General features: G+C 36.1%; 2 protein-coding genes across 3 annotated transcripts; one reads left to right on the top strand and one right to left on the bottom strand.

Moving 5' to 3' along the window:
* Positions 1-5,979: 5,979 nt before the first annotated feature.
* On the bottom strand, positions 5,980-34,072 carry syn2a (synapsin IIa). The gene is made up of 11 exons (XM_059333918.1): positions 33,552-34,072; positions 19,001-19,058; positions 18,810-18,901; positions 17,297-17,453; positions 17,039-17,128; positions 16,012-16,074; positions 15,103-15,245; positions 14,096-14,170; positions 13,217-13,319; positions 11,586-11,732; positions 5,980-8,224 (listed from the first exon to the last, which is right to left on the bottom strand). The coding sequence occupies exons 1-11, from the start codon at positions 33,893-33,895 to the stop codon at positions 8,093-8,095; spliced, it is 1,404 nt and encodes a 467-aa protein (XP_059189901.1). The 5' UTR covers positions 33,896-34,072; the 3' UTR covers positions 5,980-8,092.
* Positions 34,073-42,300: 8,228 nt separating this feature from the next.
* Positions 42,301-56,446, top strand: vgll4a (vestigial-like family member 4a). 2 transcript variants are annotated; one of them, XM_059333923.1, is made up of 6 exons: positions 42,301-42,352; positions 46,561-46,711; positions 48,831-48,993; positions 49,983-50,208; positions 53,083-53,194; positions 54,077-56,446. In XM_059333923.1, the coding sequence occupies exons 2-6, from the start codon at positions 46,630-46,632 to the stop codon at positions 54,274-54,276; spliced, it is 783 nt and encodes a 260-aa protein (XP_059189906.1). In that variant the 5' UTR covers positions 42,301-42,352; positions 46,561-46,629; the 3' UTR covers positions 54,277-56,446. The 2 variants fall into 2 exon arrangements, with proteins under 2 accessions (XP_059189906.1, XP_059189907.1); XM_059333924.1 differs by having other exon boundaries at positions 42,339-42,430.
* The last annotated feature ends 4,502 nt before the right edge of the window (positions 56,447-60,948 follow it).

Raw genomic sequence — 60,948 nt, 5'->3', positions numbered from 1 at the left:
ATCCCACAGTTTTTTGGACATCCTATAATATGGTGCTTTCTGTAATTTTTTTGACAGATTATACTACAACATGTATCAACAGACTATAATAAGGTGATTTTAAGCATTTCTCTGCATTTAAAAATGTTTGATCTTTTTTGACCCTTTTGGACATACTGTAAAGTGATTTGGGTTTTTCTTTTTTCATTTTTCCATATTTTACTATTATACGTATCAACCATTGACTGTAGGGTATCAACAGACTATAATAGTATAAATCTAAGCATTTCAGGGCATTTTAAAATGTTCAACTTTTTGGGAAATTTTTCGACATACTTTTATACTAGGGGCTTTTTCCCCCAATTTTTGACATCCCAAAATATAGGTTATTTTAGATAAATTAGACCATAATATGTATCAACAGACTATAAGGGCCATTTTTAGCCATTTTGGGCCTTTTTAAAAATCATCCTTTTTGACATTTTTCGACATACTACAGTATGGCTTTTTAAAACTTTTTGGACTATAATAGAGCCATTTTTAGCATTTTGGGGCCTTTTAAAAAAATGATTACATTTATGATGATTAAAAAAATGAAAAATGTTTTTGAAAAAGGAAAGCAATCTATTCCAGTCATCTAGGTATTATTCTCTTGCATTTTTGAAATTCATGGACAAACTGCACTATAAATAAAGTATGGCTTTTTAAAATTTATTTGGACATACTATAATATGGAGGTTTTTTTTTTCAAAATACTTTTGGACATACTATAGTACTACCAAAAATCTGATGGAACATTGTAATCCTGGCATCAGTTGGCTGATACAGTACAACTACAAAGGCAAAACACATAAAGCAGTAAAACTAAATGAATAATGTCATAATGGAGTTTCCAAATCCACATTTTCTGACACATTGTTCAATGTGGTGGAAGTGTTGTCAAGAGAATAATAAACCTGAATGGTTTATGAATTTCTTCTGTGTCAGGAATTACAAAATGTAATATAAAATGTTTCTGTCATACGATCATTATTTAAACGAAAATCCAATCAAATTTTATTTCTATACTTAATGAGTCGGAACACAATTTCCTGCTTCATCTCAATATATAATTGGGACTTTAAATCACAAGAGGAACAGATTCACATCTCAACTACTCATAAAAATCTGCAGCGTTTCGGTTTAAAATGCATAATCCAGGTCTAGTAAATTACCACCACGGGTCTCATAAAAAGTTAGAATCAAAAATAGATACAAGAATAACCACTACAGCCACTATTAAGAACACAGTATGATAACCAATAACCACATTTTAGTGGATACTGCAACTAAAAAAGTACATTTCATGAGACGCATTTACAAGTCAGAAATACTCTTCTTTAACTCTCTATGGTACAGTGTTGCCCTCAGGTCACATACCCATTTTTGGCCTGTCAAATTTCTACAATGAATGTTTTTCAGTGATGCAATACTTTAAAAATGAGGGAAGAGTATAAGGAACCAATAGCAATGCTTCAATTTGTCACATGACCTCCAGGAGGCCATATTGAAACCCTTTTTTGCTGACTTTTCCAAAGGAAACCGCTTTGTCATTTTGCGCCACAAAAAATCACTCAAAACGTAATTTCCTGGCCCTTTTCCATCTGGAAAAAATATATTCCTACTGATAGGTGAGTAAACCTTCATTTCTGATAGTTTCATACATTTAGACTGTTCAAGACATTCATGTCAATGGGTCGTTGGTTCAATGGTACAATGTTTCCTACAGGCAACATTCAGACAAGACACCGGTTAAAAAAGTTTCTTTTAAATTTAAAATGTTATGTATTGTACCCTGTTGAAGCTACTGAATCTTTTACACATGTTTATTAAATAAATTATGTTAAAATTCATTTTAAAAATGTTTTTCACTTGTGCACCGTTATGTTACAATGTTGCAACAAACCCCAAAAACTTCCAAATAAAGAAAAAAAGTAATTATAAAATTTCTTCAGATTTTGTTTATTTGGTCTATTTTAAAACAAAAAACACTCCAAGTGTTTTTTTTCCTAACTGGCATCATAATGCATACCATAAAGGGTTAATGGTGCAGTGGATACATTCACCTTTCAGCTTCTCTCACTGTCAGAATATATTCACTATTTGTTGGATCAACATGCAGGTGAGAAGTTTTGGAATCATCCAAGCTGAAAATTAAGCTTCTTTTTAATCAGAGAACAGACTTCCAAATGACATTGTGGATGGCCTCAGCGTTTACTGCATCTTCAGTCTGGAGAAAGGAGGTGTCTTTTACACCAAAGGCAATAATCTGGTGCTGGAAGACAAGAGAAGCGTGACATTGCATGTGCAGAGGGAGTCAGGACATTATATATATATACAGTAATATGAATTCACAAGCAAGTACTTGCTTGTGAATTCAAATAGGGAGGGTCCTTATTTGAGCACTGACAACTGAAGCTTTTCATTCTTATTCCACACTGTAAAAAATGTCTGTAGATTTTACGGTGAAAACCTGATAAACCATGACAGTAAACGACTGAAAAATGATAAATGGGTTAATTCAGTTTCAGTAACAATGAAACAGTGTAAATGTATATTTCAGCCAAAATATTATTTTTTACAGTTTTGTTTTTTGAAAAATACATTACTCCACTGTAAAATTCAGATTCAGATTCAGATTCAGATTTGACTTTATTAATCCCACAGTGGGGAAATTTCTTTGTTACAGCCGCAAAGTTTCACACAATTTTTAAGATAAAGATAAAAAATAAACAATCTAAGAAGAGACATTTAACAACAAACAAATATACAATAATGATAATATACTATATACAACTTAGTGCAAATTTAAGTGGAGAAATGTGCAGAGTGCAGATTTATGCATAAATGTTCAGGTTGTGCATAATCCAGTAATAATACACTGTAATATGTATTTAATGTAATATATATACAAGCCACCACTGTAATTTTTGCCTTTATCTTTTGTAAAAAATACTTTTTCTCACTGTTAAATGTACTAAATAAACACCATATCTATAACAAAAACATACTGTAACATTTAATGGTAAAATCTTTTTTAATAAACAAATAATGAAGCAGACAACAACTAAAACATCTCTCTGTCTGTGCATTTATATATTTTTTGTAACAGTCAGCTTCAAGCCAGAGACTCCTTGTAAAGTAATAACTTGCTAATTTGGGATTTGTCAGAAAAGACACAAAATTACCCCAAAAAAGAATCAAATTGACCAAAAAATTACATAAAATTAAGCAAGAAAGGACTCAAATTGACCACAAAATGACAAAAAATGACCAGAAAAAGACACAAAATAACCAAAAAGGCACACATTGACCACAAAATGACCAAAAAAAGACACAAAATGACCAAAAAAAGACACAAAATGACCAAAGAAGACACAAAATTACCAAAAAAAGACATGAAATGACCATAAAAGACTAAAACACATGAACACTTTAACACAGTGGAGACAGAGCTGACTTCCAAAATGATTTGACGACCCCCAGAAATCATCTCGCGACCCCAATTGGGGTCCCGACCCCAAGGTTGAGAATCGATGGGCTAGACTATTTTCTCAGCAATCTCCACTTTAGTAGCACTTACATACACCAAACTTTCTTTTCTATCTATATTATGAAGGTTTTACTGAGGGCTTGGTTTATACATAATTAATAGCCTGAATTATATAACATTTATTCCTTTTTTTGGTTTATTCTAACTGTAAAATAAAACAGTTGAGGTTAAAACATCACACATCTCCATTTTTTTTCTTGAATAAAAAAAAAGAAATGCTAAAGAACAAAAGGTTATTCAACATTGAACACTTGGGGAATAAATTCAGACCTCTGTGGGTGAAAGACAAGTTTGTTCGGTTTATTCAATTAATTATTCTTTTCTCACATAACTCAAGATCAGGACATGCTGTGAGTACAGTCTAACAGTGCCTTTAATTGTAATTTTTCAGGGCAAATTGATATTTTGTCCTCTCACTCTTTATCAGATTTAGATATCACATTTTATTTCTAAAACATGGCAAACTTGATGTTTTATCTGTTGTTTAAAAAAATGTTTATCCTAATCATCAGTAGTGTCTCTTTTTAATAAACTGATCTGAGACAAATACAGTAATCCCACTTTGTTAATGTTTAAGACAAAAATAATGGCACAAACAAAGCAGAGGTCATACATTAATACAGCTATTCTCAACCTTGGGGTCGGGACCCCAATTGGGGTCGGGAGATGATTTCTGGGGGTCGCCAAATCATTTTGGAAGTCAGCTCTGTCTCCACTGTGTTAAAGTGTTCATGTGTTCATGTGTTTTAGTCTTTTTGGTCACTTAATGTCTTTTTTTGGGGGGTCATTTTGTGTGTGTTTTTGTCATTTTGTGTCTTTTTTGTGTCTTTTTTGGTCATTTTGTTTTGTTTTTTTATAATTTTGTGGTCAATTTGTGACTTTTTTTTGGTAATTTTGTGCCTTTTTTGTCATTTTGTGTCTTTTTTGGTCATTTTGTTTCTTTTTTGGGTCATTTTGTATCTTTTTTGGTAATTTTGTGTCTGTTTGATCATTTTTTGGTAATTTTGTGTCTTTTTTTGATCATTTTTTGGTCATTTTGTTTCTTTTTTGGGTCCTTTTGTGTATTTTTTGGTCATGTTGTGTCTTTTCTGGTCATTTTGTGTCTTTTTTTGATCATTTTGTGGTCAAGTTGTGTCTTTTTTGGTCATTTTGTTTCTTTTTTTGGGTAATCTGAACTGTGCGTGTGAGATTGTGTTCAGTGAGCGGGGGGGGGGGGGGGCGGACAACATGCATGTTAAATTGGGGGTCGCGACTCAAAAAGGTTGAGAACTACTGCATTAATACACCACAATACACAGATCGGTTCATGCATTGGAATCAATGTGTGTATGTTGGAGGCCTCCTTACTCACTGTAAAAAATGTTTGTTGAAATTACAGTAAAAAACTGTCAAATTGCATCAGAAATAGGTCGTAAAATTAAACATTGTACATCACCGTAGTAGATACTTTTAATTACTGTAAATCAAAGAATAGTATAAAACTTTAAATTCTACCGCCATAAACTGTAGAAAACACAGTTTTGCTGTAAAAATATAAAATTTCCATGTAAAGTTAATGGAGAAATACCATGATGACACAATTATCCTGAAAGTAATGGGATTATTCTGTATAAATTACAGTTTTTTCTGATATTTACATTTACATACACTCACTGTATTTTTTTTACGGTGAAGTTCTGGCAACCACAGCTGCCGGTATTTTACCGTAAATTAAACACTTTTTTTACAGTGTACACTGTAAAAAAAAAAGTAGTTTTTACGGTAAAAAACCGGCAGCTGTGGTTGCCAGAACTTTACCGTGATAAATACGGTGCAACTTGTTCTAATATTACGGTAAAATGATATTAGCACTGTTGATTTCATGTTTAAGATTGCCATTTTATTCCATATTTTACCGTATAAATAAAACGTTTTTCCATTAAAAGAAACGCTGTTTTGCCATACAATTGACAAGAAAATACTTTATTATTGCCGCATAAATTAAAGATTTATTACAGTATATTTTTGTTAGATATATGGTGTTTAAAACAACAGTAAGAACAAGTATTTTTTACAAAAAATAAAAGCAAAAATTACAGTGATGGCTTATATATTAGCCTACAGTATATTGCCAGTGTATTTTACAGTAGAGTAATGTATTTATTTATTTATTTTAACTGTAAAAATACTGTTTGGGCTGATATATACATTTATAGTGTTTCATTGTTACTGAAACTGAATTAAACTATTTATCATTTTACGGTCTTTTACTGTCATGGTTTAGCAGTTTTTCACCGTAAAATCTACAGACATTTTTTACAGTGTACTTCATTGCATATATATAATTAAAACCTGTGACATTAATGAACAAGTGTTTCCTTGAGAAATGATAATTCTTACAACATCACTCATACCAGACACAAACCAAATATATATTGCAAAGGAAGCTTTATTGCCAGTGACAGAGGGGAAATATCCACAAAGGAAGTTTTTCCACAATATATTGTACTCTGATCTTGATTGAAACAGTCCAACATCGGCTTTAAAAGTACATACAGTATATTTCGCAAGTTACCATCGCGCTTGATAGTTACAGTCCTGCAGGTCTGAAGATATACGTTTCACCTCGACACAATGGCCAAATAAACACGTCCATTTATAATGTATCTTATATTCAATCATGATCACTGAACCAAGGTCTAACCATGCAGCTTGGGCATGTTCCTCCTTTGGCCGTGGAATATTTCCTATTAAACAGAACAACACGTCCATAAAGCCTCAGGCATGGCTTTTACAAGGATACGCTCACAGACACAATGGCACTTTATACAACTTGGAAAAGAATTGCACACAGAGCTTGCTGAACATATTTTATACTATAGTAACAAATAAATTGTTGGAAAACGGTACAGATTTCTTTTTACAGTTGATTTGGTTGCTTTTTAGCTGTTTCACCATTTCGGGTATTAGATAATATGAAATGGCCACCACAAAAAGCCACTGGACAACAACCAAGTGATTGTGACATCTGTGTAAAAACAATTCAATGTGCGGATGACTATGGCTTCTTTTTGAATTAGGTCGATGGAAGATCTGATTTCCAAAATAATAACTAAATTATTGTGTTATAAAAAAAACAAAAACAAGATCTATATTGCACTTTCCATCAACTCACAGGAAGAGTGTTGAATCTTTGAATGGTAGTAACACCGGCACATTAAGCCGCCTCAGAGCACTTGCATTGTTGTCATGGCAACACCACCATGATAGCCAGTACCCAGTGTGAGGGCATGGTGGGGGGGGGGTTATGTCTAGCATTACGTGGCAGATCATACATTATACACCTTGTCAGTATCAGTCGTAATGTGTGCCTTCACACAACGCAAAAAGACAACAACAACTTGAATACAGCATCAATTCTCTGGCGTGTGATTTTCAACAGGCGGTTTGAAAACATAAGTATCGTCTTGGAGCGCCGCTCGCTGTTGAAATTACACCCTCCATGTGACACGCTGCAGTATTAACAGTCCCCTCGCTGATATTTACATTGCGGGTTACTGGAGTGCAAAGACGGAAAGTAAATAATTATTCTTTGGTTCAAAATGATATAAATATATTTAAGTTGTGTGTGCAGACGCCTGCACAACACCCTACATGATAGAATCTGCAATAAATCTACTTTTTATATCTATCCTAAAATCTTAATAATCTCTTTTCTGGTGACATCGTGACAATATAGATGATAAATTAACTCTAAGAAAGGCCACATACTGTATGTCGCTATTGTAAGTGTATGCACACTGTGATGATGTGTTTTTGATAATGAATACATGTATCCTGTAGGGCTTATATAATATGCATTTCTTATGACACATTCACAATGCATGAATCACAGGGAGCACAGCTTGGATAAAACAGCGATGTTACATGAACATCCCACTTGATCAGACATTAATAACTGACTTGCACCTTCCTTTGTATCAATCATGCAAAACAAAAATAAATATCTATTAGTATAAGTATGAAAATAATCACCACTACAGCCATACACACACACACGTACTGTATACGTATTGAGATATATACACAAACTTCAAACTGCACGATAGTCCACAGTTTGAACAATATCTAAAGGTACACATCAAAAATAGGAAACAGAAAAAAGAGGGGTAGGGGGGCAAAAAATAAAAGATCCATAGCCGGGCCAAACGGATAGCACAGAGCAGCACTGAAGGCACAATCTGCTTTATACACCATCAACAAAAGCCCCAAATTAAAAACCACAGCTACTGAAACATAGGTGACCTATACAAGCACACAAATCAACAGGTCAACAAGTAGACAGTACATTTTGACACTGCATAGAGTTAAAAACACAGTCCAGGCCAGCCAGCACTCAGCTGTACCGAGCTCATGTCACCAAGATCTGATTCTAGCTATTAGCATCCACACACACACATATATAATGTCTGCGCTTGTGTTCAGCTAAGGTACGTCGTTGTTATCTAGACTCTGAGGCTCCCACTCTTTCTCCTGGGGGACTCAGTTGGCCTGGACTGGTTTTGGACCCACTGCAACGCCGTTACAGTCGAGAATGTACTGCAGACAACCTTGAGGCGGGTGGGCCGGATTCTTAGTGGGTTCACCGACAATTTCTCCCTTCTGGCCAGTTCCCTAAGGAGACAAAGAGATAACTCATCAACAACAATGCCATTATTTGACTCTATATTAACATTGGCCGCGTTTCCCAGTTTCGCTCTTATCGCTTAAGAAGCTCTTAAGCGCTAAGAGCGTCTTAGGGACGCTCTTAAGAGCGCTGTGAAAGAAGGAAGTGTTTCCCAGAGTCGTTCTTAGCTTAAGAAGATCTTTCACTAAGAAGGAAGTGTAAGATCGCCCTGACCCACTCTTAACAGCCTTCTTAGCGACCAAACACTCAGTGCAGCCGCATCAGGGAAAGTTATATCGGAAACAAAGGAATACTAAAACCCTGCGTAATGATGCTGCAGAACACTGACGCAAGAAAAATAATAGCATAAGAAGAAAAATAACGATACAAAAATAAAGAATTGCCCATGTGTTCCTGTAGCTACATAAATAAAATAAATCATCATTACTATCACTCCTTACGTTTTCATACACATTCGGCATCTGCATATGAGTTTACAGTAGCTATAAAAACAACAACCTTGTGGTATTTTACAGATATGAGGGAAACTGACAGGTGTAATTGAACTCAGCTGGAACCTGAAGTGATTTATATTTCAGCACCACGGTGGTGGACAGCTCCCACTAAGAGCTTCTTAAGAAGCTTCTTTGGCGGGATCTTAAGAAGGCAGTTAAGAACGCATCTGGGAAACACCCCTATCTTAGCGCTCCTTCTTAGCCGAACCCTTCTTAAGAGCCTTCTTAAGTCCTTAAGAACGAGCGAATCTGGGAAACGCGGCCATTATCTTTCAATCAATCAGGAAAACTTTATATTATAGCAGGGGTGTCAAACTCAAATACACAATGGGCCAAAATGTAAAACTTTAATAAAATCGCGGGCCAACATATATATATATATATATATACCAAACATGTTTTGCTTTAACATTAACCCTATAAAGCCTGAACCATGAAATAATTGCCAGAAAATTCAATTTTTTTAAAACCGAGTGCTTATTAACTTGCTGACGAATTTTAAAAAATAAATAAATTGCATATTTGAATTCTAATTTGTATCATATTTGATACATCAGGTCTTTTTGTGCAATTTGTTGCTCACAGTTTGTTTTTCTTGAACTAACAAAAACATCAAACAACAACATTTTTAACTTTTCCTTTTTCCTCAAACATGCAAAATACATATTTTTTCCATATAACACAACATCATACATCTGCTGATACGAAGTTTTTTAATGCAGCAATGACTGATCCACTCGTGGAACCTGCATATCATTTTTGCTACATCCGGTATTTTTGTGCAATTTGTTGCTCAGTTTGTTCATCTTCAACACATGTATACATCAGGTTTTTGATGATGTATAGGTCTCAAAAATTACTGTATCTAATATGATACACTTGGCTTTATAGGGTTAAATATGGAACCAGCAACGCTTATAAACATACAATATATAACTAAATAGTGCAGACATGCAAAATCAAATTTCAAATAAAAAACACATCAATGTCATTGATTTATTAAATAAAAATTAAATAAAAATCGTATGCCTCTTTTCTGTTTGCATCCTTCTGATTTGAATATCAAAATCAACTTTTTCAACAGGTTAATAAATTCTGCCTTTCTTTTCTCCATTTTTGGGAAGGGGTAGCTGGGAGACAGCTCTAGCTTGAGGTTGCTATGACGACTGTCACAGAGGAGCGTTTCTGGGTCCTGTCCTGATTGACGCGCCAAAACAACAGCAGGGCATTGTGGGATTTGTAGTATTAGCTGTAAATATGTCTTATACTACCGGCGGGTCAGCTTTTATAGTACAATAATAATACAATAATTTGGTATTGCCTCGCGGGCCAAATAAAATTACACTGTGGGCCAAATTTGGCCCGCGGGCCGGAGTTTGACACTCCTGTATTATAGTATTTGTCATACAGCTAAGCTCAGTTTAAAGCGCTTTAAAGATGACTGACAAGTTGATAATAAGACAAAACAAAGTGTAGTTCATAAAAACAAAAAAAGACAAAAGAGACAAAGGTAGACGAATCAATAGAAACGATGAAAATGTAATAAAAAATATTTAAGAGCCTTGAGAGTAATGGTAGTAAGACCAAGTGAAATAAAATATAGATTTAAGAAGAGACAACCAGAGTAAAAACAAAAGACAATGACAATAACAGTAAATCAAAAGATTAGACTGATACTAAATAAAATTCAATAAAGACAGTAAAAAAGAAAAAGAAAGTCAATGGGTGACATGAAAGTATTAAAATAACGGATTAAATAAAATAGAGTATAATTTTACAAGATAAACACAATGAAATAAGTCAGTTAAATAATAAAGAAAACATCTATAAACCATTCTTATTCAATCATCTGGCTGACTTATAAAAGGTAGGTATTAAGCTTATGTTTAAAACTTTTAACATAGAGACTGTTCCAACTAACGGACTTATGCCAGAGGACCTGAGTGGCCGTACTCGTTCACACACCGCAAGAATGTGAGATAAACTGGTACAAGACCATGAAGTGCTGTTAACAGGGTTCGTACACTTTTTCAGTAGTAAATTCAAGCATTTTTCAAGGACTTTCAAGGTCCATTTTCAAGCTTTTCCAGTATCTTACACCGGTTGCAAACTGCATGTTTTAGATGAGTACTGTGAAGGAAATTTGGTGTTTCCCACATGGTGGGAAGTAGGCGTCGACCTACTTGGTATTCAAGACACAAGGCATTGTGGGAACTGACTCTGTGAACTTAACAATTCTAACACCATGACTGAGGGGAATGTGTTGACCAGTGGGCTCTGTCCTGATGTGATGCATAGGGCAGAAAGATAGGGCCGCATTGAGTCTTGTTGAAAAGCCAATGCTGAAAAGTGCAACAGTCATAAGTCGAGCGGTGTACGGGACTTTGTTGTATTGTAAAATAGCCATTTGGGATTGTGCGGTGTATGGAACACGAATGTGCTAATAAAACTTGCTGAACAGAGTATTGAGTGCTTTGTTTTTGGCCAGCTCACCCATTAACTTAGTGCAGTTGTCAAAATTGCCACGACAGTACTTACATACTAAAAAGGGGGAGATTTCACTTAACCATACCAACAGAGATGGTGTTACACTTTAAGAAGGAACGGTCTTCATTTCAGATAGGCTACTCATTATTTTTTACATTGAACATGTGATTATCTATAGTCTATAGATGGATATAGTCAGATTGCAAGAGAAATACAGTAAGAATTTCAAGCATTTACAAGCACTTTATCCAAAATCCAAGCACTTTTTAAACCTTGACATATAAATTCAAGCATTTTCAAGGATTTCAAGCACCCGTCAAACCCTGTGTTAAACTTTTTTAAATCTCTGTGCCTGTGGGTGACGTACCTGTGATGGCTGTATGGTGGTGGGTCTCTGGGGAGCATTAGCTTCGTTCTCTGCTGATTGGTTCATTTTTGCCAGCACCATGTCAGCGATGAGCTGCCTGTCCTCGGCCTGGTGTTCCCCCACCAGGGGCATGGAGGAGCCCACCACCTGCACCACACGGAGGACAGTTATAGCAGAGATAGATGTCAACACATTAATACACAGCAAAAACTGGAGTGTTGAATCAACTCCCACAGAGTCAATTTTAACACTTTTTGAGGGTTTATATAGCTCGACACTCTACAGCAGGGGTCTCAAACTCAAATTACCTGGGGGCTGCTAGAGGCAGTATCAAAATGACCAAAAAAAACATAAAATTACAAAAAAAAGACAAAAATTACAAAAAAATACACAAAATGACAAAAGACACAAAATAACCAAAAAAATTCATAGAGTGACCAAAAAAAGACACTAAAATATTTTAAAAAGACACAAAATGACCCAAAAGACAAAGGAATTATGAAAAAAGACACACAATTATTTTAAAAAGAGACACAAAATGACCAAAAAAGACAAAGAATTACCAAAAAAAGACACAAAATGACCCAAAAAAGACACAAAATTACCAAAAAAAACACACAAAATTACCAAAAAAGACACAGAATTACCAAAAAAAGTAATTAAAGGGACCTTCCACACACAACACGGTAAAGTGCCATTCATATAAAACTCACATTAAACTTTCATATCAAGATGGGGGCCACAAAATATCGTCATGAGGGACGCAATTGGCCCGCGGGCCGCGAGTTTGAGACCCATGCTCTACAGAGTTAAATTAACATTTTCAAAATAGTTAATTATTTAACACTGTGCCAAGAGTTACTTTTTAACTCACTAAACTGGGTTAAATTAACACTACATAGTTTAAAAAATAATAACTAATACAACAATTATAATGACAGAATAATTAATTCCAAGAAAAATACATTTTCAAAAACAGCATTTATTTTAAGGACCCCCCCCCCCCCCCCCATGCAGTCAATTAAATCATAATAAACAAAGGTATAATGTACAAACTTTCATCTGCAGCACCGTATGAGCTTTGACCGTATGAACAAACTGACCAAATAAGACACAAATTGACCACAAAATGATCAAAAAAGACACAAAGTGATCAAAAAAGACACAAAATGACCAAAAACGACACAAAATGACCAGAAAAGACACAAAATGACCCAAAGAAGAAACAAAATGACCCAAAGAAGAAACAAAATGACCAAAAAAAGACACAAAATGACCAAAAAAAGACACAAAATAACCAAAAAAAGGAAACAAAATGACCAAAAAAGACACAAATTGACCACAAAATTATCAAAAAAGTCACAAAATGACCAAAAAAAAGACATTAAGACTAAAGTTGAGATGCTTTTTACATCTCTACAGAGTTAATTTGCTTGGGCTTGAATAACTCTGTTAAATAACTCCAACACTGAACACCATTTGAATCAGAATGTGTTAAAATGACACTTTGAGAGTGGAAATCAACTCTGACATGTTTAACCCTGAAATTTCAACACTCCAGTTTTTGCTGTGTACACTTGACCTGAAGCTACAGGTTTCAGCATGTCCTAGAAATGATCCTAGACTCCTACCTCTGTGATGAAGTCTTTGCCATCTTTCCCATGGATAGCTTTGACTGCACAAATTTCCAGACCCCCGAAAATCTCTGAGCAGGTGTCGACCCACAGCTTGTACCTAAAAAAAACAATGTTTAACACATGGCTCGATGAAACACCACGGGCTCATTATCACAACTGATTTCAACAGGTTAACACTCCAGCAGTTGCTCACTAATAATCCACATGTAGCAGAATTAATTAACCTTTTCTTATATTATTATGTGCTGTAAACCAGAGGGGGTATAAATAATAAACTAATGACATTTTCTTCCTGTCATCTACAGGACATTAATTTATTGGCGACAAAAAATTGGTGTTTTTATGTATTATAAACAAAAAAAGGTGTGAATTAAGAACTAAAGACATTTCTTACACCTTAAGGTAATTAAGGAATGTGTCCAGTCTTTTTTATGGGCTGCAAACAAGATAGGGTGTAAATAAGGAACTGAAGAAACTTCCTACCATTATCACTTAAAGAACTTTAATGTATGTGACGGGTTATTTTTGTTATTTTATGTGCTTTTTCTATTTTTTTTTATTTTTGTTATTTTATGTGCTGTAAACAAGACATTTTAATCTGTGCCCTACATCTCCTGAACTTTCTTTTTTCTTTCTCTTCAATGGTTTCCTTGTTAAATCTATTTTTGTTTGTTTGTTTTCTTTTTTTCTGTATAATTTGCCCTTATCTCTTTGTAAAAATATATGAAACTAATAATAATAATGCTGTAAAAGCATGCCTTTTGAAACTTTAAATGAAAACTGTAATCATCCTTTATTCCAAAAACATATTTCCTTCCTTACATCAAAATAAAACACTTGTATTTGAGTGAAGGATCTTTGTTCAAAACTCACCGATCAGTCATGGCCACCCGCTCGAGCATCGCTGAGCCAGTATTGGTCTTCCAGTTCCCAGATATAGACGTTCTCCTGGAATGTGTAAGAAAAGTTACAACAGTTTTGTGTCTCATTCAGTGGTAAAGTTGAATTAACCCGTAAGAACCCATGGTGACACGGGTGTAACAAACACTTTAAATCTTCTAGAATCTCCTATATTCAGCTTTATGCTTCACATTAACTCATTAAATCCCTAAACGACGTATAATCAACACCCTGGTGTGGTGGACATGAAGTGACGTCTCCAAAATGTGGCTTTGACTGGAAACAGAAATTTGAAACATTTCAAAAAGCTTATTTTTTGTTACGAGATACCATGATGTGTGAATGAATGACACAATAGCCCTAAAAAATAACAGGATTATTCAGTCTAAATGACATTTTTTGCTGATATTTACATTTAAATTTAGAATAGAAAACCCCCTCACTGTAATTTTTACGGTGAGGTTCTGGCAACCACAGCTGCCGGTATTTTTCCGTAAATTAAACAGATTATTTTTTACAGTGTATATATGTCACATCACAGATCTTTGACATTTAGGGGTAGTATTTTTTTTTTTTTTTAAACATCCAATCCAATCCAATCCCCTTTATTTATATAGCACAATTTTAGCAAACACAAGGTGTCCAAAGTGCTGCACAAACAATAAATACATAACAAAATACAAAGAGATGTAGTAAACAATAGAACAGTAAGATGCAATAAATTAAAAATGGGATAAAAATAAATAAAATAAAATGTAAAATGTACTGCCCGCACAAAATAAAATATGCATGAATACAATAAAAACAAAAAATCATAAAATCATAAAATCAACATAAAATCAACACTCTACGTGGTGTTAAAAGCCAACGAGAAGAGGTGGGTTTTAAGAAGAGATTTAAAATGTGGTCCACTTATAGAACACATCCTTTAAGGATAGGTCTGGGTTCCTATGGGTTACGATAAGTGTAACTATACGTACATGTAGGCTTTGTAGTCAGTGCCAATCTTCTGGATTCTGATGTCGTACTTGGAGTCGATGAGAGGTTCTGTGGTGGTGTACGTCTGGGTGAGAGCCACGACACTGGCTATGTCCTGGAATTTACTGTGATTGTCCACCTTAACCTGTACACAAAAACAGACAAATGAGACAGAACCAAGCAAAAATACCCAGGATTTAACCCATAAGAACCCATGGTGACACCCATGTGTCAAACACTTTTAATCTTCTAGAATCTCCCATATTCAGCTTTATGCTTCACCTTAACTCATTAAATCCCTAAGTGACGTAAACTGTGTGACTGGAAACAGAAATGTAAAAATAGCTAATTTTAAAAAGCTTATTTTTTTGTTACGAGGCTAAGTTTAAACCCATTTAACAATTCTAATCCGTTAATAGGGTGTGCTGTGTTGCATTTAACTTGTTCTGATCACATTTCCTGAACAAATTAAAGTCACAATTTTGATAAATGTTATGGAGATGCAAACAAAAAGGCAAATTTGTGTCTCTGTACGCAGAAAATGTGTCTAGTTTTTTTCTATTTTAAAATAAAAAAAATATCATAAACATAAATACCATAAACGCCCATTGTAACGTATGTATGTCACATCAAAGATATTTGACAGTTAGGGCTAGTATTTTTTTTTAAAACATCAGAAATGTGTTCTATGTGGTCCACTTATAGAACACATTCTTTAAGGATAACTGGGTCTGGGTTCTTATGGGTTAAAAAGGCAGCTGGCATCTTATTGACATTGTGATGCAGACAAATGCATGCTGATACTTTGATGAAACTCCAACTGCTTGATAGTGTATATATTAAATATTCCCAAAGCAAATAGAAGAAGAAATATAACAATAAATGCACTGCAAGAGAAACAATGTCTGTACCTTTCCAATACCAGAGTGGGCATGTCCAATCTTCACAACAACAGGGAATGATGGCATGCTGACCTAAAGTAAGAAAGTATAGAGTTATTTTCTTTTAAATTTCAATATTTTTAATTTTCAGAAAAAACAGATGTGTTACAAAAGCAGACATTTAAAAGAAAAAATATATATATATACATAAACATGTGGGGGGAGATAATATATAACATTTTCTATATATAACATTATATATATATATATATATATATATATACACACTACTGGGTAAAAGTTTTAGAACACACCAACTTTTCCAGAATTTAATTGAAAATGATGCAGTTTAATGTCTCAGTGTACTCTGAAATTAATGCACATTTGCAATATTTAAAATTCTTTATTGAGCATGATAGTGTTTTGAAAGTAAAAAAAAGATTCAAAATCACATTTTATGTTTGACTAAAGGACTAAAAAAAGACACAAAATGACCAAAAAAAGACACAAAATGACTTACAAAGACATGAAAAGAATTCAAAAATGGACAAAATAGCCCAAGACTCCATAGAGTTAAGTTGTTAACCCATTTCTTGTTCCCTGAAAAAGGCCTACTTGTATAATTCTGAAATGTACATTATTTTCCAGTTTTGGTTAAGCTTACCTTTTTTTATTTACCTCTGGCAGTTCACCACTTACCTTTGTACCCTTTCAAGCTGTTCATTTGACTTGAACTGCTTGAATTTCAATAAAAAAATGGAAAAATTGGGGTGTTCTAAAACTTTTGACCGGTAGTGTATATACATGATATATACACACACGGTGTCATACAAGCATATATACACATCTATATAAACAGACATATGCACATACATATATACAGACAGACATACAAATATACACACCTACTCATTTACTTGCATATATGTAAACCGAACCGTATATACTGAGTTATTATCTTTTATTCTGCTTCATACTTTCATATTGGATTTGTAAATGATCTGCCCAAACTTTGTCTAATGTCAAACAAATATCGTAATGATCTTTGGGTTCTCACCATCTCCTTGTAGTTGGGGTAGAAGGTCTGCTCGATCAGAGGGAACTTCTCGGCGCCCAGCTTCCTGTGGGTGTTGATAAGTTGGGCAAACTAGACACACAGAAGAGGTAAATAAATCAGGTATGATTCATAAATCATTTCCCAGCAAGCTGTGGTTATTTACTTGACATTATACAATGCAGACAGAGAGTAGATCATTATTATTGTCCCTGCTGCATTGCTCTGCAGTAAAGCTGTCCCCGGCTGCTGAGTGCCTACCGCCCATGGCTTGTCACACAGATTGTAGATGGACTCCAGTGAGTTGATGCATGGGACGGCGCCATACTGCAGGCCGATGATCAGGTTGCGAAAATCTTCATTCTGGGTCATACTGAAGGCGTGCTGACGAACGAGGACGAAGTCTGGCTTGAACGACCTGGAATATTAAATTATGGGTGAGACGTGACAAATATCTGAGCAGAAAATGACAAACTGTGAAAACTGTTGCATGAATCAGGAACTCAGCAGTGGGTGGATATACACAACATCCCTGCTGATTAAAACTGAACTAATTTATGACATTGGTGGATAGATAGATAGATAGATAGATAGATAGATAGATAGATAGATAGATAGATAGATAGATAGAAAATTGGTGTTTTTATGTATTATAAACAAAAAAAGGTGTGAATTAAGAACTAAAGACATTTCTTACACCTTAAGGTAATTAAGGAATGTGTCCAGTCTTTTTTATGGGCTGCAAACAAGATAGGGTGTAAATAAGGAACTGAAGAAACCTCCTACCATTATCACTTAAAGAATTCTAATGAATGTGACGGGTTCCTTTTGTTATTTTATGTGCTGTGAACAAGAGATTTTAATCTGTGCCCTACATCTCCTGAACTTTCTTTTTTCTTTCTCTTCAATGGTTTCCTTGTTAAATCTATTTTTGTTTGTTTGTTTTCTTTTTTCTTCATAATTTGCCCTTATCTCTTTGTAAAAATATATGAAACTAATAATAATAATGCTGTAAAAACATGCCTTTTAGACAGATAGATAGATAGATAGATAGATAGATAGATAGATAGATAGATAGATAGATAGATAGATAGATAGATAGATAGATAGATAGATAGATAGATAGATAGATAGATAGATAGATAGATAGATAGATGGATGGATGGATGGATGGATGGATGGATAGATAGATAGATAGATAGATAGATAGATACATAGATAGATAGATAGATAGATAGATTACTTTATTCATCCCCGAAGGGAAATTCGGTTGTCACAGCAGTCCGGTATTCAAGTACAATAAAATACAATAGAATAAAATACTGAGGTAGCATAAATAAAAACAACAATAGAAAAAAACACAGAATAGAACAAGAACACTTAAGAAGTTAAAAAAGAACATCAGTTGGTAGGATGGTTGGCAAGATGATGGTAATAATTAAACTTGTGATATGATGCAACAATGCTATAGTGACTAGACGGTATATATAATAATAATAATAATAATAATAGTACAGTATATAATATATATAATATAATATGTAATAATAGATAATAAACAATATAGAAATAAAATGAAAAATATAAATAAAGTAATTATAAGTAAAATAATATGATATATAATAATAATAGTAATAATAATAATAATAATAAATAAGGCTAGTAAGGCCGGTATAATAATAATAGTAGTATATTACAGTATATAGTAATAATAGTAATAATGGCATCTTTACTCCTTTTCTGTCTCTTGTGTGTTTGACTGTGTGTGTCTCACCTGATAACCTTGGTGCCGTTTCTGAGAACTTGCATGTTAACGTTGCAGGTCCCGTTAGCATGAGCCACCACGTTTATCTCGTTGAATTCAGCCTGAGGAGTCAATGATTAGAGAAGCATGAGCACAGAGCACTTAAAACTTCTCTTTACATAAGTACTCAAAATGGATTTGACTGGCTCCATGAAACGTACCTGCTCCACTTTGATGTCATAATCCCCATGTAGTTTCTTTCCCCGGAATAATTTTGCCCTGGTTAAAACAGAAACCCAGACAATACATTAACTTTTAGTGTAATTTCCAATGAATTACCAATCCAAATGCAAGCCTTGCGTTATCACTTTACAACCTGGAATATAAATTCATGTTAAATATATCTCATTTTTGCTGAGTTTATTATGGACGGTTCAGAGCAGACAAATGTTCCCTTTCACGCTCTTGTAACTGCTAATACACAGCCTCTCTAACACTTCTTCCCTTCAATCTGGCAGTGAGGATAGTGATAAATTATTACAACACTTTTCCAGGCTGCATAATTTTAAAAGGCAAGCCTCTCCACATAGACGCAGACGGAAATAAGCATTTTCTACACCAGCAGGACCGCCAGCGGGGTTAACAAAGGACAGCACAGTGAGGCAGCAGTCCTAAAGAGTTCTGACCAAGAGCAAAAGGACAGCTTACATCACACCACTTCCTAAAAGTCTACACTGGTTGCCAAAAAGCCACAGAATTTATATCAGACTTTATTACTTATAGCAAAGACGTCACACTGTTGTACGGAACCAATCACGGAGGCCACTGAAGTCAGCTTTTATGGTTTCTTTTACAGATTGAAAGTGAGCAAATTTCTGAGGAGATAATAACGAGGACAAGGACGAGGAGGAAGAGAGCCAAATTTTTAATTATAGCTTTTTTGTGGAAACATGGCTGCTACTTCTGTACGGGGTTGGAGCCAGGAGTGTTGGTGACGCGAATGGCTTCACTGAACACACATTTTATCAGACATTTCTGCATGCAAAGGGAATCAGAATCAGAATCAGAATCACTTTATTAGTCCCTTGAAGGGAGATTTGTTTTGCAGCAGGACACACAAGACAAGGTACACAACGATACAAGACAAGGTACACAACGATAACATAACATAATAAGACCCAATAAATATCTAATAAAACACAGTCAAAGAAACGCCATACGCATATATAAAATCACTGACATGTTCGTTGCAGAGCTGATACCCCTAAATGGAGAGTTACTACCTAGTATAGGTAAAAAGTGCAATGTGCAGATGTGCAAGAAACAGACTTGTGAAGATGAGCAATTAGAGGACTACTTTCTATTAGTTAAATAAATGGCAGTTGGTATAAATGAGACCTGGAGTCTTTAAGTCCTCCACCTAGGGGCCCTGAGACGACAAGAGCTCAAATTCATTCAGAAGAGGATGATGAGGACAATCCATAATGGCGCTAGCCTTCCTCAGGACCTGTCTGTTATACAAGGGATGCTTTTAACTAGATCCGTCAGTGTGTCCGTGTTTGTGTTCACAGAGGGACTCCAGGATTGTTGGCGAATGTCAAAAAAAAAAGGCGAGTGACAGAGGAGTTGCATTAATTCTGACATAATTGTTTGGACTGATGTCGCTTTGCAAAATATCAGATCTGGATCTAAGAAAAAACACATATTAAAGCGACCCAAATCAGAAATGAAAAGCTCTGATTCAATGTGATTTGTGCTGTTACACATTCTTAGTTGAGTGGAGAGTGGAGTGCTAGTGGGGCCCAGAGCAAAACGTAAACAAGGAGAAGAGGCTTTTAGTCATTATGCTGCACAGTGCTGGAACAAACTGCTTGCTGGTTGAAGGAATTCTCCAACCATTGCAGTTTTTAAATACAGAATGATTATTGTTCTCAAGCACTTTCACCTAAATATTTTTATCATATCTCTCATTGGCATCATAGTATTATGATTGTATTGATATTATTTATTAGGGACCGAGCACTTACAGTGCGAGGACCCTATTGTAATTGGTCCGTTTATTATTATTATTATTCTCCTTCCCAAAAGTAAATCGCTAATTTGGAGGCTTTATCATATTGAAAAACTCACCATTTTTGGAATATACATTAATCTCCGCTGAAATTTACGTATTCTAGTTTGTATTATTATCTGTTTATTTATTATATATTATTTTACTCTTTGATTCTCCTTTTTAAAAATGTATCTCTGAACATAATTAGAGGCCTAGATAAGTATTTTTTATTTTTTATTTATTTTTTTAAATTATTTTTATTAACGAAGAAACAAAGAAAAGAACAGTGGATTACTTATTAGGAGCCACAATATGAAAACAAAACGCTAAAACACAATTCTAGACAACAAAGACTCAGGAACATATTTACAAATTAGACAATGTACACACAAATAACATACAAAGAATAATATAAAGGATAACCACAACAACAAAAAATGAAGACTGAATGAGACTGGTAATATACACAGATTCCAGGATAAAAAGAGAATCATATGAGGCGTTAACTAAATTCAAAGTAACCCTTGGACCACAGCGATAGCTTTAGACCAGTTGATTATAGTTTCAGGTCTAGCATTATTAATCCTGGCTGTTGACCTCTCAAGAAGACAGACATCAAAAAACAATAAAAGCCAGGTTCTCTTGACATTCATGACAGGTTCAAACCAGTTCTTTATAATGGTTTTCTTGGCAGCCGTAGAAGCTGCTAATATTATTCTTTTCTGCTGAAATGAAACTAAAATGTTGGGATTAGATCCAATAAGATATAGAATAGGACATAAGGGAAAAACTTTATCTATAATAGTGTTAGTAATATAATTTATATATTTCCAAAGAGGTTTGACAACTGAACAGGACGAAAACATATGTAGCAAGTCTCAAGTAGCAAGTATTTTTTACTTCAGCCTACTCCCTTTTTTTCGGACCAAAATGATATGAGGAAATGCGTAGTGAATATTAACTTAACTGGTTCTTATATCTATCTTTTTACTTAGACGGGGCAGATGCATGTATATGTATAGGGTTATATATACTGTATCTGTGTAAATGTTTATGTACATCTGTATAATGGTGTCTATTTGAGTATGTGTATGTATATGTATATGCATCTAGCCTACGCTGCTGTCGTTTATGTTGTTGTTTATTCTTCGGTTCGAAAAGAAGAATTAATAAAATGGAAAAAAAAGGGGAAAAAACGATTTTTTTTCTCTTTTAAGATGTCTTTTCTTTACTTCAAACTGTGTCTTTGATTTGTTCTAACTCTGTGTGTTTTAACTTCTCTCTACTTCACCTTGAACCTACGACTGTGAATGAAACATGCTTTATAAATGAAACTGCCTCGCCTTGCCCATTATACACACTGAATACACAATGTCAGAAAATGGCTGCGCCTTTCATCAGTTGTGATTCAGCACTTTTTTTGAAAACAAAGACTCTTTGGCGTTTCTGACTTGAATAAAAAATGACACCTGCAGGTCCTTGCTCTCCTTTTCCCCTGGATTACTGGTGAAGTGGAAAGCTTTTGCCACAGGATTTAAGATTAAGATGGATCAGTGTCTCGATACTGACACCACACAGAGATGAAAACCTGCACAAGCCACACAGCGATTGTCGGCGTTAATAGTGTGTTTGACTTCTTTGGCTTTTTCCTGTTCTGATGCACTGGGGCTGGACCTGACAACATAAGCTTTGGCAGTAGGAGCTACTGGGCTGATCTACAGCAAATCAATACTAATGGGGTCCAAAAAAAGAACCTTTCCCGCCTGTTTCCATTTCGTTTTCCATTGCACAAATACCCATCGACTGCAGTGCAACAGTGGTAAATTGGTGTGCTGCAGAAGATTTAAAAAATGTTTTTTATCCAAACAGGATTCAAAGGATGTCCATGTTTCAGTATTTATTTACTTTTTAGGTATTAGGGCTACATGCAGGGCAAGATGCACTTCTTAAAAATGGGTACTCCCAATATCCTAAAATTACCATTGCTGGTATTTAATAAATGTACTGTGTATTGATTATTGTGCATTTAAAATAGCACTTTATATTTACTGTGCAATCTGCAATATAATTACGCACCTAACACTTTAACACTTAAGCACTCTGCACTTTAATCAACCCTTTGATATAATAAAGTAGCGTTTAACACTAGTGAAATACGTTTGGTCCCCTGACCCTTGACCCCTGACCCCTGACCCCTGGCCTGTATGTTCCATGATCCACTAGACTTTTCATTGTTCTTGCTTCTCTTTTTCTTTTCTGTTCTATTGTGTTCTCAAGGACACGTTTTCTCTCCTCCTGCTCATTCTGGCCATGAAGGCCAACTGCCAACTTGTTGTTATCGATGTTTTATTGATTTTATTGTTATTGTTATGGTATTTTGACATATTGACATCAACCTGCCAAAGGGACTAAAGATGGAAATTAGCTGTTGGCTATAATCTTGCATATTTACATGTACATGACTGTCTTTATATATTTATACGACAGGATGCAGAGTTCCTACTTCCCCTTCCTCCTAGTTTGAATCACCCTGCTGTCATATAAACCTGCCCTTCTTGGCAATTTAGCGAGGAACCAAAGCTGAATAATTCATCCCAAATCTAATTGGGGCATGGGGATCTATTTGGCTGTGGAGGAAAACAAGCATTAAAACATGAATCACCGCTGCTATATCAGGGAAAATAAAAAGCCTACTTTGCACAGAGATGAATGTGTTTTTCCAATACGTACTGTAGACTGACACCATGTTTCCAAAACACAACCAATACAAACAAACACAGATATGAGGCATGAAAAAGACTAGATAATGGACTAAAATCTATGCACTAAATCTATGCACGACACTTTGCTATGTTATTAATATTATTACTATTATTATTATTATTATATATACTGTTGCTGCCATTACTATTATTACTATATACTGTAATATACTACTATTATTATTATACTAGCCTTATTTATTATTATTATTATTATTATTACTATTATTATTATTATTATATTATTTTACTTGTAATTACTTTATTTATATTTTTCATTTTATTTTCATATTGTTTATTATCTATTATTACATATTATATTATATATATTATATACTGTACTATTATTATTATTATTATATACCGTCTAGTCACTATAGCATTGTTGCATCATATCACCAGTTTAATTATTACCATCATCTTGCCAACCATCCTACCAACTGATGTTCTTTTTTAACTTCTTAAGTGTTCTTGTTCTATTCTGTGTTTTTTTCTATTGTTGTTTTTATTTATGCTACCTCAGTATTTTATTCTATTGTATTTTATTGTACTTGAATACCGGACTGCTGTGACAACCGAATTTCCCTTCGGGGATGAATAAAGTAATCAATCTTTCTATCTATCTATCTATCTATCTATCTATCTATCTATCTATCTATCTATCTATCTATCTATCTATCTATCTATCTATCTATCTATCTATCTATCTATCTATCTATCTATCTATCTATCCATCTATCCATCCATCCATCCATCCATCCATCCATCTAATATAGTTTAGTTACGCTGTGATAATGACGGTATTTCTCATTTTGACACCTTAAAATATTTAAACATTGAGGGCATAAGCATTTTAGTAAATTAAACTGTTCAAGAGGTTTGTTGCTAAATTTGTTGCGTCAGCACGACTGTAATATTGCAAGCATATGGGTTTGCATGTACCCTTTGCCTTTTCTTAACCCATAGGAACCTATGGTGACATCTATCTTTTACTCATTAAAATCTCCATCAGTAAGGGTAGACCATAGTATAATGTTTAATCTTTGCTTGATGCCTGCAGATCCCAGCCCTGCTCAGCATGCTCAGCATGGGATCAGCACGTTCAAAGAGGACACCAGCCTATAGCTCGTTTAACATGATCTTTTAGAACAGCACATTAATATGCATCAGCATTTGATCATCACTTCAAAGTGACCAGCTCCTGTGGTTAACATTAAAGTCCTTTCTGCAATAACTGTACTTCTACTTGTTTTAGTTTCCATCCAAAATATAAAGCACATCATTGCTTAATATTACCAATGCTTCTGCCACTGCCCTTGACAAATGTACCGGCCTTAAAATCTGGGCACTCTGCCTAACTGCTCACTGAGATGTTTACTTGCATCATTCATTTGTGGGAATCAATATGGGTACTCTTGACTTGAATTAAAGATGAGAAACCAAACGAGACAGAAACCATCCACCGCTTTTGTCATTTCAAGAGTAAGTAAGACAATATACACAATAAAAAATAAATCAAGCGGTTTCATTAATGGTTGCAGGTTGGCAAATTGCCAAATTAGGTATTGCTGCAAAATCATTTTTTTCGTCCGGGTGATTCATCTGAGAGCTTTGCTAGCGGGAGCCCATGCAGAATTTTAATGTCTCATCACTTTACCTGCTTAACATTCACTCTCACATGTGGGTAATATTTGAGGAAGGTTAAGCTTATTGAACAAAACATTCTAGTTAAATACAGTTCCATGTGTGTTTTTGTAATCCTGAACATTTAGTGACTGATTAAAAGGAGCCCAAGCCTCTGGACTTTAAAGTGAGCAACGTTATGGAGAGAAGAAGAAGGCAGTTGAAGCCAGCCATTAGTCTGATAAGTAAGACAGTGGAACATCTGCTCCTGCTGTCATAAGAGTAATTTATAGCACAGTGTTCCTGGCACAAAGCAAACCTCTCAGGATGACTGTCAGATTCATCTAACGAATAAAAAAGCCAGCTGTATAACGGATGGTTTCTGTCTCTATATGTGCTTTGACCCTGGAAATGATTTGATTTTATCAACACACATTTTATGTCACTGTTAATTATTCTGCTTAAAGATGATGTGCACGACATTCAGAGCATGTCGACTGTTCAGAGCTGAGCAGGGACTGTTTCTCTTATTCTAACTCCCAACTCATCACACAAGGATCCCTGTGGACACCCCACGGTGTCTTTTCATCAGAAATGCCCTCTGGGTACTATACACTGTAAAAAATGTCTGTAGATTTTACGGTGAAAAAACTGCTAAACCATGACAGTAAAAGACCGTAAAATGATAAATGGGTTAATTCAGTTTCAGTAAAAATGAAACACCGTAAATGTATATATCAGCCAGAACAGTATTTTTTACATTTTTTTATTTTTTTTAAATAAATTACTCCACTGTAAAATACACTGGCACCATGTTTGTAGCAAAAATATACTGTATATATATATATAATATACTGTAATATATATATATATATATATATATATACAAGCCATCATTTTTGCATTTATTTTTTGTAAAAAAATACTTTTTCTCACTGTTAAATGTACTAAACACCATATCTCTAACAGAAATATACTGTAATATTTAATGGTGAAATCTTTAATTCATGCGGCATTCATACGTTTTTTTCTTGTCAATTATATGGCAGAACAGCGTTTCTTTTGATGGAAAACCTTTTTTTTTTTACAGTAAAATATGGAATAAAATGGCAATATAATTTTACCGTAATATTATAAAAAAATTGCACCGTATTTATCACGGTAAAGTTCTGGCAACCACAGCTGCTGGTTTCTTACCGTAAAAACAGTGTAGGTTTTTTTTACAGTGTAGGTGTGCCATATTGTATCATTCACGATAATGCTGGTATATTTTTTATATGATAAAAAAAATGCATATCGTGATAATGGCAACATTGTTGCTGTAGTGACGTCAAATCATTGCATTTAAAACTTACTTAAGTAAATGTACAAAATGTACTTAAAGTATCAAAAGTAAAAGTACTTGTTATGCAGAATGGCTCCACTCAGATTGTTATATACATACACTACCGGTCAAAAGTTTTAGAACACCCCAATTTTTCCAGTTTTTTATTGAAATTCAAGCAGTTCAAGTCAAATGAACAGCTTGAAAGGGTCCAAAGGTAAGTGGTGAACTGCCAGAGGTAAATAAAAAAAGGTAAGCTTAACCAAAACTGGAAAATAATGTACATTTCAGAATTATACAAGTAGGCCTTTTTCAGGTAACAAGAAATGGGTTAACAACTTAACTCTATGGAGTCTTGGGCTATTTTTCCATTTTTGAATTCTTTTCATGTCTTTGTAAGTCATTTTGTGTCTTTTTTTGTCATTTTGTGTCTTTTTTTTTAGTCATTTTGTGTCTATTGGTGTCTTTTTTGTCATTTTGTGTCTTTTTTTGGTCATTTTGTGTCTTTTTTTAGTAATTTTGTGTCTTTTTTTAGTCCTTTTGTCCAACACAAAATGTGATTTTGAATCTTTTTTTTACTTTCAAAACACTATCATGCTCGATAAAGAATTTTAAATGTTGCAAATGTGCATTAATTTCAGTAATTTCAGTTCTAAAACTTTTGACCAGTAGTGTATATTCTAAATATATTGTTGGATAATTATTTTTGATGCATTTATGTAAGCAGCAATTTACTGGTGTCAAGGTACCCGCTCATTTTAACTACTTAATATACTTTTATGTGGTTTACTTTATAAAAAAAAGTTTAATCACATTTTTTTTAATGTTAAATCTTGATGTGAAAAGTAACTAAAGCTGGCAGCTAAATGCAGTGGAGTAAAGACTACAATATTTGCCTAAAGTACCATAAATAGAAATACACAAGTAAAGTACACGTACCTTAAATTGTACTTAAGTACAGTACTTAGTTATATTCCACCACTGACATTTGCAGTGTTATTCTTATTTTTTAATACTTCCATTTTGCGAGTAAAGAGTACATTTTCTGAATTTGCCAACCGTTGAGACTTGCACTTACACACCACAATTTAGATTTATGGATATTATTTTGTTGTATGACTTATAAAGAAGAGAGAAGCTCAACACACACAGAGAAAGAGTGCGACTTAATTTACTACTCGGGAGGCCATTACTCCACTATATCCTTACATAGTAAACAGTTGTTTACTGCTATATTATATATTTTTAATATATCATTTACAGCACCTTTAACACAACAATGTCCTTTTACAAATAATGTATGTTTTTTTTGTAAATTGCTGATTCTAAAAATTGTAGGACTGTTTTCATTTAGAGGCCTTCTTGAGATGTTTAATTTTTACTATTTAGATCAGAAGAACACTGGTGCGTATAGGGAGGAACAAGTAAATGAAAAGTTGCCAAGACTTCCTTTTTAAGATGCACTGTAAAAAAATAATCTGTTAAATTTACGGTAAATTACCGGCAGCTGTGGTTGCCAGAACTTCACCGTAAAAAATACAGTGAGGGGGTTTTCTACTGTAAATTTAAATATCAGCAAAAACTAATTTAGACTGAATATTCTCGTTATTTTTAAGGTAATTGTGTCATTCATTCACACATCATGGCAAATCTCCATTAACTTTACATGAAAATGTTATATTTTTACAGCAAAACTGTGTGTTTCCTACAGTTCATGACAGTAAAAGTAAAAATTGTGCTATTCCTTGATTTACGGTAATTAAAAGTGTCTACTACGGTGATACACAATTTTTAATTTTACGCCCCATTCCTGATGCAATTTGACAGTGTTTTACTGTAATTTCCACAAACATTTTTTACAGTGTGGCTTCTGATCACAAACAATTTGCCAGATTAAGGTCTAGCACAAATGTCACAAATACAATTATTTTTGCAAGTTAGACAGTGTACAGGAGTTTGTTTGCAACATTTGTAGAATTTGACAAGTAACTGCATGTATGGCATAGACAAAATGTGCAGTAAAAAAGCATCCTAAACACTTGAATCATTAACATTTTTAACTGCCATTTTACAGAATCTAAGTGATGGTCAACATCTATAATATATTTGAATTTGGATTATTTTATCAGGCTACAAACTTGTTCATTGTTCATATGTTTATTTGATATGTTTACCCTCCAACGGGAGAAAAAGGGACGATGCAAGAGAGGTATGAAAATAAGGAGAGTAGTGGAGAAAGGTTTTATTTTACTTCTACTGTAACTTTACTTGATAATTTGTGTCAAACTATGTCTCTGCTCCGTGGTGGAGAAGTATGTGAATATTCTACTACTGTTGGAAAACATGTAAAATGTGGATGGAATGTTGATATGTGGAATCAATAAAAAAGATAATAAAAAAATAAATTAAAAAAAAGAATTTGGATTATTTTAATCGAATAAAATTTAGATTTATTAAGAGCGAGAGTGAGAGCAAGATCAAGAGAGGGTATATATATATATATAAATCTTAGATTATATGTCTTTTTTTAGTCATTTTGTGTCTTTTGGTGTCTTTTTTGGTCATTTTGTGTCTTTTGGTGTCTTTTTTGGTCATTTTGTGTCTTTTTTTAGTCCTTTAGTCCAACATAAAATGTGATTTTGAATCTTTTTTTTTACTTTCAAAACACTATCATGCTCGATAAAGAATTTTAAATGTTGCAAATGTGCATTAATTTCAGAGTACACTGAGACATTAAACTGCATAATTTTCAATTAAATTCTGGAAAAGTTGGTGTGTTCTAAAACTTTTGACCAGTAGTGTACATATATTCTAAATATATTGTTGGATAATTATTTTTGATGCATTTATGTAAGCAGCATTTTACTGGTGTCAAGGTACCCGCTCATTTTAACTACTTAATATACTTTTATGTGGTAGATTTGTGGTAGATTTATTAAGAGCGAGAGTGAGAGCAAGATCAAGAGAGGGTCTATATATATAAATCTTAGATTATATATATATATATATATATATATCATCTAAGATTTGACTTATTTAACCTGAAAAACAGATGTTGATGTCTGAGCCTTCTGCTAGATGCAATTAGTGTGAAGGACTCTTTCCTGATTTCATTGCGTGTGTCTTGGGGCCACTGGTTCTCATCACTTTGATTTGCTACAGCGACAGAAAAACAGTCTGGAAACTGCCCGTCACACAATGAGATACAGCACATAAACAAGGCATCAGGCTCAAGGTGTGCCAACATTACAGAGATATAAGGTACTCAGCAAAACCTGCTTGAAAATAAAGAGACATTTCATCTTCTCAGAGCTTGCCAACAGCTATGTTTTTATGGTTTTTGTCCAGCTTCTGTGAAAGCTGAATACAAAGCATGCAGCGTTTCCAACCAACGCGTCGGTACTTTTCTAATGCTGTCTCCTCCAGATCATTCTGAATGTAATACATGTTTCTTAATGGTATAGTTAATGATCCAAACAGTATAGTTTTGCACAGTGGCACTACATAATCTGTATAAGCTGCAGGACACTGAATGTGAAACTAAACCTGAGTAAACTAAGATTGATCTGTGCTGCTGCCATAGTGACTTACAACCACTGGGTGAAAGGTTGTATAAAAGAAGCCAAAACAAACCAAACCTCCTGAAAAAAACATGTTCAACTCCCCACTCAGTGATATTGAGCAGCCATGAAAAATAAATGCAGCACTCAGACAGAGGAAGCCCTTTAAATGAGGCATTTTAGCTGATATTCCCATGTGCATGTGTACTAGATATATCATTTTAACTACTTAACCCATTGAAGCCTGGAAAGCGTTTACGTCGTTTTGTAGTATTTGTATAAGCTCTAAAAAATACTTTTTGAATTTAATTTCTATCTGCTACAGAGGCTGAAAAATCTATTATTTAGTAGAAGAGTTCACCCTTTTTTTCCCCAGAATTTTTCCAGAATTTCCAGAAAATTAGAGGCTTATTTTAAAATCGCCCAGAGGTTTTTCAGGCCTCAATGGGTTAATATACTTTTATGTGGTTTCATTTATAAAAAAGTTTAATCACGTTTTTTTTTATGTTAAATCTTGATGTGAAAAGTAACTAAAGCTGGCAGCTAAATGCAGTGGAGTAAAGACTACAATTTTTGCCTAAAGTACCGTAAATAGAAATACACAAGCCTTTTGAATGAGGTATTTTAACTGATATTCCCATGTGCATGTGTACTAGATATATGAAGCAAAAAATGTTTAAGGACAATACCAGTCTGCGGAGCTCAGGAACACGATGAAATAACATTATATTCAATATGCTGCATAAGGCAACACTTGGTGTATCTTATCGAATACAGAGGCACAACTTCATATTCGATGGTTAAATATCGACAGTAAGAACAATCAAGTGGAAAACATTATCTTGCTCCCAGCCAGACTAACTCAATATTCTCAATTAGAATTACTTTGATGAATGACCTGGCTTTAGCTTAATCTATTATATTGTGTTCCTCTGCCAGACCAGCAGAGCTGTGTCAGTGTATTGGCACATCAGACTGGAATCCTTATTCCTTAACAAGCAGCTTCTTTTCCACGAACAACAAATGTGGAACAAGTGAATGCATAAGGCTGGCATCCATCCCACAGACATGGGTCTGATCTTATTAATATTGATCAGCCAGTTCTTTATATAAAGGGCTAGTCTGCTCGGCTGCACACATAAACAGGCTATGTGGATACTGCAAGGCAACCTGGAGTAGCCAAACTGATATCTAATATTATTGTGTGTTTTAAAGAGTGTGTTTGTGTGCGTGCATGACTAAATGCGTGTGTGCATGTTTGTGTATGTATACTTACAGATGTGTATGTGGGGGAGGGAGGGGTGGGTTTTGTCATTTTTATTATTTATTGTTTGTTTTTTCTTATTTTTTGTAAAGCACTTTGTGTTGCATTTTTATGTATGAAAAGTGCTATATAAATAAAGTTTGATTTGATTTGATTTGAAGGGCAATTTCTGGTTATTTAATTGTAGCTGTATATGTATCTTTATCAGTGTAATGGTGAACATGATGTCATCCTAAATGAAAGGTCACCTAGTCTAGTCAGTTTCCTTGTTCTGTAAAAAAACAACATAGCAGTTTACTCTAGGCATTTTTCAGAAATGCATTAGTTGAATTCACTCAGTTAAAATCAGATTCAGCTACCAAATATTGTGATGTTGTCCATTGCTTTAAAGAAGGGAGATGTGCATTTATTTCAGATTTTTTTCCAATCCTCAGGAAAGCCCAAATAGTCCATAAAGTCCATCCGGTTTCAGTTCCTATCTCTGGGTGACAACTGATAATATCTATAAATGCTATATGCAATAGGAGGCAATAGAAATCCATTAACTGAGCAAATGTGTTGGATATCCATCCACTGTAGTATCCAGCTGCAACACACACACACTGCAGCAGAAAATATGTCAGCTGTGTAAACAAGAGTATTCTTTACTTTTTTTTGACGAGATATCAGTTTCTACTTTCCTCTAAATCTGTGTACATACTCATTTGAAGCACTTACTTCGTTTCCACAGTTGACTGACAAATAAGCTTGTTTTAAGCTAGCTGTGAGAAAGATCCCCCAGGACACGGCCTGTCAGTGCAACAGCTTAAATGTCTTAATGTAAGCCCACTCTTAACGTTAATGACACAACGGTCCTTTCTCCCTGCAGGCTGAGAAATATAGCCATGCAGGTGATTTATGACCGACTAATGGAAGCCTTTACAGCAGGGGTCTCAAACTCGCGGCCCGCGGGCCAATTGCGGCCCTCAAGACGATATTTTGTGGCCCCCACCTTGATATGAAAGTTTAATGTGGAAGGTCCCTTTAATTACTTATTTTGGTAATTTTGTGTCTCTTTTTTTGGTATTTGTGTCTTTTTAAATAATTTTGTGTCTTTTTTTGGTAATTCTGTGTCTTTCTTTGGTCATTTTGTGTCTTTTTTAAATCATTTTGTGTCTTTTTTTCTAATTTTGTGGGGTTTTTTGGTCATTTTGTGTCTTTTTTAAATCATTTTGTGTCTTTTTTTGTGTCTTTTTTAAATCATTTTGTGTCTTTTTTTGTAATTTTGTGGGATTTTTTGCTCATTTTGTGGGATTATTTGCTCATTTTGTGGGATTATTTGCTCATTTTGTGTCTTTTTTTAGCCATCTTGTGTCCATTTTTCTAACTTTGTGTCTTTTTTCTAATTTTGTGGGGTTTTTTGGTCATTTTGTGTCTTTTTGGGTCATTTTGTGTCTTTTTTAAATTATTTTGCGTCTTTTTTGGTAATTCTATGTATTTTTTCATCATTTGGTGTCTTTTTGCGGCCCCCAGGTAATTTGAGTTTGAGACCCCTGCTTTACAGCATGTGCTGCGGTTAGTTACCATTACCATTCCCCATGTAAGTGCAGGGCACGTCATGTGATCTCCTATCAGTGAGCAGGGGGAAACCCCATTGATGAATGGCAAGCACTGCAGTATTCAGAGAAATACATTTGCAATTCAAAGTTCTGCAAAATCTGTGGAACATCTATTTTACACAATGGAAAAATTCCACATTACAGGGCAATACTATAAATAATTATAGTTTATTGGCCATTTTTTTGGACGCAGATGTCATAATTTAAAATATGTAAAAACACCAAATGCCACAGAAAAACACACCTTACAAAACAGACAAAATAGAGGATAATAAAAAAAACCATCTATCTTGGTGTAATGGCTTTACTGCTGAGAATCAGTGGACCGTATTTGCTTAATTATCTGCTGTGTCTTTGTGTTATCGTAACACTGGCATGCTGTACAATCAAACCACAGCAGCAGTGCCCATTCACATCTGCAGGGCGCATGATATACATGTTGTTTCAGTGCTTGTTTAACCCTTTCCTACCTACTACATGCAAGGAATCATGAGGAGAAAGAGGCTTTAAAAATGAGCAAACAAACAAAACATGGCCCATAAATGATTTAAGCTTAAATATATGATTGAGTAGAGCTTATTTTCTTACCACTCCTGAGATGGTTCATCAATTACGAAGAGAATCTTGAACTTCTTGGGTGTCGTGACTTGGGTCTGCTCCACTAGCCCTGCTGAGGCAGCTGTCTGCTTAACAACGTTGGTGATGGAGCTAAAGAAGCCCGCTCCGCTTGACTGAGATGGCTGGGGTTTCCTCTCTGGAGCAGGGGAAGTGGCTGGAGGTGTGGGCCCAGTTGTAGGAGACTTGGCCGGGGTGGTGGTGGTGGCAGGTGGAGGAGGCTGAGCGCTGTCAGGCCTCTGGAGGTCTGTCATGTAGCCATTGGGGAGGTTGGAGATGAAGGTGCTGTCCGAGAGACGCCGACGCAGGTAATTCATAGCTGCAGCTGAGAGAGAAGAAGAGTCAACAAGCACCGGGTGTGGAAAATGATTCTGCAGACGAGTCTCTGTTCCCAGTGTGCAGCTGATAATGGCTGAGCTCTTAATGCAAACTCCCAGCGAATGTATTCCCTCCCAGTTCAGCGGAGCATCCTCAGAGCTCCCCCTCACTGGCTGTGACGCGACACTCTCCCTCAGCCAATCCCCTCACCCTGCTCTCCTCAACCATTGCAAACGATGCTCTCCTTCCTCCTCTCGCTCTGTCCTCACTCCACTCTCACACACTGGTGTGCCTGCCTTCTCTACCCCTCCCCCATTTTCTGCTGCCTCACAGGCATCATGCTTTTTTGAACCACAGCATTTAAAATCGAGGGTTTCCAGTGCAACTACACGAGGGTGTAGCGGGTACTGCATCATAATTGCCCTCCTCCAGCTCCCTCTGCTCCGTGTGTTGTCTTAACCCTCTGTCCCTGCACTGCATTGCTGTATATGTGAAATGAAGCCATGAAATCTAAAATGGCTGTTTGGACTAGTGGGCAATGTTGACTGAGAGGGAAAGCGTCAGCAGCAGTCCCCTGAGACAAACAGTAAAGCCTCTCTCTTAATTGATTTATCAATCCTTATAAAGCTACTTATTTTACTTATTATAATATTCTACAAGACATGCTTCACCTCCCTGTTCTATTAGACTTAATTAGACAGCATATGTCCAGTATGGCACAGTTTATCATTATGTGTAATTACAAATTGTTAAAATAATTGATTATTTTCTATATTGGTAAATGGTTTTATGCTTGATTTCAGATTATCAATTTTCAAGGTTTCCTCATGCAATTTTTCTAACTATTCATATACACATAAAAAATCTAAATGCCTAAATTAGCACCAAATACATTTACTATCACACCTAGTATTTTTGTTCTAAAATATGTGTAAGTTTACATTAAATATGCTGAAAAGCATATATTTTAAAAAATAATCACAAATTTAGCAACAAAAAAAAATGCAAACAACTGCCACTGATTCTCCTACTTGTATTACATGAATCGGCTGTTTTGACATGTTTCAATAGGTCTATGTGCAAGAAATCTAGAATGAACTGAAGCGCTGATACCATTGAAAATCACAGTACTGGTAATAAACAGGTATTTTGAAAGTGCACAGGAAACAAGTCAATAAATCAATAAGTCACCAATAACTCACTCACCATCTTGTCATGGAGCTGCCCAGTTTGAATCTGAAACACACAAACATGGACAGTGAAGTGAAAATCATTAATATTTTTTAGCAGCTACCATAAAGCTAAAATAACTTGTTGATTGGTGCATTCATGCTATTGAAATCTGCATCACTAGTTAACTGCTGATCTTTGAATAAACCCACTGCCCAGTGCTGCACTTGGATAATAGATGATTAAATCAAATGTGCTACTAGCACATAAGCTATATAAAATAATACATTTCTAATTAACTGGTGCGTTTTAAATAAATGACCAATATTTGGTCATAGCAAGGACACATGGAGCTGAAATAGAATGAGCTATCTACAAAATATATCCTTGGATTTGTTTTATCCATTTAAATGTGTCCTAGCTATCAAATCAAATCAAATCAAAATTACTTTATTTATCCCCGAGGATATTATCTAAGATATATATATATATATATATACACACACACACATATGTATACACATATATATAAAGGAATATCTTGTATGTGTATATATATACAGAGACACACACACACACACACACACAAATTTTAAGATTGGGCAAAATGTTTCTCGCAAATGGGACAGAAGAGAAATGTGTAATAAAACAGTAAATCATCTCAAAGCTGAGCTGAATAGTATTTATTTGAATCAATGACAGTGACAAACTCCATCTCTAATTATAGCTTGTCTGTTTGCTCTTTAATAGTGTCATTCTGTTTCTCCATATTGTAATTTTACTGTCACATTGTCTTTATTCACAACATCTGGTGCATAATTATTGTATTTTTTCCTGTTGAAGTATGTGATTTTCTTTACTTAATTCAGTCTAGGATCCAATGGCAGAGGCTGTTGTATAGATTGTAAAACATGTTGAGGCAAATGATGATGTGATTTTGTGATACATAAATAATGTTAGCACAGGATAAAGTTGGAGTTCAAGCCTTCTTATGCCTGAATATCCATGGAAACAGGATCTGGGTGTCTCTCTTTAAAAAAAAAAATATTGGTCATGACAGGCAATAATAAGGAGAGTCTAAAATTGTACTTGTATATTGGCTTAAGAATATCTGCAACCTGCACTGAATGTTATTCATGGATACAAGGCTGACATCAGCTGGTGGAAGTGGTGTAGTGTAGTAGTTCTCAACCTTTTTGAGTCGCAACCCCCAATTTAACATGCATGTTGTCCGCGATCCCCGCTCACTGAACACAATCTCACACGCACAGTTCAGATCACCCAAAAGACACAAAATGACCAAAAAAAGACACAAATTGACCAAAAAAGACACGAAATGACCAATAAAAGACACAAAATTAACAAAAAATTACCAAAAAAAGGTACAAATTGACCACAAAAGGATTTAAAAAAGACATAAAATGACCAAAAAAAGACACAAAATGACCAAAAAGGCACAAATTGACCACAAAATGATAAAAAAAGACACAAAATGACCAAAAAAGACACAAAATGACTAAAAAAGACACAAATTGACTACAAAATGATAAAAAAGACACAAAATTACTATAAAAATACACAAATTGACCAAAAAAAGGAAACAAAATTACCAAAAAAAGACACAAAATTACCAAAAAAAAGACACAAAATTACCAAAAAAGACACAAATTGACCAAAAAAAGGAAATAAAATTACCAAAAAAAGACACAAAATTACCAAAAAAAAGACACAAAATTACCAAAAAAGACACAAAATTACCAAAAAGACTAAAACACATGAACACTTTAACACAGTGGAGACAGAGCTGACTTCCAAAATGATTTGGCGACCCCCAGAAATCATCTCGCGACCCCAACTGGGGTCCCAACCCCAAGGTTGAGAATGGCTGGTGTGGTGAACATTAAAACCAACCAACCCCCACTCTGCTGAAAGGATAAGTCAGATGTGTGTAGATATAAAGATCCAACAGTACAGTGATGGGAGATGGTGAAATATGCAACAAAGTCATCACAATGATCAGAGGAGAAAGGTCAAAGGTCAAACTCGAGTCACATATGTAATGACTTTAGACAAAATAAAAATTTGATTTGATTTGATTTTTTTTTATTTGATTTAAGTTTATTTCGAATATGAAAACAAATAATAATAAAATAAAAAAAGAGTCAGACAAAACATTTAACATGACAGAATACATATTCGAAAAGGAGTGAGAAGAAGTAAAACTTATAAACTCCCACCCCCTCTCCTTAAATATGACAAGTTAAAATCCTTGTCTAAACATGTCTTGTATTACATAAACATAAATATAATTTACCTATACAGCGAAATTATACATACACACACACGCCCACATTTGGATACATACCCAAACACACGCACACATACATATGAAAGGAGAAGAAACAACAACACAAGGAAAAGAAACAACAACACAAGGAAAAGAAACAACAACACAAGGAAAAGAAACAACAACACAAGGAAAAGAACAACAACACAAGGAAAAGAACAACAACACAAGGAAAAGAAACAACAACACAAGGAAAATAAACGACAACACAAGGAAAAGAAACAACAACACAAGGAAAAGAAACAACAACACAAGGAAAAGAAACAACAACACAAGGAAAAGAAACAACAACACAAGGAAAAGAAACAACAACACAAGGAAAAGAAACAACAACACAAGGAAAAGAACAACAACACAAGGAGAAGAACAACAACACAAGGAGAAGAAACAACAACACAAGGAAAAGAAACAACAACACAAGGAAAAGAAACAACAACACAAGGAAAAGAACAACAACACAAGGAAAAGAACACAACACAAGGAAAAGAACACAACACAAGGAAAAGAAACAACAACACAAGGAAAAGAAACAACAACACAAGGAAAAGAACACAACACAAGGAAAAGAACAACAACACAAGGAAAAGAAACAACAACACAAGGAAAAGAAACAACAAGACAAGGAAAAGAACAACAAGACAAGGAAAAGAACAACAACACAAGGAAAAGAAACAACAACACAAGGAAAAGAAACAACAACACAAGGAGAAGAAACAACAACACAAGGAAAAGAAAAAATACTGCAACTCAACATGAGCTGTAGCACCAATGGCACATGACATAATTTGGATTTGAACCTTTTGACTTGAAAATACTTGTTACCTTGCCCCAAGCTGTGCCAGGTGGCTATCCAGTTACAAATTCAATTGGATCAGATTTTTTATCTACCAAATGTAAATGTGCCAGGCATTTTGTCTGTCTGACAAATTTGACAAAAATGACTAACATATATTTGTGATTTTAACCCATAAGAACCCAGACCCAGTTATCTTTAAAGGAACATTATGCAGGATACACTATAGACCAAGTGGACCATATAGAACACATTTATGATGTTTATAAAAATTTTTAAAAAATACTACCCCTAAATGTCAAAGATCTGTGATGTGACATATACGTTACATTGGGCGTTTATGGAATTTATGTTTATGATATTTCTTATTTTTAAATGAATAAACTCAACACCTTTTCTGCTTACAGAAACACAAACTTGCCTTTTTCTTTGCATCTCCACAACATATATCAAAATTGTGACATTAATAGTGCTGTTAGACAATAAATTCCATTTCAGATTTGTTTTAAGTAACAATAATAAGTAATAATAAATCAATAATAAGTAAATATAAATAACACTACCTCATTTGACGGCTTCTCAACAAGCTACTGTAGCTGTAATACACTGAAAAACACACTTATGTACTTGAGAAAACATACATGAACATTACTAGAACATATAAAATGTTTGTGACACCCGTGTCACCGTGGGTTCTTATGCGTTAAAAAGTCAAGTCAAAAACAGCAGTGGATGGGGCTAATCTTGTAAAAAGCAATCATGATTTCTTTAAATGTAATACAGTATTACTGTTAAAATTGAATTGTATTATATGCAGAGCACATTATGACTGATTTAGGACTCCAAACCATACAGTCTATGCTCAAAACTCAATTTAGGACTTGCAACTTGCCTGAGGACATGACATGACATGACATTTGCCTGTCGTGACATGTGACTTGACTCAAGACTTGAGTGCAGAGGCTTACCTAATTGAGTGACTGACAAAACAAGTACTTTGTCCCACCTTTGTTAGACATAAATTAAACATTTTTGGTATTTACATCTGCTCAGAGAAATGTTTGTATTTGTAATTTTATACATGTAATTTTAAAGTAAAAAAACCAACATTCTTTTTCTGGTCGATAAGGACTTTGGGGTCAAAATTTGTTATGTTAAACCTCTGAAGTCCTGGAGATTTTGTTCCAAATTTGTCAACTTCCTATGCATTCATTTCTGTCTCTGTTAACATCTTCCAGTCTGTCCTTACATCACATGCATGGCTCCTTGTTCTCCACACAAACTTGGCTATCAGTCAGATTTTTCATTTCATTTTAATTAACAAAGTATAAAGCTGCCAGGAACCGAAAATACAAACAAAATGCACAGGTGTCTTTGGAATTGTACCTTCTTTTTTTTCCCTTTTTACCATTTATACACACAAAAACAGCAGAAAAAATAAAACTACAAAACAGTCTATTTGCATGTAAATTAAAAATAGTAATAGTTTTCATTGTAGAAAGAAAATTTACATTTAACCCTATAAAGCCTGAACCATTAAATAATTGCCACAAAATTCTTTTTTTTTTTTTAAACTGGAGTGTTTATTGAACCTGCTGACAGATCATTTAAAAAAAATCTAAAAACAATAGGCATATATAATTTTAATTTGTATCATATTTGATACATCAGTTCTTTTTGTGCAATTTGTTGCTCACAGTTTGTTTTTCTTGAACTAACAAAAACATATAAAACCCAACATTTTTAAATCAAATATGATACACTTGGCTTTATAGGGTTAAAAATAGTCTAAAAACATAAATGGCACACTGTGAAAGCTCCTATGATTGAACTTTCAACTGGCTTTCTCAGCTTGTCTACATATCATATATAAATAAAGTTATTACTGTAAATAAAACATGTGTATTTTCAATAAATAGATGGACTCCAGAGGGTTAAGCATTTGCCAACTTCTGCAGTTCTGTTCTGTGCAGTATATTGTTAATATGAACGGTTTTACTTATGAAAGGCATACCCCCATATGTTTCATAGCAAATCACAGCATTTATACAGAATAAATGCACATTTCATCTGAATACCAAGATGGCAACAAACCTTTTTGTGTCGAGCAGATCCCTAAACACCATGGGTCTCAAACTTGCGGCCCGCGGGCCAATTGCGGCCCTCGTGACGATATTTTGTGGCCCCCACCTTGATATGAAAGTTTAATGTGAGTTTTATATGAATGGCACTTTACCGTGTTGTGTGTGGAAGGTCCCTTTAATTACTTTTTTTAGTCATTTTGTGTCTTTTTTTGGTAATTTTGTGTCTTTTTGTTTAATTTTGGGTCTTTTTTGGTCATTTTGTGTTTTTTTGTCATTTGTGTCTTTTAAAAAAATAATAATTTTGTGTCTTTTTTTAGTAATTTTCTGTATTTTTTTGCTCATTTTGTGTCTTTTTTTACTCATTTTGTGTCTTTTTAAAGTAGGCTAATTTAGTTTTTTCTGTTATTTTGTGTCTTTTTGTTTAATTTTGTGTCTTTTTTGGTCATTTTGTGTTTTTTTGTCATTTGTGTCTTTTAAAAAAATAATAATTTTGTGTCTTTTTTTAGTAATTTTCTGTATTTTTTTTTGCTCATTTTGTGTCTTTTTTACTCATTTTGTGTCTTTTTAAAGTAATTTAGTTTTTTCTGTTATTTTGTGTCTTTTTTTTTTGTAATTTTGTGTCTTTTTGGTCAATTTTTGTCTTTTTTAACCCTATAAAGGCAATTGTATCATATTAGATACAGTTATTTTTGAGACTTCTACATCATCAAAAACCTGATGTATACATGTGTTGAAGATAAACAAACTGAGCAACAAATTGCACAAAAATACCAGATGTAGCAAAAATGATATGCAGGTTCCAAGAATGGATCAGTCATTGCTGCATTAAAAAACGTCATATCTGCAGATGTATGATGTTGTGTTATATGGAAAAAATATGTATTTTGCATGTTTGAGGAAAAAGGAAAAGTCAAAGTCTTAATAGGTTAAAAATTTTAGGTTTTATATGTTTTTTTTAGTTCGAGAAAAACAAACTGTGAGCAACAAAATGCACAAAAAGACCTGATGTATCAAATATGATACAAATTAGAATTCATATATGCAATTTATTTATTTCTTAAAATTCGTCAGCAGGTTAATAAGCACTCAGTTTTTACAAAAATTGAATTTTCTGGCAATTATTTCATGGTTCAGGCTTTATAGGGTTAAGTAATTTAGGTTTTTTTCTGTAATTTTGTGTCTTTTTTCGGTCATTTTGATACTGCTTCCAGCGGCCCCCAGGTAATTTGAGTTTGAGACCCCTGCTAAACACAGTAACATGGTCCCCATTCGCCTCTTGTCCGCTAGGGCCGCTCAGCTCTCTTTTGTTTGAAGACTAGTGTGGTGGGAAACCCCCTACATCATTGCTTATTGGAATAATTTTATTGATAACCTTAATTGGGAGAAGATTTGGAATTTGCCAGCAAAATATATAGTCAACAATAAGATCAAAGAAATTTCTTTTAAAATAATTCACAGAATCTACCCCACTAAAATTTTTCTTCAACGTTTTAAAAAAGATTTAGATTTGAATTGCTTTTTTTGTGAAGGGCACCCTGAAAGTATTTTTCATTTATTTTGGTCTTGCCCTTTTTCGTCTAAGTTCTGGAAAGATATTTGTAACTTCCTTTTTTTTTCAATTGAACCTAATTTGTCCCTTTGTTTTGAAAATATACTGTTTGGTTTCACTGACTTCCCATACACAAAAAAAAAATCAATATTACATTATAAATCTAATTATACTATTGGCAAAATATCACATACATAAATCTCGATACACAAAAAAAAATCCCCTCTTTTCTATATTTATAAGTGAAACCAAGCAGTATATTAATTCTATTAAAGACTCTACTAATTTGAAAGCTGCTAAAACTCTGAATATTTGTAATTTTTATAATATTTTTGTATGACAACCTCTTTATGATTTATTGAAACCCCCTGGCGACGTTCTGATGTATTTTTTTGTATTACACCCAACTGCCTTAATAAAGTTTATTTAAAAAAAAAAAAAAAAAAAAAAAAAAAAAAAAGCTGGGGCTAGCCATTGTGATGCTGCGGCTGGAAAGCTGATTTTGTCGATGAAGTGAGTAACATTCCCTTTAAAAGTTACGCTGCTTTTAAATTCTCTTTTGGGGAACAAACCCACTGATTGTAAAGTAAAGTAAGTTGCCAGTGATGAGCTAAATGTGCCGTTAAATCAACGTTTATTCCGTTTTGCTAGCTGAATCCGGGACCTTTCTGCTAACTAACAACAAAGTTGGGGATTAGCTTAGCTTCTAATGCTAATGCTAACATTAGTTTAAGCTATAGATAAAGTAGCGTCGTTAGCTTCTACAGCTAAGATAACATTTAGCAACTGCTATAACAATATATGTCAAACGACTGTAATGTTTACAATCACTATCAGCGATTGTAACTTTCCCATCTAACTATTTCACGTAGTAGTAAAAGTTAGCTTAGCTTAGCATTGTAGCGGCTGAGCCTACGTGTTAACGTTAGCTACTGCTAGCCTTGGATTAGCTCACGTCAACGTCAGGAGACCGATCGTTAGCATGCTAGCTGCTAGCCTCAGGGGAACACAGTCAATTTATATTTAACCCTCCTGTCGTCCTTCCGGGTCAAATTGACCCGATCTGTTTTGACTATTCCTTCTTTCCTCCCTCCTCCTGCCTTCCTCTCTTCTTTCCTCCTTCCTTCCTTCTTTCCTTCCTCCTCTATCCTCCTTCCTTCTTTCCTTCCCTCGCCCTCCTTTCTTTCTTTCCTTCCTTTCCTCCCTCCTTCCCTTCTTTTCTTTCCTCCTTCCGCTATCTCCTTTACTTTCTCTCTTCTTTCCTTCCTCCTGATTTCCTCTCCTTTCCTCCTTCCTTCCTTCTTTCCTTCCTCCTCTATCCTCCTTCCTTCTTTCCTTCCCTCGCCCTCCTTTCTTTCTTTCCTTCCTTTCCTCCCTCCTTCCCTTCTTTTCTTTCCTCCTTCCGCTATCTCCTTTACTTTCTCTCTTCTTTCCTTCCTCCTGATTTCCTCTCCTTTCCTCCTTCCTTCCTTCTTTCCTTCCTCCTCTATCCTCCTTCCTTCTTTCCTTCCCTCGCCCTCCTTTCTTTCTTTCCTTCCTTTCCTCCCTCCTTCCCTTCTTTTCTTTCCTCCTTCCGCTATCTCCTTTACTTTCTCTCTTCTTTCCTTCCTCCTGATTTCCTCTTCTTTCCTCCTTCCTTCCTTCTTTCCTTCCTCCTCTATCCTCCTTCCTTCTTTCCTTCCCTCGCCCTCCTTTCTTTCTTTCCTTCCTTTCCTCCCTCCTTCCCTTCTTTTCTTTCCTCCTTCCGCTATCTCCTTTACTTTCTCTCTTCTTTCCTTCCTCCTGATTTCCTCTCCTTTCCTCCTTCCTTCCTTCTTTCCTTCCTCCTCTATCCTCCTTCCTTCTTTCCTTCCCTCGCCCTCCTTTCTTTCTTTCCTTCCTTTCCTCCCTCCTTCCCTTCTTTTCTTTCCTCCTTCCGCTATCTCCTTTACTTTCTCTCTTCTTTCCTTCCTCCTGATTTCCTCTCCTTTCCTCCTTCCTTCCTTCCTTCTTTCCTTCCTCCTCTATCCTCCTTCCTTCTTTCCTTCCCTCGCCCTCCTTTCTTTCTTTCCTTCCTTTCCTCCCTCCTTCCCTTCTTTTCTTTCCTCCTTCCGCTATCTCCTTTACTTTCTCTCTTCTTTCCTTCCTCCTGATTTCCTCTTCTTTCCTCCTTCCTTCCTTCTTTCCTTCCTCCTCTATCCTCCTTCCTTCTTTCCTTCCCTCGTCCTCCTTTCTTTCTTTCCTTCCTTTCCTCCCTCCTTCCCTTCTTTTCTTTCCTCCTTCCGCTATCTCCTTTACTTTCTCTCTTCTTTCCTTCCTCCTGATTTCCTCTCCTTTCCTCCTTCCTTCCTTCTTTCCTTCCTCCTCTATCCTCCTTCCTTCTTTCCTTCCCTCGCCCTCCTTTCTTTCTTTCCTTCCTTTCCTCCCTCCTTCCCTTCTTTTCTTTCCTCCTTCCGCTATCTCCTTTACTTTCTCTCTTCTTTCCTTCCTCCTGATTTCCTCTTCTTTCCTCCTTCCTTCCTTCTTTCCTTCCTCCTCTATCCTCCTTCCTTCTTTCCTTCCCTCGCCCTCCTTTCTTTCTTTCCTTCCTTTCCTCCCTCCTTCCCTTCTTTTCTTTCCTCCTTCCGCTATCTCCTTTACTTTCTCTCTTCTTTCCTTCCTCCTGATTTCCTCTTCTTTCCTCCTTCCTTCCTTCTTTCCTTCCTCCTCTATCCTCCTTCCTTCTTTCCTTACCTCGCCCTCCTTTCTTTCTTTCCTTCCTTTCCTCCCTCCTTCCCTTCTTTTCTTTCCTCCTTCCGCTATCTCCTTTCCTTTCTCTCTTCTTTCCTTCCTCCTGATTTCCTCTCCTTTCCTCCTTCCTTCCTTCTTTCCTTCCTCCTCTATCCTCCTTCCTTCTTTCCTTCCCTCGCCCTCCTTTCTTTCTTTCCTTCCTTTCCTCCCTCCTTCCCTTCTTTTCTTTCCTCCTTCCGCTATCTCCTTTACTTTCTCTCTTCTTTCCTTCCTCCTGATTTCCTCTCCTTTCCTCCTTCCTTCCTTCTTTCCTTCCTCCTCTATCCTCCTTCCTTCTTTCCTTCCCTCGCCCTCCTTTCTTTCTTTCCTTCCTTTCCTCCCTCCTTCCCTTCTTTTCTTTCCTCCTTCCGCTATCTCCTTTACTTTCTCTCTTCTTTCCTTCCTCCTGATTTCCTCTCCTTTCCTCCTTCCTTCCTTCTTTCCTTCCTCCTCTATCCTCCTTCCTTCTTTCCTTCCCTCGCCCTCCTTTCTTTCTTTCCTTCCTTTCCTCCCTCCTTCCCTTCTTTTCTTTCCTCCTTCCGCTATCTCCTTTACTTTCTCTCTTCTTTCCTTCCTCCTGATTTCCTCTTCTTTCCTCCTTCCTTCCTTCTTTCCTTCCTCCTCTATCCTCCTTCCTTCTTTCCTTCCCTCGCCCTCCTTTCTTTCTTTCCTTCCTTTCCTCCCTCCTTCCCTTCTTTTCTTTCCTCCTTCCGCTATCTCCTTTACTTTCTCTCTTCTTTCCTTCCTCCTGATTTCCTCTTCTTTCCTCCTTCCTTCCTTCTTTCCTTCCTCCTCTATCCTCCTTCCTTCTTTCCTTACCTCGCCCTCCTTTCTTTCTTTCCTTCCTTTCCTCCCTCCTTCCCTTCTTTTCTTTCCTCCTTCCGCTATCTCCTTTCCTTTCTCTCTTCTTTCCTTCCTCCTGATTTCCTCTCCTTTCCTCCTTCCTTCCTTCTTTCCTTCCTCCTCTATCCTCCTTCCTTCTTTCCTTCCCTCGCCCTCCTTTCTTTCTTTCCTTCCTTTCCTCCCTCCTTCCCTTCTTTTCTTTCCTCCTTCCGCTATCTCCTTTACTTTCTCTCTTCTTTCCTTCCTCCTGATTTCCTCTCCTTTCCTCCTTCCTTCCTTCTTTCCTTCCTCCTCTATCCTCCTTCCTTCTTTCCTTCCCTCGCCCTCCTTTCTTTCTTTCCTTCCTTTCCTCCCTCCTTCCCTTCTTTTCTTTCCTCCTTCCGCTATCTCCTTTACTTTCTCTCTTCTTTCCTTCCTCCTGATTTCCTCTCCTTTCCTCCTTCCTTCCTTCTTTCCTTCCTCCTCTATCCTCCTTCCTTCTTTCCTTCCCTCGCCCTCCTTTCTTTCTTTCCTTCCTTTCCTCCCTCCTTCCCTTCTTTTCTTTCCTCCTTCCGCTATCTCCTTTACTTTCTCTCTTCTTTCCTTCCTCCTGATTTCCTCTCCTTTCCTCCTTCCTTCCTTCTTTCATCCCTCCCGCCTCCATTCCTTCCTCTATCCTCCTTTCTTCTTCCCTTTCCTTCCCTCCTTTCTTTCTTTCCTCCTTCCTTTCTGCCCTCTTTCCTTCCTTCCTCCCTCCTTTCTGCCCTCTTTCCTTCCTGCCTCCCTCCTTTTCTCCCTCCTTCCTTCTTTCTTTCTTTCCTTCCTCCTTCCTTTCTGCCCTCTTTCCTTCCTGCCTCCCTCCTTTTCTCCCCCGTTCTTTATTTTTTCCTTCCTTTCTTCTCCTCCTCCCCTTTCTTTCCTCCATCCTCCTTCCTTTCTCTCTCCTTTCCATTCTTTCTCCTTTTCCTCCTCTCTTCTTTCCTTCCTCTATCCTTCTTTCTTTCCTTCCTTCCTTCTTTCCTCCATCCTTTTTTACTTCCCTTTGCATCCTCCCTCTTCTTCCTTCCTTGACCCGAGGACAACAGGAGGGTTAAGCGAACGTTACATTCCCGTTTTTCGGTCTGATTTTCTCCAACATGTCTCTTGTCCAGAATACAACTTTCTTTTGCTGCTGGTCTATCTTGCTAACATTGATGTTAGCAACGAGCCTGTTGGTGTAAATGCTCTTCACTAGAATGGACCTGTTGAACTCTCAGTTCCTGGACAAGATGAACAATAACATCGGGAGACTGCACTACGAAGGTTAGTTTGACATTAATTACGTGTTTTAATGCGTCTTTATACTTAACAGTCTTGAACTTATTCGTGGAACTAACATGTTTTAGTTTCCCTACTGACAAACATTCATTTCTCAGTGTTTTGGTTTGCGCCTGACTTACTTTCAGTGGTGGAAGAAGTATTAGAATCCCTTACTTAAGTAAAAGTACTAATAAAACACTGTGAAATTACTCCACTACAAGTAAAAGTCCTGCATTCGAAACTTACTCAAGTAAAAGCACAAAAGTATCAGCATCAAAATGTACTTAAAGTACCAAAAGTAAAAGTACTCGTTATGCAGAATGGACCCACTCAGATTGTTTTATATGTTCTAAATATAATAATAGATTATTTATATTGATGCATTTATATAAGTAGCATTTTAATGTTGTCCAGATAGGACTAATGTTAACCACTTAATACACTGTTATGTTTTATAAATGTGTAATCATATTAAATGTATGGTATTTTTATGTTGAATCTGAAAAGTAACTAAAGCTGTCAGCTAAATGTAGTGGAGTAAAAAGTACAATATTTGCTTCTAAATGTAGTGGAGTAGAAGTATAAAGTTACATAAAATGGAAATACTCAAGTAAAGTACAAGTACCTCAAAATTGTACTTAAGTACAGTACTTGAGTAAATGTACTTAGTTACTTTCCAACACTGCTTACTTTTTACCAACACTATGAGTCAAGTACACAACCTTATGTCGGAAGATATTGCTAAGTTTGCATGTTTTAACATTGTCAAGTGTGGATAGTGGCCTTTGTTTATGTTTAGCTTAATATTGAGATGATTGACACTCATACGATCAACGTTGCACCTTTAAAACCGGAAATACTACCATAAATGACACTATCCGTCCTTTCCTCAAACGCTCTTAATTAGCATGTTAGAAACTAGCTTTAAGTAACCATGAAGATTTGTTCATAACTTAGAACAATAACAGCAAAAACTACAAACGAAGTGGGTCAGATATAAGACTCTTTAGGCTATCCCTGCCTATGAAGAGGCAATACACCCTAAAGATCTTTAGACTAGTTTAGACACAGTTTTGTCAAGGAACTGTCAATTTTCGGAGGTGATTATTAGAAGGGAACAAGTCCCTCCTTCATTGATCACTTGACCACTTCAATCAAAGCTGCCTTCAAACATCAATTCCATCTCTAAAGAAAAGTCCACACTTTTCCGTATTTGGGGTGTCAGTGGGGTTATCTGTATACCAGTTTCGCTGCCCGCCCTTACATGTTTAAGATGACATGAATATGCAGAATGGGCTTAATTGATACGTTTTCTGCTTTATTCTTTGCAGGTCAACAGTTGGTTTATTGAAAATGTAAATCTCCTTTAGCAGTGATTGCTTGAATGCATGCCATGGCAGAGTTATATTAATTCAGTGAACATGATGCAATAAATGTAGATGTATTAGACCAGCTATTCTCAACCTTGGGGTCGGGACCCCAATTGGGGTCGCGAGATGATTCCTGGGGGTCGCCAAATCATTTTGGAAGTCAGCTCTGTCTCCACTGTGTTAAAGTGTTCATGTGTTTTAGTCTTTTTGGTCACTTGATGTCTTTTATTTGGTCATTGTGGGTTTTTTTTGTCACTTTGTGTCTTTTTTGGTCATTTTGTGTCTTTTTTTGATCATTTTGTGTCTTTTTTTGGTCATTTTGTTTCTTTTTTTTTTGACATTTTGTGTCTTTTTTTTAGTCATTTTGTGTCCTTTTTTGGTAATTTTGTTTCTTTTTTGGGTCATTTTGTGTCTTTTTAGGTCATTTTGTGTCTTTTTTGGTCAATTTGTGTCTTTTCTGGTCATTTTGTGTCTTTTTTGCTCAATTTGTGTCTTTTTTGATCATTTTGTGGTCCATTCGTGTCTTTTTTGGTCATTTTCTTTCCTTATTTTGGTCGTTTTGTTTCTTTTTTGGGTGATCTGAACTGTGCGTGTGAGATTGTGTTCAGTGAGTGGGGGTCACGGACAACATGCATGTTTAATTGGGGGTCGCGACTCAAAAAGGTTGAGAACTACTGTATTAGACTATACTAGTTTATGTTCAAGGTAGAGTTATCAGCTCAAACATAAATTTTACGTGTTCTTTCCTACAGATGAGTCCAGGACACCCTCCCTGCCCACTGCTATGTCCAACATGAGCGGGCCTCCTCCACACTGCCCAAGCAAACGGAAGTATGGCGAAGAACAAATGGACGACCGGATCAACTGTGACGATGACCACATGACCAAAATGAGCAGATTGTTTGCCACTCAGCTGTAAGTGTCTTTAAAATGAAAAGCAAGTAATGCCAACTAATACTTTAGATAGCACAAGGCAATTTTTAATCATGATCTTTTTTCATTAATCCATTCCAAACCTTAACATTGGTATTTGCTGATTATCTTCTCCTTAACAAACACTGTAGATAGATAGAGAGATAGATAGATAGATAGATAGATAGATAGATAGATAGATAACTTTATTCATCCCCGAAGGGAAATTCGGTTGTCACAGCAGTCCGGTATTCAAGTACAATAAAATACAATAGAATAAAATACTGAGGTAGCATAAATAAAAACAACAATAGAAAAAAAAAAACGCAGAATAGAACAAGGACACTTAAGAAGTTAAAAAAAAAAAAGAACATCAGTATATACAAAAGGCAGAAGAGTAGTTTGTTTGTATTTGTTTGACTCATAATTCAAACTTTGTTAGGACAAGGAAACAGCCATGATAAAGTTCTTGCACACCAGAAATCAGAACTTTTGACTGTGATGAAATCAAAGACTCCTGCACTAATTTCATTTATAATGTTTCAGACTCAATAGCACTTGAACCATATTTAAATATAGATGTAACAAATTGTAGTTATTGAGCAATAATAAGAAGCAGCAGTCAAACCTCTTGGCCTGAAAAAGCCCAGTTTGACATTATGTAACAAAAGTCTGAACATCAACTCCTTACAATATTATCTGTGGAATCCAAAGACCACCTCGAGGCTGTAAAGTGTCAAGACTACTTAGATTACCAGCACATCAAACTCTGCAAGAGGGAAATCATGCCTAGAGTAGTTCTGAGAGATGCCCACACTGACCAGTAGGCTGCACACTAAAGAAGACAAACAAGACCACCACTCCACTTTACTCTGTGCGCATTCATCTTTTCACAGATAAGATGTGACAGCTGGTGTGTTACTTGACTATGAATACTTTTTATAGTAAAGCTGTAAGTGGTACATGTTTACTTTATACTCTCTTTTATCCAGGGCCCGTCCCTCTGCTGGAGACAATCGTAATGAGCACTGGCGCCTCGGCCACACTCCTATGGAGCACATTACTTCCACCTCCAACGGCCTCCATGGAAACCACCTGTATGCTTCCATTTCTAGCTATGCTGTAGATCAGCCTCTGGCTCTGACCAAAAGCAGCCACAACATGGGAGTCGGGGCCAGAGAGAGGTCTGTCATTGGTGGGACTGTAGAGCGGCAGCAGGTACGTCAACTTCTAACACTTATGGAACAGGAAATTGACTTGAAACTTGAAATCCTTGAAAATACTTGAATTTAAATGTTGTGTTTTCAAGGTTTAAAAAGTGCTTGGATTTTGGATAAAGTGCTTGTAAATGCTTGAAATTCTTACTGTATTTCTCTTGCAATCTGACTATATCCATCTACAGACTATAGATCAGGGGTGTCAAACTCAAATACACAATTGGCCAAAATTTAAAACTTGAATAAAATCGCGGGCCAACATTGAACAAATAAACCTTTTCATATATACCAAACATGTTTTGCTTTAACATTAAATATGGAACCAGCAACACTTATAAACATACAATATATAACTAAATAGTGCCGACATGCAAAATCAAATTTCAAATAAAAAACACATCAATGTCATTAATTTACAATAATAATATAATAATTTGGTATTGCCTCGCGGGCCAAATAAAATTACACTGCGGGCCAAATTTGGCCCGCGGGCCAGAGTTTGACACCCCTGCTATAGATAATCACATGTTCAATGTAAAAAATAATGAGTAGCCTATCTGAAATGCTAAAACCAAACCAAATGCTAAAACCAAAATCCTAAAAGTGTCATACCATCTCTGTTGGTATGGTTAAGTGAAATCTCCCCCTTGTATTATGTAAGTACTCATCTAAAACATGCAATTCACAAAGGGGGAAAGATACTGGAAAAGCTTGAAAATTGACATTGAAAGTCCTGAAAAATGCTTGAATTTGACCACTGCTAAAGTGTACGAACCCAGAAGAATGAAAGCACTAAACTTTAAATAAGCTTTTAACAATAGGCATCTGATAAAAGAATACACAGATTATCCCTATTCACGCTTCTCTCTTGTATTTCCCACCCTTGGTTCTACTTTCAATAAGCAGTTGCACACATCTTCTCTTTTTGACATTTTCCAGTTGTTCAACCAAGTATTTCCTTGCTGTCCTAAGGTCTGCAGCAAGTTGGCACCTGTCCATATCTGTATTGAAGTGTGAACAAAACATATAGCTGCAAACAAATATTTTGATATTGATAATTTCAATTATAGAAATCAGATTTGTCTATGGGACGTACCACTGTTCTGATTTTTATTGGCATATCTGTGTGTATTTTTTGCAACACTGACCTTTGTTTAAAAGTTGCATTTCAAAACAAGCAACAATACAGAAAATGTGTGAATGTAACAGGATTACACTGATTGCAAAGGTAACATTTTCTCCTTTTTAAAATTAAATCACCAGATCGGATTAAATGTCAAAATTAACCTCGGGTGACAAGGGTGTCCTTACATGTTCACACACTAAATTCTCATAAAACTCTCTGTACAGCACGTCAGTTGCAAACTTTGTATTGTAACTGTGTTAAATTGTATCTTCCCTATTTAAATACAGTTCTATTCTATTTTCGTGTACATCAACAGTGAGAAACGAATTTATTGTAATCAAAAATTAAATGAAATATTAAATTAATAAATTATAATAAAATCATTGTCATTACGTAGTCGACTAATTGTGTGGACGCTGAAATGCAGCTTAAGGCCCCAACACTGCCCCGACGGGACCCGATGAGCTCTTGTCCGACGATTCTGTCGACTTGTCGGACACAGTCGGGTGAAAAAAAGCAGTGAAACACATCGCCACGACAACTGCAGACTACACAGCAGCCTGTACGTTCTGCAATAAATCTTGCTAACAATGGGTGGCGCTAGTCTCGTGACTGTAATCCAAAACAGGAAAACAGGAAACGACGTAACGGAGAAACCATAGAAGTAACCATGGAGATTAAAAACAAAGCGCACACAGCATTAAGCTTGTTATTAGTTTTGAGAAGACGTTTTAGACGTTATGGGAAACAAAGCTGAGCGGTATTTCTAAAACGACGCAATGCCATGTGTTTATGTTTACTCTCGTCACTTCCGCCCCTCCCACACACCGCGCTGCTTTGCTAGAGCACCGCCAATCAGACCCGCCCATAGCTAGCACACAGCCAATCAGAGGACCCGAGGAGTCTAATCTCCCGACGGCCGACGATCCCCGACTGATCATGTCGAATCGGGCTCGACGAGGCCCGACAGCTTCCGCGCTTCCCCGACGCAGATGAACACACCAAACTAGGGCTGCAAACTAACGACTAATCGGATAATTATTAATTTTTTAATAATTACATCTGCTTCTTCTGCAGAAAGGCTCCATGCTGGCTCTCTGCTTCAGATTGCATGCATTTAATCTAAAATACGTTCGTCAGACATAACGTTAAAGCTCTCTTTTAAAGCGAAAAAATGCGCTTATAAACAAAACGTATCGGCTGAATGTTACTTGAATCTTTCCGAGGCGAGTCAGACTCCGTTTGGTTCAATTGCCCGACGTGCTTTCTATTTAAATGCTCGTGCATCGCCGAGGTGCTGCCGGTCTGCTTTGCAAACCTTGCAAGTCATTTTTTTATTGGCCGTATCCAGGCTAAAATGCAACTAAACTTTCTAAGTTTTGGTCCGTGTAGCTGTGTTGGACGCCGCCATTTCTTTGTACGTTACTGCTCACGCTCGGCAGAGATTGTAATGAAGTGAGATGCCTCACTCTGTTGGAAAAACACATCTGGCGACAAAAGTTGACAATGGAATTCATTCTCGACTATTCCTATTATCGATTTTTGTCCGACTGTCCCCGATGCCCGACAGTCTGCCCGGCGTGTTCCTGGCTTTACACTCAAAAAGTTGTAGGAACTGGATATGTATAATGTTATGCAAAATGCTGAGCAGTACAGGAGTCTCTGGAGGAAATCCATAAGGAGTATTCATACTCCTACATAGTATTGTTTCTCTGTTATTTGATTTGTTTGCATTTATTCCACCTATAGAATCGTCCCTCCGTTATTACCTGTGCCCCTGCGAGCAACCGCAATTGTAACCTGTCGCACTGCCACATGAATGGCTGTTCACCCAGTCCACCTGCTGATCAGAAGACCAACGGTAAGCCACAGTCATGACTATACACTGTCTATGTCAGCTGTTCTCAACCTTGGGGTCGGGACCCCAATTGGGGTCGCGAGATAATTTCTGGGGGTCGCCAAATCATTTTGTAAGTCAGCTCTGTCTCCACTGTGTTAAAGTGTTCATGTGTTTTAGTCTTTTTGGTCACTTAATGTCTTTTTTTGGTCATTTTGTGTCTTTTTTTTTTAGTAATTTTGTGTCTTTTTTTGGTCATTTTGTGTCTTTTTTTGGTCATTTTGTTTCCTTATTTTGGTCATTTTGTGTCTTTTTTTAGTAATTTTGTGTCTTTTTTGGTCATTTTGTGTCTTTTTTTTAAAGTAATTTTGTGTCTTTTTTTGGTCATTTTGTGTCTTTTTTTGGTCATTTTGTTTCCTTATTTTGGTCATTTTGTGTCTTTTTTTAGTAATTTTGTGTCTTTTTTTGGTCATTTTGTGTCTTTTTTTGGTCATTTTGTTTCCTTATTTTGGTCATTTTGTGTCTTTTCTTTTTTTTTTAGTAATTTTGTGTCTTTTTTTGGTCATTTTGTGTCTTTTTTTGGTCATTTTGTTTCCTTTTTTTGGTCATTTTGTGTCTTTTTTAGTAATTTTGTGTCTTTTTTGGTCATTTTGTGGTCATTTTGTGTCTTTTTTGGTCATTTTGTTTCTTTTTTGGGTGATCTGAACTGTGCGTGTGAGATTCTGTTCAGTGAGTGGGGGTCGCGGACAACATGCATGTTAAATTGGGGGTCGCGACTCAAAAAGGTTGAGAACTACTGCTCTGTCATGCATGTATCCTACGGCTATTTATAGCAGGATGATATTTTTATACTTCACATGCTTGGTAGTGACCAGATTTTTGGTCTCCTTCCTCCACACGTAATAGCTAACACAGAATGTGATCCTGTGATTGAAGAGCACTTCCGTCGCAGCCTTGGAAAAAACTACAAAGAAGCAGAGCCCGTGTCCAACTCAGTGTCCATCACTGGTTCAGTGGACGATCACTTTGCCAAGGCGCTGGGAGACGCCTGGCTCCAAATCAAGGCTAAGGATGGGGGTCACCAACCGTCAGAGGCAGATCCATGAAGCAGAGGGGAGTAAACATAACAATCACTTTCTTAGTGTTCACATATGAGAGTGGAGATTGCCCACTGTCATCTCTTGCCAAGCATCAACTTTCTTTAGCCAAGAACAATGTAAGACATATGGTGCTCACATAGGCTGTTTTCCTTGTGAACCTCGAGGTCGACCTTTTATTAGAACACTCGGCTCAGATTTGTATTCTAAAAAAATTGGAGACGTCTCTTTTATTGAGGAAGACAAAATAAATCTTGCACAGTTGGGTTGACGATGTAAATTGTGGAAACTGTACAATCAGAGATTTTATTTTGCATTGATAATGAGATTCACAAAGTGGCTCATGTTCTGTTTCACCTGTCTTGATAGCCAAAGAAATCCCCCCCTCGCCTTTCCCATCAACATATATAAGCCATAGATCTGGTCTTCATTGTTTTTCATTCTAAAATCACACTGCTTTTTAATCTATATTACTTGAAAAAGACAGCCAGGTCTCATTTGCTCTTTTACGTTTCTGACCGTTTAGGGTAGCAGGTTACCTGTTTCAGTTGGAACTGATGTGTTCAAGAATGCGTTTTATGTTTTGAAATTGTGATAATGCAATTAAGGCTCTGGTTCCCCCTCTTCTTTCTGAAGACATGCATCTTTGTTATGATCCTGAACTGGACTTATCCTCTGTTAACTGAATAATTTTTAGTTTCCTGTCTATATGCTCACTGTGGCTGATTACTTAGTAAACTAATATCAATCATAATAGATGTGACTAACTAGAAAGCATGTTTCCAAATAGCTGGTTTCTATTACACACCTTATTCTATACTATATATTTACTCAGAATTTATTTTTTATCTGTAACATTTTAGAAATACTCACTGCTGGTACAGTTGTACTCAATATATTTTTTGTATCTGGTTTTCATTACTATATGTAGGTGCATATCCTAGTATCCATCTACAAATCAGAGCCTCTGGAAAGGTTGTCTGAATGCAGTTTAAAAGGCTATATTGCATATTATTCCATGGACCTGGATGCTATATCTTTCTACATGACTGAATACAGCTAAATCTGACCTTCAGTAACAGTCTATTAGCAGTGGCGTTATTTATTCTGTTAGTTTCATGTTGACTTTTTGGCAAATCGTGGTGACGACAAAATTATAACTTTTAATTTGTTTATTTTTAAATGAAAACAGCAGAGGAGCAGTTTTAGTTCTCTTGAAATTAAGATTTATATGCACATGCAACTCATGGGCAGGCATCAATATTCCACCATGACTGCCTGACATTTATTAGTCACTTAGTTGTGTTTAGCAGGCACAAATATGACAAATATGTTTGTCCTTTTTAATCAGGGTGATGTCATGGAAAGAGCTGCAAAGAATCTCCCTCTATTAAAGAGAAAAGGTTCACGTGGGTTACAAAGTTTTTTTTTTTTTGTGCAGTTGAGTTTAACTTAATTTCTCACTCTTCTGAAATTATTAGAAGTAGCGCAACCTATTTGTCAACACTGATTATGGTATGGTAAATTCAGATATTTTTTTTGTATGTCAATTAACTGTCTGTGAAACATAAACTTTTGCATTAATATTCTGCAGTTTTTAAGTTGTTACATACGATATCCTGTCTTTATATTTTATTTTACTCATATAAGACTATCATTGCGCCGCGCGGAATGATCATAGATATTTTGTTTCTATTCAGAGTAGTATACTCATACGTAGCATGGATACTCATTATCTTCTAACCATGCTTTTTAAAAAAAAAATCTTTCTGAAAGTTTTCCCACAAAAGTCAGATGATGGATAAGTGCAGGAACACAACAGTCTTTTGATCAAAGACTTTCTTGGTGCAGTGTCAAAGACTTCTGTACTAACCGTTTTAAAGAGTTTGTTTAGCTTTCTGTGTGTACCATAGTGGATTTTAGGGACTATCATGGAAACTGCTTGTTTGACACAAGTAGATTTTTCAATAATATGTTTGGGGTAATAGTCCATTGTTATTTAATTGCTATATTTAGACTACCTGTATCTCAAAGACTGTTTGCAGAAAGGTCCTGCTTCAGGTGTCATCCACATAGAAAAAAAAGTAACATTTGTTCACATTTGTCCTTATTTCTCTGGAAGAAAATGCCACTGTTTTGTACTTAACTTCTTCCAAATAAACACAAATGCAAATGCATATTTCTGGTTGCGTCATTTTTTTGCAAATATGTGACATACTCCAAAATGAGATACTCTTTATTGTATTATTTGCATGTCAAACAAGAGGTTTTCAGTATAAACAGTTTTGCTTAGGCCGCCTAGATTGAAAAGCATCAACTGAGGAAAAAAAAACATTTTAATTCCAGTTTAGTTATGCTAGATAAGAGATGGATGGATAAATGAAAAGCATTGTTGGGTTTTTATTTGCTTATCTCTTAAATCGTGCAATAGTATTTCTATATTGGTGGCTCGACATCTTTGTTGCCACTTTAATGTTGCAGATACTTCAGTCAATAACGAGGTGGTCACACTGATTAGAGCACTCGTTTTTTCTTTTTTTTTTTTAAACTAAGCAATCAGGAGCCATTGCTTCTTCTCTATTTTCATTGGACAAGTGCCTCCACGACTACAACATTAGGTGATTTATCAACAGGCCTCTTTGTCTAAGAGCATGGGTCTCAACTCGCGGCCCGTGGGCCAATTGCGGCCCTCAAGACGATATTTTGTGGCCCCCACCTTGATATGAAAGTTTAATGTGGAAGGTCCCTTTAATTACTTATTTTGGTAATTTTGTGTCTCTTTTTTTGGTATTTGTGTCTTTTTTTTAATAATTTTGTGTCTTTTTTTGGTAATTCTGTGTGTTTCTTTGGTCATTTTGTGTCTTTTTTAAATCATTTTGTGTCTTTTTTTCTACTTTTGTGGGGTTTTTTGGTCATTTTGTGTCTTTTTGGGTCATTTTGTGTCTTTTTTTAAATAATTTTGTGTTTTTTTTTGGTAATTCTATGTATTTTTTCATCATTTGGTGTCTTTGCGGCCCCCAGGTAATTTGAGTTTGAGACCCCTGGTCTAAGAGGGACTAACATTGTTCAAATGTCGTACAGTAGAACTTAAATGTGATTAAACTCAGTGAATACAGTGTGTAGGGCGGTGATTGATGTTTGTGTAGTTTTTTCAGTCACCAGCTTCATTTTGAGTTAAAGCAGAGGAAACTGGAACTGGTACTGTTGATCTTTCAAGTTAAATACTGGAATTTTAGCAATATTATTGTCATGACTCACCTTTGTCTCTATCCTTAGGTCTTGCTCATGCAGTTATTTGGTTCTTGTGATTCACACTTTTATGTTTCCAGTCCCTGTTGACAAAATAGTCTCAAAACAGCTGTAACTTTAATATGTTTCTATTTCTACTGTGTGTGTGTGTGTGTGCGTGTAATAAATCCTATGACAGAGTCATCGTGGTTTCGACAAGCAGCTGACGTTTCCCACAGACATTACAGTTGAAACCTCTTTGGACTCAGTCATTGATGTTGTTTGGTTGATTTGGTGTCATGGTAACAAAAGAATGGATAATTGCTGCTGGAAGAATTGGCAGGGAAAGGGGAAGATTGTCAGTGCTGAGAATTATTTGATTAAGACTCGAGCATTGACCTAGAAAGCATTTAGCCTCCACTTTATTATGTTATAATTGAAATGGGATAATATGGCTGATAATTCTTGTGAGACCAGGCTGTAGTTAATCAAAGATTAGCTGACTTCTCCTTCCCAACCAGCAGATGGCGCTGTTAAACCACTCTAGAGGCGCCCCCAAAATTCTCCCAGTCCCTGGAGATCAAACAAAGACATGAGCGTCATCATTCTGGGAAGATTGATATGGATGCAGCAATTCTTCACTGTGTCTGTTAGTAAAATGAAAATGCACTTTGCATGTAAAGAGAATCTATAGGTAAGAACCATTGCTGTGATGCTGAGAGCAGAATACATTGTAGATGTCACCCAACGTGGCTTCAGATCCCAGACTCTTGCCTTAAAGGATCTTTTTTTGATATTTCATTGTGTATGTATTTATGTATTGGAAACATTGGCTCTGATTAGCATACCCATAGTTAAATTTCCAGCTATAAATAGAATCCTTTAAGGCTGAATGAAAATGTAAATGAGTATACTTCCACTTAGTCTAATTTGAATTTGCTGAGCACCATTCATAACGCAAATCTTTAAACTAGAAAAGATTTTTTTTTTCTTTTTGGTTGTTGATGCTCTCAACCCTCAGGCTGAAATCTGCTCAAAAGCCCCTCCAACAGACCACTGCCTCCACGAGATTAGACCCAGCCATTCACCAACCACAATGCCCCTGCTTCTGCTGCACCATGCCTTCCAAGGAAGCCTGCTCTTGTGGGATTATGGAGAGGAGTTCCACATTTTTCCTGCTAGCGCAAACGGCAATCGCAGATCCACGCAAAGGCATACAATTGCACGCACTTAGATATCAGGCCACATTGGCGGGCGACATAAAACTAGTGTCTAAATCAAGATGACACATCAGGGTCATGCCAAATTCGACTTGGCCCCTTCAGTGTGTGAAGGCCACAAGGAGCATGACATCTGTGCTTGCGATGGAGGACTGGTCTCTCAGTCACTGCCTCCTGTTATTGCTGTAACAGGATGGACTCTGCTGCTTTCAGACACGGTCAAGGCACACATATGTTGAACACTGTCTTCTCCATTTTGCTCTTGCTTGTGTAAAAGGAACAAACCAATGGGAAGGGCTTAACACGGTTCACTCTGGACACAGTATGGGATTATAATTAATCCAACTGGATAAATGCACAATTTGACTACAGACTAAATGGAAAAAGTGGCCCTTGCAGTGTCACACATGTTGGCTCACATATTGCCTACATGTTAGTCTGTACAAATGGCTGATGGAGATCTCATTCTTTGCATAATTCCAAATTTGTTGTGCCTGAATAGAATGCAAGCCTGCACCTCTATCTACAGCATCCCCGAGTGCACAACGTCTGGGGAATTTGCATGATTGCCTGTAGATTATTTGAACATTATCTATTCCCCCTCCTCTTTTTTTTTTTTTCTTATTTCTGTGGCTCTCTGCTGTGAGGATGCACACACATCCTTGGGCAAAAGAATCTAAAATAGATCATACAAGCAACTGGATTAGATGCACAGGCACAGGAAGCAGCTCACGGGCAGACTTGAGTCATGCTGGCAAGATCATGCACCCTGAGCTGACAGCCCAACACACCCGATTACCAAGCACGTCATTTCTAAAATGTAGCCGTAGCCTCACTATAGGTCGCAAACACGGGGGGAAATATTGAGATCGGGTGCTAATTTACCCATAAATGACTCTTGAGTGTGGTATGGATGGAGTGCAGGGTTGGTGCATACTTTTTAGACTGACCTGAAGAGCGTCTCTGGCTCCAGCAATTGTGGCTCATTCATTGTGTCATGTGGACTGCTGGCAATGGCATAACCTTTGTGGAGGGAAGGGAAGACAACACGGTCACTCTGGATAACAGTCTTGCAATGAACAGAAACAGACCCTGTCAGGCCATCTCAGCATCAGTTCTCAGCTGCACACCACCACCAACACACTCTACCAATCGCTCTTTGCCTTTTCCTCACTTCCTCCTTCCATCAGTTAAGACAGCTCCTTCTTGATAAGGCCGCTTTGTGTGGCGTGCATGTTACATTGACTTGGCAGGATCCTATTAATACATTTCTTCTTTGCATTCCTCTATGTTGCATGCTGCCTCAGCTCCATCTTTGACCTGTTTTGCTGCGCGCATTTGGCCTCTATGGCCGTATGGCGCTTGACACAGCCAGTGATTTCCTGCTGATACGGTTGGCTTGAATTTCACATTTTTATATATAATAAATTAATTTGTAAATGATTGATTTAAAGGGCCATCTGCTGCACAATAGCATGACTACGCTGCCATTTTGTTGTTCCTTCAAGATAATGAATTGCTTCCAATTAGGGCATACAAATGATGGGGCTAATATTTCTCGTTAGCTACAGACCATATTTTTCCTGTAAGATCAGGACCCCATGTAATTATTCAAATTTCCTGTTTTAACAACAGGCGGAAAAGGATGTGTATTGAGACAGTGGGTTTTGGGCACTGAGCAGCAGATAAATGTTTGAACCATCACTAAAGGGCATTCTCATGTCTCATTATGAGGCTTGTTAGGGACAGAATTACAGCTGCTTGACTGAGCAGCCTTAATAAGGAAAGTGACCCAACACCAATATGAGCAGCAATGTTTTTCCTCACAAGTCCATCTACTACTGTCTTCCATGGCCCTATCTCTTTCCTCTTGTCTGTCTGACTCCCCCCCCCCCCCCCTTGCCACAGCCCCCCACCCCCCCACCACCACCACTACCACTCCCCCCGTGTGTTTGGCAGTCACACAGTCGGCCATGTGTGTGCTGAAGACGTTACATAATGCCCTCCTTTCACTGCACTCCAGATCAAAGAGAACAATCCAGCACAGAAAAATTGCTCCTTGCTGATTTTTTCTTCTCTTCCACCATCACATTGTTTTATCAGACTTCAGTACGATTGTACAGTAGCCTGCATTATTATCTGCTTCAGCATTCCTCTTCATGTTCAAAACCAAACAGAGCAAATGGGAAATGATCAGACGTTCACTGTAAAAGAACAAAAAATAAATAAATCA

Source organism: Centropristis striata, chromosome 5 (assembly GCF_030273125.1).
Source record: "Centropristis striata isolate RG_2023a ecotype Rhode Island chromosome 5, C.striata_1.0, whole genome shotgun sequence".
In the NCBI taxonomy this organism is placed as follows: Eukaryota; Metazoa; Chordata; class Actinopteri; order Perciformes; family Serranidae; genus Centropristis; species Centropristis striata.
This window is presented reverse-complemented; position numbering and strand designations above follow the sequence as displayed.

Coding starts and splice junctions, on each gene's coding strand:
- syn2a (XM_059333918.1), bottom strand. CDS start 33,895: ATGAATTACCTGCGTCGGCGTCTCTCGGACAGCACCTTCATCTCCAAC. Junction 19,059..33,551: donor GATGAACCATCTCAGGAGTG/GTAAGAAAATAA, acceptor TGTTTTAACCAG/GGCAAAATTATTCCGGGGAA. Junction 8,225..11,585: donor CCACCATACAGCCATCACAG/GTACGTCACCCA, acceptor TTGTCTCCTTAG/GGAACTGGCCAGAAGGGAGA.
- vgll4a (XM_059333923.1), top strand. CDS start 46,630: ATGCTCTTCACTAGAATGGACCTGTTGAACTCTCAGTTCCTGGACAAG. Junction 46,712..48,830: donor CGGGAGACTGCACTACGAAG/GTTAGTTTGACA, acceptor TCTTTCCTACAG/ATGAGTCCAGGACACCCTCC. Junction 53,195..54,076: donor TGCTGATCAGAAGACCAACG/GTAAGCCACAGT, acceptor CACACGTAATAG/CTAACACAGAATGTGATCCT.